This window comes from Oncorhynchus mykiss, chromosome 6 (assembly GCF_013265735.2).
Source record: "Oncorhynchus mykiss isolate Arlee chromosome 6, USDA_OmykA_1.1, whole genome shotgun sequence".
Lineage (NCBI taxonomy): Eukaryota > Metazoa > Chordata > Actinopteri > Salmoniformes > Salmonidae > Oncorhynchus > Oncorhynchus mykiss.
Genome location: NC_048570.1, coordinates 51,231,186 through 51,301,341, shown reverse-complemented (window position 1 = coordinate 51,301,341; position 70,156 = coordinate 51,231,186). Strand labels below are relative to the sequence as shown.

The 70,156-nt window shown below is 39.8% G+C and overlaps 1 protein-coding gene and 1 long non-coding RNA gene across 5 annotated transcripts; both read left to right on the top strand.

Annotated features, from left to right (window-relative positions):
• The first annotated feature begins 13,276 nt into the window (after window positions 1-13,276).
• prdm6 (PR domain containing 6) lies at window positions 13,277-69,098 on the top strand. 4 transcript variants are annotated; one of them, XM_036980408.1, is made up of 9 exons: window positions 13,277-13,437; window positions 13,875-14,379; window positions 16,840-17,147; window positions 46,154-46,281; window positions 50,477-50,601; window positions 52,877-53,219; window positions 57,844-57,927; window positions 62,828-63,004; window positions 67,174-69,098. In XM_036980408.1, exons 2-9 carry the CDS (start codon window positions 13,887-13,889, stop codon window positions 67,289-67,291), a joined length of 1,776 nt encoding a protein of 591 aa, XP_036836303.1. In that variant the 5' UTR covers window positions 13,277-13,437; window positions 13,875-13,886; the 3' UTR covers window positions 67,292-69,098. The 4 variants fall into 4 exon arrangements, with proteins under 4 accessions (XP_036836303.1, XP_036836305.1, XP_021462452.1 ...); XM_036980410.1 differs by having other exon boundaries at window positions 62,828-63,014; window positions 67,174-67,310; XM_036980409.1 differs by lacking the exon at window positions 13,277-13,437 and adding an exon at window positions 13,450-13,591.
• On the top strand, window positions 30,701-36,256 carry LOC110526140. The gene is made up of 3 exons (XR_002473892.2): window positions 30,701-30,998; window positions 31,879-31,967; window positions 32,968-36,256. It is a non-coding gene; the product is annotated as an uncharacterized LOC110526140 (long non-coding RNA).
• Window positions 69,099-70,156: the final 1,058 nt, after the last annotated feature.

The window sequence follows — 70,156 nt, the reverse complement described above, 5'->3', positions numbered from 1 at the left end:
TTTTTTGCCCCACTGTACACTACCAGTCACACCTACTCATTCAAGGATTTTTCTTTATTTTTACAATGTTTTACTTTGTAGAATAATAGTGAAGGCGTCAAAACTATGAAACGACACATATGGAATCATTTAGTATCCAAAAAAAAGTGTTAAACAAATCAAAATAGTGTGTGCAAACCTGTCAAGGCAAAGGGTGGCACCTTTGAAGAATCTCAAATATAAAATATATTTTGATTTGTTTAACACTTTTGGGGTTTCTACATGATTCCATATGTGTTATTTCATAGTTTTGATTATTCTACAATGTAGAAAATAGTAAATAATAAAGAAAAACCCTTGAATGAGTAGGTGTCCAAACATTTGACTGGTATTGTACTGTATTTACGCATGTACATACAGTGCATTCGGAAAGTATTCAGACTTTTTCTAAAGTTTTGGTACATTACAGCTTTATTCGAAAATTGATTAAAAAAAAATACTATTCAAACTACACACAATACACAATGATGACAAAACGAAAACAGATTTTAAGAATGTTTTTGCTAATTTATAAAAAATAAAAAACAGAAATACCTTATTTACATTAGTATTCAAACTATTTACTATGACACTCAAAATTGAGCTAAGATGCATCCTGTTTCCATTGATGATCCTTGAGATGTTTCTACAATTGATTGGAGTCCACCTGTGGTAAATTCAATTGATTGGATATGATTTGGAAAGGCACACACCTGTCCACAGTGGGGCAAAAAAGTATTTAGTCAGCCACCAATTGTGCAAGTTCTCCCACTTAAGATGAGAGGGGCCTGTAATTTTCATCATAGGTACACTTCAACTATGACAGATAAAATTAGAAAAAAAATCCAGAAAATCACATTGTAGGATTTTTAATGAATGTATTTGCAAATCATGGTGGAAAATAAGTATTTGGTCACCTACGAACAAGCAAGATTTCTGGCTCTCACAGACATGTAACTTCTTCTTTAAGAGGCTCCTCTGTCCTCCACTCGTTACCTGTATTAATGGCACCTGTTTGAACTTGTTATCAGTATAAAAGACACCTGTCCACAACATCAAACAGTCACACTCCAAACTCCACTATGGCCAAGACCAAAGAGCTGTCAAAGGGATGTTCTTCAGCGACAGGGACTAGGAGACTAGTCAGGTTTGAGGGAAAGATGAACAGAGCAAAGTACAGAGAGATGATTGATGAAAACCTGCTCCAGAGCGCTCAGGACCTCAGACTGGGGTGACGGTTCACCTTCCAACAGGACAATGACCCTAAGCACACAGCTAAGACAATGCAGGGAGTGACTTTGGGACATGTCCTTGAGTGGCCCAGCCAGAGCCTGGATTTGAACCCTGTTTTTTTGTCATTATAGGGTATTGTGTGTAGATTTTTTTTAAATCAATTTTTGAATAACGCTGTAACGTAACCAAATGTGGAAAAAGTCAAGGGGTCTGAATACTTTCCGATTACACTGTAGGTAATGAACGTGTAGGTGACTTCTGAGAATGATACAGACTTTGTGGTGAAGCAGAAAGATCAGCGTACCCCAAATCCAGAGGTTGTGAGTTCATATCCCAGGTGTGGTCACATTGAAAGGTCAGTATTAAGTGATTATGTCAAATGTAATCATATTGTCTTTGATTAAAGATTTGTACAATATTTTAGCTGAACAGCATACCACTTAAAAGCTCCATAACATTTCATTACTTTACTTATAATGGTTTGGGACATCTGGGACCATCATGTGACGTCCTGACAACAGGTAAAACAAATGTTTTGACAAATGTTCTAACATGGTCCTCAATGACTTCCTGTTAATGTAACATGTGTGATATGAACCCTGGTCCACCTTGGGAGAAACCAACATCTTAACCAATAGACCAAGAGGAAATTCCCCTTTTGGTCTGAGGGCCGACACTGATTTTGAAGTCACAGGTGGGGTTACCCATCACATGACCTTGAGCAACCATGAGTAACTCATGTCCACTACAATAACTTGCAGGGAACTACACAAAGGTCCACCAGAGAACGTTCCCTTGGGACCATCACGCGGCGTACTTCCCTGCAAACAAAAATGTGCCGTCAAGACATCCCCAGAATGTCATGAAATGGTTTCCTAAAGTGTTCAGGATGTTGTGTCATGGTGCCCTGGAGGTTCCCGGTTTGTTCCAGGGACATCTTTGAGGAAGATTTTTAGAATGTTATGTGGTTGTTGTGTCATAGTCCCCTGGCGGTTTTTGTCTAGTTACCGTTTTGTTCCAGGGACAAAGGATGTCCTCTTATGGTCCTGAGGTTTTAATGTTCCTAGAAATTTCTCTGAACGTCAGTGGGATAACGTCTCACTGAACCCTCAAAGGTACCTAATAGGAACATTGCCTAAAGCAATTGTGCACAATATTGTTCTTATATTCATAATTTTGCAGCCTGCTAACTACTACATCTTCCTGATTAATCCTGAAAGTTTGATTTCTCATAGAGAATATAAAAATGTTATGACCATGACAACACAACATACTTTATTCACAAGGGGACCTCATTAACATATTCAAATGCATTTAACGTCATACAGCTGCTGTGATGACATTTGATGCATAGCATATGTGAAAATGTGTTAAGTATTGCATACATTGTTTAATTGTATCAACAATGTGAGAGAAAAAAAGTTGTTTCAGCTTAGCATGACAAAGTGCTGAGTGGATAGTGCAAATTACATACTGATCGTTTGACAATTAGTGTAGAACAAACAACAAATTACGCCCAACAGTTTTAACATATTCATTATAAATTACATCTTCTCAAGAATTAAGTATTTATTTAGTTAATAGTTAGTATACCCATTAGAGAGCCACGGATATGCTCTAGTAATAAATTAACATAAACAACAACTGCATAATATTTCTCTAGTGAAAGTGTAGTGATAACCCTCCCATCCCTCCACCTCCACAATAAATTGATTTTTGACTTCAGTCTTCCCACTGTTGACAATGACACACTGTATAGGGCAGGTTTCGGTCATTTGTGTCTTGGAGCTCTATGGTGTGAACCACAGACTGAAAAGAGAAGATTAGAATATAATATATTAGTGTATTACAAAAATAGGCTATTTTGAGATCCATCTCCAGTGACCTAATGCTAGCTGACACAGGAGGCAGATGGTTTGAGCGCTGATATTTATTATAATCCAAGGGATAGCTAAAAGGCAGGTCAGGGACAGGCAAGAGTTCATAGCCAGGGCAGAGTCCAAAAACTCTGATACCGCATGGAGCACTCAAAAGGGGAGAGTCCAGTGGCCGAACAGGGAAGAGTGTTCCGGGCATAATCCACCCAGACCAGTTGTCGACTCCAGGTAGTGGGGTTGGTTGAGACAAGGCATCTTAAGGTTGTTTCCAGGTCATGGTTTGCTCGCTCCGACTGGCCGTTGGATTGGGGATAGAATCCGGAGGACAGGCGGGCCGACAACCCAATAAGGGTGCAGAAAGCCATCCAGAACTGAGACAACTACTGATGACCCAGGTCGGAGACCATGTCCACCGGGAGTCCGTGGATCTGGAAGACGTGCTGCACCATGAGCTGGGCCGTCTCTTTGGCAGAGGGTAGTTTGGGGAGAGGGATGAAATGGTCGGCCTTGGAAAACCGATCCACTACCGTCAGAATTACGGTGTTGCCGTCAGATGGAGGGAGCCCCTCCATCAGGTTCTGAAGTAGCTCCTCCTGTCTCCTTAATGGTGGCTTCCTGCAGGGAGACAGTGTGACTGAGCTGGTCCAAGTCTGCTGGGTCAGTCATGGCCAGTTCAAACTATAGCGACACAAGGCGAAACCCAGATGCAGACACAGGAGGCAGATGGTTTGAGTTCCGATATTTATTATAATCCAAGGGGTAGGCAAAAGGCAGGTCGCTGACAGGCAAGAGTTCATAGCCAGCGCAGAGTCCAAAAACGGTACATGGAGGCAGGCAGTCTCCAGGTCAGGGGCAGGCAGAGTAGTCAGGCATGCGGGCTCAGAGTCAGGACAGGCAAGGGTCAGAACCAGGAGGACAAGTAAAAGAGAGACTGGGGAAAAACCAGGAGCTAAGAGACAACCGCAGGTTGACTTGGCAAACAAGACGAACTGGCACAGACAGACAGAAAACACAGGTATAAATACACAGGGGATAATGGGGAAGATGGGCGACACCTGGAGGAGGGTGGAGACAAGCACAAGGACAGGTGAAACAGATCGCAAGATATGTCGATAAATGTACCAAGACGTTCAACGTTAGAATGGGATGAATGCAATGTGCTGTTATTGCCCTATACACGTTATGAACTATGCCTAGTTAAATAAAGGTAAAAAAAAATTCAAATAATACAAATGAAAATGTAGACTCTCGTTGACTCTCGTACCAGTATGTATTCAACACAGTAGCTGTTCATTCATGAAGGCTTCCATCAAATTCCACCTTGAGGCAAGCCTGTGTTTGTGTGTGTAGATCTACGTGCATGCATGCATGCTCTTGGGTAGAGTCCGTTTTTTTTGGAGCGACATGCACCTTTTGTAACATGATACCCTCGCAGGTCCATGTGTTCCTAATCCTCCAAATAGCAACATACACAAGATGGCGATAGCAGAGATGTTCTTGTTGTTGTCTTCCCATTTGTGGTAAAAGCAAAGAATCACATTTAAAACATCATCACCACTCTTAGCTTATTTAAATGAAAACCAACTGCATATTTGAATAATGGCTACATGTACTGAAAGTTTAGGTTTGTTTTACATTATCTTGTGTGCCTGCCAGTTGGCTGTAGGCTATGTCGCTAGCAGTTTGCTAGCTATCTGGCTAAAAACAGCAAGCGAGCTGGCCTTTTAGCTTCCCACGTGTGAAATAACCCAATTTCTAATTGAATCAAATGGCCCGGAAAATATTATTTACTTGCCAGTGTAACCTATAACATTATCCCAGTATAATATGCAGCTTGAATGTATTCACTCCCATATCAGCTAAAAATAGAATGCCATCATTTTTGCTCACAAAAAGCACATGGCATGGGGCTGTTTTTCGGTTGTCAATCAGGTAGTTATTACTTCTAAACAAAATACATTTGGGGGGCATTCTAATTCTAACAACAATGTTGTTTGGTTTATTGTTAGAGATTATATTTGGTTATCAATGGAAAATGTTACATTTGCCTTTTAGTCATTTGCAGATTTTATAGGCTTCTTATTGAATGCCAAGTTAAACCAAGACAGCAATCATGAAGTTGAGGTGATTTTGAAGTTGATTAGCTTCCCACATAGCCGTGTGAAATAATAAGATACGAAATTCCCTTGCCCAGTGGGTATAGATCAGATGAAGGAACCAAGCCATCTTTAATTGCCTACACAACACTGCTACGCAAGGAATGATATGGCGCGTTACAAACGTGCGCGTTTTAACGTTACAAACGTTGCACAGGAGTACATCGAATGTCTGAAGACACTCCAGGTAGCCGCCCCTTTTCTGACGTGAACGACATTGCGACACTACGCTACTCTCCGTAGGGTCTAACTCCGTAGGGTATAAACAGCCCTAGAATGTAGACCAACATGCTTCAGCTCAGTGAGAAATAGCGGAAAGATAGATGCGCAGGAGCGAGCGCTCTACACCCCGACAGTGCATCCTGTGCAATTTCGAGCATTACTAAACCATCATTTTACGCATTATGAGGTGGAAGGCTATAGTGGACTTCAGCCATGGTCATTATCTCTAGGTTATTTATTACACATTCGTTATTTAGGCTATTGTTCACATGTCTACCTGCTTAATAGGCCTAGAGATTTGTTTTAATGAAACGACTTGAAGAGAGCTATTTATAGTTTTCAGTTTGTCGTGTTCTTGGAGTTTTCAGTTTGTCAATGCACTTGGATTTCAATCTCTTCCTGTGGATTGAATAATTTCAGCAGTGTCACAAGCAGTGGAGATGGCTTTTTTTCAATCTCCAGTGCTGGTTGTTGTTCTGGGTGCTACTGCCATGCCATGTCCTTCCTGGAGAAGATTCTGAGTGGCTTCATCTGGGATATACTGAGTTAGGAAACGTGGCATGCCCAGTAGCCTCTAGATATTTTCTGTCTTCTAGTGGGGGCATCTTTGTGATTGCTGTCACCTTGCTTAAACCCCATCTGTGCTGGTGATGTGCCCCATGTATTTCACTTCACTCACCGTGTACTGTATCTTATCATCATTGAACTTCACATTCAGACAGATGGCTCTGTCCATTGCCTGTTGTAGAATGCGGTCATGCTCTTCTTTAAAAAACGATCTGAGTTAATCTGCTGAAATACCTCGCTGGCACTTTTTTTGCCATAGGATAAGCGATTAAACTGTTACCTCCCCTATGGGTTATTGAATGTGCAGAGAGCAGCTGATTCCGCATCCAACTTGATTTGCCAATACCAATCCTTCTCATCTAGAATAGTGAAGACCTTATTTCTTGTTGGTTTGCATTGCACATCCTCTGGCGTGGGTATGGAGAAGTGTTGATGCTGTATGGACTTATTCAGGTCCTTGGGGTCCAAACATACTCTAACAGAGACATTTTTCTTTTCAGTTCTGACTAGACTGCTCACCCACGCTTTTGGTTTTGTTACTTTGCTGACCACACCCTTCTGCTCAATGTCCAATGTCTCTTTCAGCCTGTCAAGCTAAGCATATGGGATTTTCCTCCTACATCAATGAACAACAGGAGAGACTTTTGAATCAATGTTAGATGTGGTGCTGGCCTGGAAACTCACATAGTCCTTTGAACACAGATGCGTAGCGCTTGCGGACCGTGGTGTGCAACTGTTTCAACTTTTCTGATGAGGTCAAGCTGCACACAGACCTCTCTGCCAAGTAGTCAGATGCATCTGTAACATTGAACTTTAGCTTGTTTGTGCAGTGTGCACTTGCAATGTCATTACGCCCTTTGGTTTTATGCAGGTACCATGGGATATGAATACAGTCTCAATTTCTTTTAATTTGAATTACTTGGTACATTTTTCTGCTAACACTGTCTGGGATGCTGAACACAATTTTCTCCTTTAGCGTTAGATCCTCAGTGTCTCTGAACTCACAGTTGCGTGCTCTCAGCCTCAGTTCGGTTATAAACTTGTCAATACTTGCTTTTCATTGAACTTGTGTTCCTAAAACTGTTCTCTCCCAACAGTATTCCTCCGTGTTGCACAATATTTTTCAAACGCTTGCTCACTCTGCCATTTTCTTGTCCTGTGGATCAGCATATGGAATCTCCATCGTGTTGTAGATCTCCATCGCATCCTCGCCGATGCAGTGTAGAAAAACTGCTATTTTCCACCAGCTTGTCATTTAGCCCACTGGCTATGTAAAACAGGTTCAGTCTTGTTCCCATTTCCACCAATTTTCGGTGATGTAAATGACTGCATTGCTGCTCATATCAAAGTATTTTTGTTTCACTCACATCCTTTTGCGTTTAGTAGTCTGTTGGCAAAGTCCACATTCTCACTCATGCAGCTAGCTACTGGAATTTTTTTCTCCCTCCATTTTTGATTGAAGATAATGTCCAATTACATCCACGCTTCTGACACTTGAAGTCGGAAGTTTACATTCACTTAGGTTGGAGTCATTAAAACTAGTTTTTCATCCACTACACAAATTTCTTGTTAACAAACTATAGTTTTGGCAAGTCGGTTAGGACATCTACTTTGTGCATGACACAAGTAATTTTTCTAACAATTGTTTACAGACAGATTATTTTACTTATAATTCACTGTATCACAATTCAAGTGGGTCAGAGGTTTACATATGCTAAGTTGACTGTGCCTTGAAACAGCTTGGAAAATTCCAGATAATGATGTCATGGCTTTAGAAGCTTCTGATAGGCTAATTGACATAATTTGAGTCAATTGGAGGTGTACCTGTGGATGTATTTCAAGGCCTACCTTCAAACTCAGTGCCTCTTTGCTTGACATCATGGGAAAATCAAAATAAATCAGCCAAGACCTCAGAAAAAAATGGTAGACCTCCACAAGTCTGGTTCATCCTTGGGAGCAATTTCCAAATGCCTGAAGGTACCACGTTCATCTGTACAAACAATAGTACACAAGTATAAACACCATGGGTTGCCGTCATACCGCTCAGGAAGGAGACGCATTCTGTCTCGTAGAGATGACAAAACTTTGGTGCGAAAAGTGCAAATCAATCCCAGAACAGCAGCAAAGGACCATGTGAAGATGCTGGGGGAAACAGGTAAAATAGTATCTATATCCACAGTAAAACGAGTCCTATATCAACCAAATTTAAATCAAATGTATTTATATAGCCCTTCTTACATCAGCTGATATCTCAAAGAGCTGTACCGAAACCCTGCCTAAAACCCCAAACAGCAAGCAATGCAGGTGTAGAAGCACTGTGGCTAGGAAAAACTCCCTAGAAAGGACAAAACCTAGGACGAAACCTAGAGAGGAACCAGGCTATGAGGGGTGGCCAGTCCTATATCAACATAACCTGAAAGGCTGCTCCGGAAGGAAGAAGCCACTGCTCCAAAACCACCATAAAAAAGCCAGACTACGGTTTGCAACTGCACATGGGGACAAAGATCTTACTTTTTGGAGAAATGTCCTCTGGTCTGATGAAACAAAAATAATAAACAAAACAGTCCCGTGTGGTAACAAACACTGACACGGAAGACAAACATCCACAATTCAAAAGTGAAACCAGGCTACCTAAGTATGATTCTCAATCAGGGACAACAATTAACAGCTGCCTCTGATTGAGAACCATACTAGGCCAAACACAGAAATCCCAAATTATAGAAAAACCAACATAGACAACACACTCAACTCAAGCCCTGACCATACTAAAATGGGTCTGATGAAATAGGCCTAACTGCAATAGCTTACCACCATCGCATGTTCGCTCTTCTTTCAAACTACTTGTAAGTTCTATTGGCTGCATTATTTAACATTTAACAAGCTAGGGCTTGTGTCCCTCTTCACATAGGCTATTGGTATAAGATATGGTATACAAGTCATATCCAGAAGCTATTCTAGTCTAATATTTCCTGCATGGGACTCCAAGAGCGAAGGAGCAATTTTTAAGGAGATAGGCCAGACGAGCACTGGTGCCGTGCGTATTGTTCAAGAGACAGAGGCTACAAGTTAGAAGCTTACTATGCATAACAAACCCATCATGAATTAGCTAAATATAAGGCTAATACTGCATTTAATGTATTACCTGAAAGAGGTAGACTAGGACATCTAGGGCTATATCAATCTAGAACCGGATTATCTATACTGAACAAAAATATCAAAGCAACATGCAATAATTTAAACTGTTTTACTGCGTTGCAGTTCATATGAGGAAATCAGTCAATTAGAAATAAATTAATTAGGCCATAATCTATGGGTTTCACATGGCTGGGCAGGGGCGCAGCCATGGGTAGGCCTGGAAGGGCATAGGCCAACCCATTGGGGAGCCAGGTCCAGCCATTTAAAATAAGTTTTCCCCCCAAAAAGGCTTTATTACAGACCTAAATACTCCTCTGTTTCATCAACTGTCCGGGTGACTGGTCTCAGACGATCCCGCAGATGTGGAGGTGCTGGCATGGCGTGGTTACACGTGGTCTGCGGTTGTAAGGCCAGTTAGACGTACTGCCAAATTCTCTGAAACAATGTTGGAGGCGGCTTATTGTAGAGTTATTAACATTTAGTTCTCTGGCAACAGCTCTGGCGGACATTCCTGCAGTCAGCATCTCAATTGCACGCTCCCTCAAAACTTGAGACATCTGTGGCATTGTGTGACAAAACTGCACATTTCAGAGTGGCATTTTATTGTCACCAGAACAAGGTGCACCTGTGGACTGATCATGTTGAATCAGCTTCTTATGCCACACCTGTCAGGTGGCTGGATTATTTTGGGAAACGAGATATCCTCACTAACAGGGATGTGTTTACCATTTGTTGAGGGAAATAAGCTTTTTGTGTGTTCGTAACATTTCTGGGATCTTTTATTTCAGCACATGGTACCAACACTTTACATGTTGTGTTTATATTTTTGTTCAATATATATTTTTTGAGTTGATGGAAAGAGAGAAAGACTTCGAGAGAGTGCTCATGCGTGTACTGATTTAAAGCAAGGATATTGGAGTGATAGGCTGTTTTAAAACTCTGCAGCTGCAATAAAACATTTAATAAATCATTACAATTAAAAAAGGTAACCCCTGGAAGCCAGATGGAGATGGATAAATTATATTATATTACCATAGCATAGACTATGCTGCAGCAAATGCAGGCTACCTGTCACAAGAACAAAAGTTACCATGATGAGATGCTAGATCTACATGCATTGTGAACCACGCTCCATACTGAGATGGGCTGTCTGTCCCCACCCTGAACATTGATGATTTCTCATGCAGAGGCCGTAGAGAAGCCAGATTTAGACATAGCATATCATTTAACAGGTCATATAAATAATGTATTATAATTTACCGGTTTCTCGCAGTTATTGATCCCAGAAAAATGGAGTGGTTCTGGGCGGTAAATTCCGGTAAATCTCGGTAACCTGGTTCGTGCCATTCAACCCTAGTCTGGACCAGGCAACTACTGCGCCCTCTTGCAACTTTTGGGACATCACAGTTGTTCAGCCGTTGAGGTTACACATCCAATATCTCCAGCCCTTGAATTGAGACTGGAGACTATAGGTATACTATAGGTATATTGGCTATTGTTTTATTTTCCTGTGTACAAACAAATGGAGAGTTGCGATTTATGTCTGTGAAGAGACAGCGAATAGGCTACAGAATTCAGGACATGGGTAGGCTATTTAGGCTATTTAGGCTATTTGATATTGACAGAATACATGTGTTTATGTTTTTATGCCCATGAAGACCAATATTATCAAACTTATTTCAACTAATCTCCAGTTCCATCTGAGATGGATTCAATAGGCCTAATCAAAATAGCCTTCCTATATCTAAACGTGGAAATCCAAAAGCATGAATGAAGAAAATACTTTCTCCTACATTTCCCATGTTGAAAGTAATGCCTAGGGAAAATTATAGCCTTAGGCAACACCACCAATAAGAGTAAGCACTCAAATCGTGTATTGTGTCATGACTGCAGAGCTTGTTCATTGAAACAAATTAGCACTTTCAAGTATACAGGTTTGCAAGAAATAGTATAAATATGGGGAGGCTGTGGGAAATTGTAACAGAGGGCAATTATAACACCTTGCATTTCTCCAATCGGAAACGAGATGATGACACTGGACATGCCCATTTAGGTTATCTCCCTGCTTGAAACGTCACAGACAAGTATCTCACTATTTGCACGTTTAATTTACAGTTTGTTTGTTTTTTTGAGTGAAAGTCGTTTTTTCAACTGGCGGTATTTTTCTTATACTGCCTTTAGCATTAATGTCCAATAATTAAAAATAGCATAATTTTCATCACTATATGTTGGCTATATAATTTAGTCGTCCTAAATATTAAGCAGTTACACATTTCTCAAAACACGTATAGGCCTGCTAGGGTGTAGAATAAGTTGAAATAAAGAGACTAACTCCCATCTGAATATACGTCCATATTAATTAATTATATACTCAGCAACCCGTGACCTTAGAGCCAAGATCAGGAGACACTTGGGGCATGGGGAGAGGTTGTTGAATTCTTTATCGGACTTCTGTCAAAGACAGCCGTCCATTTGTCTTGCATTCATCAGGCGAATTAATTAACAAGAAATGTAAACGTTTTAATTGAATGTCAAACAGAATACACTATGCAAATGAGAGCACAACAATTTAAGTAGGCTATAGCCTGCTTTCAAATCAAGGTTACATAAATATATAAATAATATTTTCTATAGGCCCATGTCTAAATAATTAGCTTTTGTCATAGAACATGATTAATTTTGGCAGTTAATTTATTGATCCGAGCCCCTACTCCAATGTGCTTTACTTTAGGAAGCATTAATCAATGAATGAAAACACCAATGCTCTTGTGTAGGCTACGCTTTGCTCTAGAAACGACGTTGTAGCTTAATTAAAAATCCAAGCATAGGACAATATCAATGATTTGGTCATGCTTATAGCAAACAACAACAACAGGCCTACATAATAACCAATGAATAGGCTTATAACATGTGTTCATTATTATTATTTATAATTATTATAGTAATTATGATTATTATTATGAATAATATTAATAATATCCCTTTAATCATGCAACACCTCATTAATAATATTTTGAATGGCTGTTAAATGTATTGATAGGTTTGAGTGCTTCAGTGAGCTTGAGAGAGCTTATTAGCTCGAAAACTGGATTGATGCATAAATAACTGACTTGTTCCCATGTTGTAAAGTTGAGTTTGATGATTGGAGTTGAGGTAAATAGGCCTACTGGTGTGCAAAAATAAGGGGTTGCGGTTCGAATCAGTTTTTGTGTGTATAGCCTACATGAGCTAGGCTATTCGTCCCTCAAGAAATCCCTCAATCAGTCCGTTTGGAGGGCTGTGTTATTTTTCACATTCTTTTACAGTGAAATTGCGCTTTTGTAGACAAGAGTTCATTTTCAGACGATTATGTTGGTGTTTTTCTTCGTTATCAATCTACAGAGGGCTCGAGATGACAAATGGCCTTGTCAAAATCACGCCAGTCAAAACATTTTACCACCCCTCTGGAAGGAATTGTGTAAAATGCCCTACATTTAGATAGGCTATACAGACACTGTACAAACAGTAATAACTTTCTCAAGCTCATGTGAAACGGTGGGAAACACGGGCTGGATAACAAGTTAAAGGAACAATACCATGAGGCAGTCTACATTATCTTGAGGTGCACCTATTTATTGAATCAGTCGGCAAATGTCATGAAAAAGGGAAAGGTGTATATGAATACATATGCTTAAGTAGCCCTTGCACACCTTGAACCCCAATGAAATTAAAACTTTCAAAACATGATTAACAAACGTTCGTATTCATCATTAGCATAATATGTGTGTTCCTTATTCATGTGGTTGAAAATAAATCAAAAGGTGCATGACTGCATGCCTCAGATCATAAGTTAAATACGCACCCTAATAGGTTATATATGCTAATGCTGTTGGTCATGGGCGTTATCTATTTGAATTTCTAATTGAACTAAAAACTGTCCCACTTTCAACTCTTTCAAGCCTAAAATCCAAGAATAGTTTTGGCAAAGAGATGCGGCAATACAATTTCGGGCCAGTGTGAACTTTTTCGTCCCCTGTGTTTTATGCTGTCGTAAAACCCACGTGCAGTTGCTCTGATCCTGCGAGTGCTCAGAGGAGAGGGGGCAAGAGCGGGAGGAGATAATATTGTACTTCAGACATAGAGCTTGAAACATACGCCGCGTATCCGAAGTCATACTATTATGGTGTAAGAGTCTGGGAAATACTATTGGAATCACCTTCGAGGACCAATCCCCTTTTTCACGCAACAGAGTAAGTCTTGTTAGGTCGATGCTCCCACTTGCCATTTCGTTGAAAAGAACATTGCTCGTAAACTCTGAAAAGTAGCAGACTGTCTACCATTGCCTTAGCGCAAGGATGAGTAGCCTATGTGATGGGAGGTTCACAGACCTGAAAGGCTAATGAGGTTGACTTCCATTTACATTTTAGTGTTTGTACTGGTAAAATGCTTTTGGTCAGGTCAACTCGCTGTGTTAATTTATTTTACTATCAAAATTGATTACGTATGTTCATGCAATGTGTAAACTGTGCGTAAACTATGCGTAAAGTGCGATTGTTAGATACTTTGCTTCTTTTACATATGTTGTATTGTGTAATAATTCACTTATTTCAAAGCAACATAATTTGAATGCTCAACTTGTCTCTTTCAAGTAGACTAAGTTAGGCCTACTGCTTACTGTCTCCTCTAGCTCCTGTTTGAGATGTTAAAACCCGGTGACCCTAGCGGATCTGCTTTCTTGAAAGTGGACCCGACGTACATGCAACACTGGCAGCAGCTCTTCCCTCAAAGCCAGTTGAAGAATGGAGGCATTACGCAGCTGCAGCCGCCGGACAGGGTAGCTGTTCCGGTGGAAAGTCTCCGTCAGCGGCCGAACCTGATCTCCTCCACATCATCATCGTCGGCTTTAACACCTTCCTCCACATCTTCATCGACTCCATCCGTTTCATCATTGGCAGGTTTATCTCAACTATCTGTGCCACAAATTGCACTTTTTGGACAAACTCTCTCTTCTGACATTGTCTCGTCAGACAACACCAACCTCCAAGCGAAAGAACTTTGTATATCCTCCAGCTTTAAGAATGACAAAGGGTCCAGATTTAAACTGACCTCCGATGAGTTAGACTACTACCTCTACGGACAGCAGAGAATGGAGATTATCCCATTGAACAATCACACCGGCGACCACAACAATCGTATGTATGAATTCCACGGCACATACTATTCCAGTGGAAATATTGTTTTCCCTTTATTTAAAGGGGGCATTATTTAACGAGCCTATCCAGCTGTTAAAAGGTTACCGCATTTTAGGCATATAAGAACATGTGATTTGACTTTATGCTCACAATTGAACAAAACACGTCAATAATTTTAATCTCGCTCCTCCCCATCACTCATAATCAGACTTTATGGGCTAATATAAACAATGCTAGGCCTAGACGAGGCTTTCTATTGCCTTTTAATCAAAGGTCCTCGAGCACACCAAACTTCTGTTTTGCCCCATAAAAGTCATGCTTCTCAGCACTGACCATCAGCAGGTGCCCCGCGCGTGTTTGGGTAGTATGGGTCAATTAGGCGTATGCATGGTTCACTAACTCTGATCATCTATATTCACACCAATTTATGTATATCCTATTCCACAAATATAGTATTTTTCATGTGTTCAACTGCAGCACAACTTGCAAGGGCGGCAAATGTGATAGCTATAGCCCATTTACAACCGTTGATATAGGCTTTAACAATAGACCACATGTCCTTATTTGCCTATAATTCCAATTTATAGACAGTTAAAGGGATTCCACAAATAATCATATTCTGATAAATATGATAAATAAGAAATAACACTGAGCTCGTCATTGATATGCTAATATTAGGCCTTTAGGCAAAGTTTTTTTTAAATCAATGAAAGCTTTTATCAATTTGTTTTCTTATTAGTGCCCAATAAAACAATCATTTTCTCTTTTCATTTTGTTCAAATCAACAACATCACATTATGTATATGTTTTATTCAATTGGTTTTGACATCAGAAATTCAGTCTGCGTTCTTCATCAGTCTTTTATTTTATTTTTTGCTTGAAGAATTTTTACTTTTACATTATCGGATGGAAATAGACGTCGAGGACAACCCTCTCTATATTAAAGCGAAGTTTGAAATGGTGGTGTTTATTTAAGGTGATAAAACGGCCCATCAGCAGTAATCTCCATCGATATGTGCCACAAGGAGATGAGGGATGGGGGGACAAGCCACAATTAATTGCTGTATAGTTTTGTAGAAGAGAGTGGACTGAGTGTGGATCAGAGATCGATCTTTTCCATCGGCCGCTATTCATCATCCGAACATGGTATATGGAAGTCTCCCGGGGACAGCGAGACTGCTTTATCTACATTCGGTATTCTCTCCCCCATATTTCAAACCAATGCAATGTCGGTAATTTATAAAATAGCTGAAGTGTGTATTACACAAGGAAACATACAATTTCATTTACTTCATAATTTGTGTAATTACACCGACAGCCAGATAGGTTTTAATGCGTAGGCCCTACTTGAGGTTAGGCTATGTGTAACCTGTTATTAGGCTAAACTGTTTTTCTAGCTCAGAAGCCCTAACATAGGACTTTTGGGGGTACTTGACACTTGAAGACGATTATATTAATCAGTCAAAAAGGTGTTGGTTTGTCCTTCGGCCATTTCTCCAAATATTTCGTCAGTGTTGAAATTAAACTTTTTTACTGCATGATCTATGAAGCATGTTGCTGGTGCTGTTCAGGTATTTGAATGACTGTAACATATAGGCAAGTAGCCTACATTTTTTTAAACGTTATTATTTAAATGAAATTCATTACGCATTGCATGGGGAACAATCTGGGAGTAGCCTACGATTCCAGTTTACTCCATTAATGTTTGTAAAACAGCCCCAATTTATCGCCAAAATTAACATATCAACAACATGACAACATCGGTAGGATATGTATGGTCTCGACTTGAGTTGCACACCTCTTTCAGTTCCAAAATGAATCCACCCAGTACCATGACTCATGCCGCTATGACAGCAATGAGCAAGGCCACACCATAGTCGCACACTATTCTTAAGTTGATTTAGACAGAAGGTGCAATGTTTTTCAATCCCTCTGTAAACCCAATTAGGCATGTATTTAACATAATTATGTTTGGTTATGCATAAACATTATTGTGGCCTCTTAAATGAGCAATATAATCAAATTATAATTTTCAAACAATGCAGAAGATTTGCATGAAAATGTTTTCAAAACATGTCACAAAACACTTATGTTGAATGATTGCTTAAAAATGTGTGTACATCCTCCCTTTCTCCTGACCAATGACTATATATATATATATATATATATATATATATATATATATATATATATATATATAAGTACAATAAAGTAAAAACTTATATATATATATACATATATATACATATACATATATATATATATATATATATATATATATATATATATATATATATATATATATATATATATATATACATATATATCAAAATGCAAATAAGTTATACTTATTACACATACATTTTTTCCCTGGTCAAAGTGTTAGTGCGTGATAGTAACCCATGTGTACCATGTGAGATGAGTTGCTGGTAAACCCCCTCTACCTGCTGTGCCCTGCAGGGTGTGACATGTGTGCAGATAACCGTAACGGAGAGTGCCCCATGCACGGGCCCCTGCACTCGCTGCGGCGCTTGGTGGGGACAAGCAGTGCAGCGCCGGCCGTGCCGCCCCCAGATGTCCCTGACTGGCTGCGGGACCTGCCCCGTGAGGTGTGCCTCTGCACCAGCACTGTGCCCGGCCTTGGCTACGGCATCTGTGCCGCCCAGCGTATCCCACAGGGCACCTGGATCGGCCCCTTTGCGGGAGTCCCCCTCCTCCTGGATAAGTTGCAGTCAGGAGGGGTGCGGAACACAAGGCACTTATGGGAGGTAAGTTCATGGTTCATGATGATGAAATTAAAATTGTGTAACATCACTCCAGGTACTGTAACAGTACAGATGACCAGGATTGGGTTGTGAAGTTGTGGACACATCCACTGGGTTTTGTCTTTAAAGTGTGGCCCCATGATATGGGTACTAGAAATGACCCTGAAGTGTTTCAGTATAGGAATAATGTCATGATGTAAGTGCTGCATACACTGATTGAAAGTGATTCAATGTGTATACAGTTCAAGGGAAAATTCAATGTCCTGTATACTGTAAGTATGAATACCTGCATTAGCATTTGGCGGTATGCTAATGATTTGAATCGGTTTTGTGTGGCAAGTGAAATTGATAGATAACTCCCATGAGGTAGTGGTGATAAAGGTCACTGTTTCCTCAGCTGACCAATGATCATTCTCACCCGTTAACCACATCAACGGATATTTGAGGCTAAGAATTCAGAGCATGGGAGCAGGCAACGATACAGTGTACCTGCCAAAAGAGGTGCCTTTTAAACTAACTGACGCAAATTTGTTTTTTCCCCCCTAACATCCAACACACGAAAATGACAAAGAAATGAAGTGTGATGTTTTTGAATGGCATTTAGTTTGAATGGTGTTCTATCAGTTTGTCGCTTAAATCAATAGTTGATTTATCACTGCCAATTTTTACCGCATTAAATGGTATATATATATATATATACACTACCGTTCAAAAGTTTGGGGTCACTTAGAAATGTCCTTGTTTTTGAAAGAGGCCCCGGTGCACAACTGAGCAAGAGGACAAGTACATTAGCGTGTCTAGTTTGAGAAACAGACGCCTCATAAGTTCTCAACTGGCAGCTTCATTAAATACTACCCACAAAACACCAGTCTCAACGTAAACAGTGAAGAGGCTACTCTGGGATGCTGGCCTTCTAGGCAGAGTTGCAAAGAAAAAGCGATATCTCAGACTGGCCAATAAAAATAAAAGATTAAGGTGGGCAAAAGAACACAGACACTGGACAGAGGAACTCTGCCTAGAAGGCCAGCATCCCGGAGTCGCCTCTTCACTGTTGACATTGAGACTGGTGTTTTGCGGGTACTATTTGATGAAGCTGCCAGTTGAGGACTTATGAGGCGTCTGTTTCTCAAACTGGACACTCTAATGTACTTGTCCTGTTGCTCAGTTGTGCACTGTGGCCTCCCACTTCTCTTTCTATTCTGGTTAGAGCCAGTTTGCACTATTCTGTGAAGGGAGAAGTACACAGCATTGTACGAGCTCTTCAGTTTCTTGGCAATTTCTCGCATGGAATAGCCTTCATTTCTCAGAACAAGAATAGACGAGTTTCAGAAGAAAGTTCTTTGTTTCTGGCCATTTTGAGCCTGTAATCAAACCCACAAATGCGGATGCCCCAGATACTCAACTAGTATAATGAAGACCAGTTTTATTGCTTCTTTAATCACAACAACAAGTTTTCAGCTGTGCTAACATATTTGCAATGTGGTTTTATAATGATCAATCAGCCTTTTAAAGTTATAAACTCGGATTAGTTAACACAACGTGCCATTGGAACACAGGAGTGATGGTTGCAGAAAAGCGGCCTCTGTACGCCTATGTAGATATTCCATTAAAAATCAGCCGTTTCCAGCTACAGTAGGCATTTACAACATTAACAATGTCTTCACTGTATTTCTGATCAATTTGATGTTATTTTAATGGACAAAAAATGTGATTTTCTTTCAAAAACAAGGACATTTCTAAGTGACCCCAAACTTTTGAACGGTAGTGTATGTAGTGTATATCTGTGCAGAAATATGATCTCAAGAAACAGTCTTCGGAGTTCACATATGATGTGGGGGGTGTATAATTAAAGAACATTGTGGTATTTGGCCGTCATGGCTCTTCACCCACAAACTGGCTGTTGTAAAGGCCCCTGAGGCAGGATAGAACACTATTACTGCTTATATATGTATTGTGTGACAGAGCTTTAAACACTGGCTCTGCCAGAGAGGACTGTAAAAATTCCAATAGATTAAACAGATCTGAGGTGGGTGGAGGGAGGGAAAACTCAGAAAGAGAATCCAATATTCCAATCCACCCTCGGCTGCAGGGCCTCTGTCTTCACGAAACGCAGTAAGTGTTAAACTCTCCAATCATTATTGATAAAAAGAAAAACAGGCACCGATATACTCTCCTCAATACCTGCTCTGTGTTGTCTACTCTACACTTTTCAAGTGTCCAGTCAAGCAGCTTGATGCCAATGTCCAATAAGCATATTCTTCTCTGCAATAAAATGGGATAGCATGGATTTTAGAACTATTCTCTGGAAGTCTGTCGCAATTACTTTGGGGAAGATGGGATGACTCTTTTTTTTTTAGACCCAGACTTAGCCTATTCATAAACTTAAAAGCATTGTCGATGGAGAATCTCCAATGAACATGTTTTTAGGTCTGGGAATAGAAAAGCAGCCCTGTAAATTCTGGAGGGTGATGTCATCATGAGTTGGAATATGGCAGGATTAAGGTCTCTTATGAACTAATTATTATGTTGTATCATCTATAGGTTCATCTATATGTTCAGGGTACCCTACACAGCCCAGATTGAAATGCAGCATTTGGCCTGTTCAATGAATAGGGCCATACAGTTTTAACATAGGCTTAACTTTGCAGTCGGTTTTTGTTTATATTTTAATGGATGTCATGTAAAAAAAAATATCTATATATGATTGAGAGGTATGCATAATAACAACAACGGTGTTGCCGCTGTTTATTTGTTTGGTTCTGTGGAAAATGTAGGCCCACCTTTGGCCATAGATTCTGTGGTTGACACATAGTGATTGTGGTTGTGCACCATTCCTATTAGACACTCAGGAATTGAGTGACCTAATTTGACGGAACAGTAAGTTCCGGACAGACTGCCGGCATTTGACTTTCCCACAGTGTTCCCACTGGACGTGTAGCATGGTCTTGTGTTAAGACTGTCCACTCTGACGCTGGAATGTCCAGGGTTCAAGAAGGTCCCATGTGCTTGCCATAGTACATAAAGAAATAACATCTCATAACGGGATAAGAATGAAGGGATATAACTTATGCAACAACAACTACAGTATAGACATACACAAGCCATCTCCTCAAAAGGAGAAAAGAATGTGAAGAATGTTGTGTATTGAGATTAAAATGAATCACCGTAGACGTGATTTAATGTGGCAAACATATTAAAACAAAACGGGCACATGTGTTGGCAATGTAGAGGACACGAGATCAAGTACCAGTAAGGACTTGTGAGTGAGGAAGCTATACTGCTAAGTAACTCAGTGGTGTTTGTTACAGTGGTGCCATGACCACAGTTGTGCTCACCTCAATGGCTGGGGTCACTGTGGTGTGAGTTTAGAGGGGGGGGAGTGTAACAGAGGTAAGTTTGTGCCTTAAACTCACTCTACTGCTTGAAAGGTTGCCAATGGTGCTGCCAGATGAGTGCCTTTTCAGTGGTGCAACTGGTTACTACATTGTCAAGCAGCGTGTTCTTGTGTGTTGGCCAGGCAGAGGACACAAGATCAAGTACCAGTAAGGACTTGTGAGCAAGGAAGCTGTACTGCTAAGTAGCACAGTGATGTGGCCCATGGCTGGGCCTTTTAGTTGCCTATCTTCATGAGACTCAGATTCAGACTTATATGACATCATTCCTTGAAACTGCACCAGCGGGTGTTCTTGGGGAATAATATGCTGCTTAGGCCACAGGCCAGGATAATTATTTGTATTTTGCATGAGCCAGTGTGGAGGTGACATGTTTAACATTGGTTCACTGACTCAGAAAGCTACATAATTTGTAATTTAAGTTATTTTATGGTCCATTTCCCCTCTGATTCCTGGCCTCCTTTGTGTGAGAAAGCATATCTACACTCTTAGAAAAAAGGGTTCCAAAAGGGTTCTTTGGCATTCCCCACAGGTAGAAACCTTTTGGGTTTCATGTAGAACCCTCTGTCTATTATCTAAACATTGGCTGATTGAATGGATAATTATTATGCCCTGATTTATTTTATAGTTGTAAAATGTGAGTGCTGAAACAGTTTCAAGTGAGCATTTTTATGTTTTTAGTCTGTATGTCATACAGCAGACAATCTTTCTTGGTTGGGTTTTTAAAGGTCCAGTGTAGCTGTTTTTCTCTCAATATCAAATCATTTCTAGGTAACAATTAAGTATCTTACTGTGTCAATTCAAATTGTCAAAAAGAAACAAGAATAGCTTCTAAGCAAAGAGCAATTTCTCAAGCAAGAATTTAGCTCGTACTGTATAGGAGGGGTCTGAGTAGGGAGGGGAAAACTGAAAAGTAGCTGTTAATTGCAGAGAGGTTTGGAAATATCTTTCTTATTGGTCTATTAACTAATTTAAATTTGGTGAGGCAGGCCAAAACTCAATCCCACCAAAACAGTCTGAAATTTCATGCAGTCTTTTCAAACAATTCTGACACTAAATGGACATTATCATAATTTTCACAATTTCATAGTATTATTCCAACCTCATAGTGTGGAAATATATATATAAAACACAAGAAATGTCACATTTATGACTGCACTGGGACTTTAATGATTTATTAAAATTAAGATTAAAATCACTTTATTGGTCATTTGCCCACTTGAGCCAACTGAAATCTATGGTTTCCTAATCCAACATTTAGAAACTGTTTCACCATAAAGTTGGTAAAATTCAAACATTTTCATACTTATCTGTTACATCATACCATACTATAGCAGGTAGCTGACTTGATGTCAGTGTTTTGATTCACTTTTACAGCGTATGTATCAGTGGAGACTGGTGGGAGGAGATATAGGAGGACGGGCTCATTGTAATTGCTGGAATGAAATTAATGAAACATAGTATTATATTAATGAAACATGAAACCTGTATTTGATACTGTTCCATTGATTCCATTCCAGCCTTTACAATCAGCACATCCTCCAATAGCTCCTCCCACCAGCCTCCTCTGGTATGTATATGAGCTATACAGTGCCTTCAGAAAGTATTCAGACCCCTTGACTTTTTCCACATTTTGTTACGTTACAGCCTTGATTCAATTGTTTTTTTTTTACCTCATCAATCTACACACAATACCCAATAATGACAAAGCAAAAATAGTTTTTTAGAAAGTAAAAAGTGGAATTATTACATTTACATAAGTATTCAGACCCTTTACTCAGTACTTTGTTGAAGCACCATTGTCCGAGATTACTGCATTGAGTCTTTACATTTTTTAAAATTAATTTTAAAAAAAATGGAATATTCGAAACCTACAATATACTTGCAGTGAAGCCGCTCAACAACTACATCACACCAGTCATCCAACAGATTCCCATTCAGAGCGACACAGAGAAGCATCCAGGGTCAATGCCCTGCTCAAGGGCACAAATCGGCACACAATACCCCATAATGACAAAGTAAGAAAAGGTTTTACATTTTTTTTTGCACATTTCTTAAAAATAAAAACAGAAATACCTTATTTACATAAGTTTTCAGACCATTTGCTATGAGACTCGAAATTGAGCTCAAGTGCATCCTGTTTCCATTGATCATCCTTGAGATGTTTCTACAACTTGATTGGAGTCCACCTGTGGTAAATTCAATTGATTGGATTTGGAAAGGCACACACCTGTCTATATAAGGTGCATGTCAGAGCAAAAACCAAGCCATGAGGTCGAAGAAATTGTCCGTAGAGCTCCGAGACAGGATTGTGTCGAGGCACAGATCTGGGGAAGGCTACCAAAACATTTCTGCAGCATTGAAGGTCCCCAAGAACACAGTGGCCTCCATAATTCTTAAATGGAAGAAGTTTGAAGCCACCAAGACTCTTCCTTCGACCTGGCCACCTGGCAAAACTGAGCAATCTGGGGAGAATGGCCTTGGTCAGGGAGGTGACCATGGTCACTCTGTCAGAGCTCGAGAGTTCCTCTGAAGAGATTAGAGAACCTTCCAGAAGGACAACCATCTTTTCTGCACTCCACCAGTCAGGCCTTTAAAGTAGAGTGGCCAGACAGAAGCCACTCCTCAGTAAAAGGCACATGACAGCTCTCTTGGAGTTTGCCAAAAGACACCTAAAGACTCTCAGACCATGAAAAACAAGATTTTCTGGTGTAATGAAACCATGATTGAACTCTTTGGCCTGAATATCAAGCGTCAAGTCTGGAGGAAACCTGGCACAATCCCTACGGTGAAGCATGGTGGTGGCACAATCATGCTGTGGGGGTGTTTTTCAGCAGCAGGGACTGGGAGACTAGTCAGGATCGAGGCAAAGATTAATGGAGAAAGCCTGCTCCTGAGGGCTCAGATTCACCTTCCAACAGGACAACAACTCTAAGCACACAGCCAAGACTTTTTACTTAACACTTATTTTTTCTTAACTTCTTATTAAAGCATTGTTGGTTAAGGGCTTGTGTGTAAGCATTTCAATGTAAGGTCTACCTACACCTGTTGTATTCTGCGCATGTGACGAATAACATCCGATTTGATTGATTTGACAACGCAGGAGTGGCTTCGGGACAAGTCTCTGAATGTTCTTGACTGGCACAGCCAGAGCCCAGACTTGAACCCGATCGAACATCTCTGGAGAGACCTGAAAATAGCGGTGCAGCAACGCTCTCCATCCAACCTGACAGAGCTTGAGAGGATCTGCAGAGAAGAATGGGAGAAACTCCCCAAATAGAGGTGTGCCAAGCTTGTAGCGTCATACCCAAGAAGACTCAATGCTAAACAAGGGTGTCCGCTGTCACCATATCTATTCGTTATGGCCATCGAAATGCTAGCTGTTAAAATCAGATCCAATAACAACATTAAAGGATTACAAACACAAGGCTTAAAAACAAAGGTGTCCATGTATGCCGATGACTCAAGTTTAATATTAAGTCCGCAAGCTAGATCCCTGCAATGTCTCATTGAAGATCTCTGGACTAAAACCTAATTATGACTAGTGTACAATTTTACGTATTGGATCTTTAAAAAATACAATTTAATTACCCTGCAGTTTACCTATAAAATGGGCTGATGGTGAAGTAGACATATTCGGTATTCATATCACAAAATACAGTATATACAGTGGGGCAAAAAAGTATTTAGTCAGCCACCAATTGTGCAAGTTCTCCCACTGAGAGGTGAGAGGCCTGTAATTTTCATCATAGGTACACTTGAACTATGACAGACAAAATGAGAAAAGAAATCCAGAAAATCACATTGTAGGATTTTTTATGAATTTATTTGCAAATATGGTGGAAAATAAGTATTTGGTCAATAACAAAAGTTTACCTCAATACTTTGTTATATACCATTTGTTGGCAATGACAGAGGTCAAACGTTTTCTGTAAGTCTTCACAAGGTTTTCACACACTGTTGCTGGTATTTTGGCCCATTCCTCCATGCAGATCTCCTCTAGAGCAGTGATGTTTTGGGGCTGTTGCTGGGCAACACGGATTTTAAACTCCCTTCAAAGATTTTCTATGGGGTTGAGATCTGGAGACTGGCTAGGCCACTCCAGGACCTTGAAATGCTTCTTACGAAGCCACTCCTTTGTTGCCCGGGCGGTGTGTTTGGGATCATTGTCATGCTGAAAAACCCAGCCACGTTTCATCTTCAATGCCTTTGCTGATGGAAGGAGGTTTTCACTCAAAATCTCACGATACATGGCCCCATTCATTCTTTCCTTTACACGGATCAGTTGTCCTGGTCCCTTTGCAGAAAAACAGCCCCAAAGCATGATGTTTCCACCCTCATGCTTTACAGTAGCTATGGTGTTCTTTGGATGCAACTCAGCATTCTTTGTCCTCCAAACACGACGAGTTGAGTTTTTACCAAAAAAGTTATATTTTGGTTTGATCTGCCCATATGACATTCTCCCAATCTTCTTCTGGATCATCCAAATGCTCTCTAGCAAACTTCAGACGGGCCTGGACATGTACTGGCTTAAGCAGGGGGACACGTCTGGCACTGCAGGATTTGAGTCCCAGTCTTCCCAGCCTGGTGCAGGTCTACAATTTTGTTTCTGGTGTCCTTTGACAGCTCTTTGGTCTTGGCCATAGTGGAGTTTGGAGTGTGACTGTTTGAGGTTGTGGACAGGTGTCTTTTATACTGATAACAAGTTCAAACAGGTGGTGACCAAAGACCAAATACTTATTTTCCACCATAATTTGCAAATAAATTCATTAAAAATCCTACAATGTGATTTTCTGGATATTTGCACCTATGATGAAAATTACAGGCCTCTCTCATCTTTTTAAGTGGGAGAACTTGCACAATTGGTGGCTGACTAAATACTTTTTTGCCCCACTGTAAATATGCTCTCCACAATGAATTTCAATAGAAAACTATAGATAGACAAGATCCTGCAACCATGGAGAGGTAAATACCTGTCTATTTATGGAAAACGCTGATTAACTCCTTAGTCATATCTTAGTTTTCTCACTTACTTATGGCATTGCCTACTTCTGATGATTAGTTTTCAAATCACATGAGCAAAAAATATTTAGCTTTAACTGGGACGCTAAACCGGGCAAAATAAAACGTACCTATCTATATAATGAATATGAATTGGGTTGGGTTGAGATTATTAAATATAAAAGCACTAAACCTCTCTCTAAAAGCTTCACTCATTCAAAAGTTACATTTGAACCCTAAATGGTTCTCAAGTAGATTACTAAATAAAGCTCATCCATTGTTTAAAAATGTAATTTTTGCCTTTGTGCAGATTGCCATGTCTCATTTTTGATTAATTGAAAGTGATACTTTTTTCAAACTATTTCTCTTTTTCAAACAAGCATGGCTACAATTTCAATTTCCTCCCCCTGAAATGACAGAACAAATATTACAACAAATAAAATGGCTGAACTCAAATGTGCTGGTTGATAAAATACCTGTATTTATGAGAATGATGTTTGAAAATTGTATTTTGTCCTTCGTGGAGTTATCAGAATTGTACGGGAAGGTCTGCTCAATCCAAGAGTACAACCAACTGATTACAGCATTACCCCAAAAATGGAGGAGGCAGGCGGCAGCGGGAGGAAGTAGGGAACTGGTCTGTCTGCCCAATATAAAGGATCAAAACTGGCGGAGGAATACAAATAGCATAAATAGGAAAGTATGCCAGTTTCATTTGAGGACCAGGATGTTGACAACTGTGCCATACAGATTGCAAAATTAGCGGGAAAGAGATTTTTGATGTACCGATTCCATGGTACAAGGTGTATGAGTTGATGTATAAAACAACGCAAGATTTAGGACTTTGTGCTTTTCAGCTAAAATGATTATATAGAATTCTTGCCACCAACAAAATGTTGAATATTTTGGGCATAAAGTCATCAAAGCTCTGCAGATTTTGTTGTGAGGATACAGAATCAATTGACCATTTATTTTGGTATTGCGCTCAGGTAGCCTGTTTCTGGTCTCAGGTTCAGGAATGGCAAAAAATGCATAACATTGATCTAAAATTGACCCTAGAAATAGTACTGTTAGGAGATCTGGAGAGACCGGGTCAGTCAATGACTAATATACTAATAGTCTTAGTAAAGTATGTATCTTCAACTCGCAATCTGTAGATTCTATTCGATTAGATAGATTGAAATTGTACATTAAACATCACAGCATAGTTGAAAGGTATGTGTTGCGTAGAAACCCGAAGTGGGTGGCCAGCAGAGATAGATGGGATGGGCTGAGCAAAGCTGAGATTTGGGATGTGGAATTGGAGACAAGTGGGAGTGGAGTTGCTGTGTGGGAGATAGAATGATGGTCAAAGATAAAAGTAAAAAAAATAAAATTAAGTATATTTGAATGACACTGAGGGGCAGCGTTTTTACAACTAATGCCGGTTTGCCTGAGGCTGATGCCATGCAGGTGTTTGTACACATGCATATACACACACTCTCATTCAAATAAACACGTACAAGAACACAGATATACATGTAATAGTGCCAGACATGCACAAAAACATATACAGTTGGCATTGCTGTTATGATTTTAGTTGTCCTTGATGTCCTTTGTTTTAAATGTATTATTTTGTTTTATAATTTTTTTGCATTGTTGTTTGCTGTTTTCTTCTGTCTTTTCCTTTTTTCTCTTTAGTTCATTCTCTTGGTTGTTAGTGTAGTGGGGGGTTCTTGGGGGTGGAGAATGGAATTAATTGTATTTTTTATTTTTCTTCTGGTAGGGGGGGTGGGCTGTAGGAGGGGTCACGAATGGTTGAGGGACAGCTATTGGGAAACTGTGGGGGGGGATCTTGGAGGGTTCGGGTTCACGTTTTTCAGCCTGGTGGTAGATCGGTCAACTTGCCCTTGAGCAGGGCATTGACCCTGGATGCTTCTGTGTGTCGCTCTGAATGGGAATCTGTTGGATGACTGGTGTGATGTAGTTGTTGAGTGGCTTCACTGCAAGTATATTGTATGTTTCGAATATTCAATAAATATATATTATTATTTTTATTTAAAAAATAAGATTCAATGCTGTAATCGCTGCCAAAGGTGCTTCAACAAAGTACTGAATAAAGGGTCTGAATACTTATGTAAATGTAATAATTCCGTTTTTTATTTGTAATAAATTAGCAAACTTTTTCTACATTTTGTTGTCTTACAGCCTGAATTTAAAATTCATTCAATTTAGATTTTTTTTGTCACTGGCCCCATAATATCAAAGTGGAATTATGTAAAGTACCAGTCAAAAGTTTGGACACACTTACTCATTCAAGGGTTTTGATTTATTTTATTTATTTTCTACAATGTTGAATAATTGTTAAGACATCAAAACTATGAAATAACACATATTTAACCACGTAGTAACCAAAAAAGTGTTAAGCAAATCAAAATATATTTTATATTTTAGATTCTTCAAAGTAGCCACCCTTTGCCTTGAAGACAGCGTTGCACACTCTTGGCATTCTCTCAACCAGCTTCACCTGGAATGCTTTTCCAACAGTCTTGAAGGAGTTCCCACATATGCTGAGCACTTGTTGGCTGCTTTTCCTTCACTCTGCGGTCCAACTCATCCCAAACCATCTCAATTGGATTGAGGTCAGGTAATTGTGGAGGCCAGGTCATCTGATGCAGCACTCCATCCCTCTCCTTCTTGGTCAAAAAAACAAATGATAGTCCCACTAAAAGCAAACCAGATGGGATGGCGTTTCGCTGCAGAATGCTGTGGTAGCCATGCTGGTTAAGTGTACCTTGAATTCTAAATAAATCACTGACAGTGTCACCAGCAAAGCACCCCCACTCCATCACACCCATCCTCCATGCTTCAAGGTGGGAACCACACATGTGGAGATCATCCTTTCACCTACTCTGCGTCTCACAAAGACACGGCGGTTGGAACAAGAAATCTGGAATTTGGACCCGTCAGAACAAAGGACAGATTTCCACCGGTCTAATGTCCATTGCTCGTGTTTCTTGGGCCAAGCAAGTCTCTTCTTCTTATTGGTGTCCTTTAGTAGTGGTTTCTTTGCAGCAATTTGACCATGAAGGCCTCCTCTGAACAGTTGATGCTGAGATGTGTCTGTTACTTGAAGTCTGTGAAGCATTTATTTGGGCTGCAATTTCTGAGGCTGGTAACTCTGATGAACTTATCCTCTGCAGCAGAGGTAACTCTGTGTCTTCCTTTCCTGTGGCGGTCCTCATGAGAGCCAGTTTCATCCTAGTGCTTGATGGTTTTTGCCACTGCCCTTGAAGAAAGTTTCAAAGTTCTTGAAACTTTCCGGATTGACTGACCTTCATGTCTTATAGAAATGATGGACTGTCATTTGTCTTTGCTTATTTGAGAATCTTTGCTTATTTGAGCTGTTCTTGCCATAATATGGACTTGTTCTTTTACAGTAGGGCTATTTTCTGTATACCACCCCTACCTTGTCACAACACAACTTATTGGCACAAACGCATTAAGAAGGAAATAAATTCCACAAATTAACTTTTAACTAGGCACACCTGTTAATTGAAATGCATTCCAGGTGACTACCTCATGACACTGATTGAGAGAATGCCAAGAGAGCACAAAGCTGTCATCAATGCGTGGCTACTTTGAAGAATCTGAAATATAACATTGTTTTACACTTTTTTTACACTTTTTTGGTTACTACATGATTCCATATGTGTTATTTCACAGTTGTATGTCTTCACTATTATTCTACAATGTAGGAAATAGTAAAAACATAGAAAAACCCTAGAATGAGTAGGTGTGTCCAAACTTTTTTCTGGTACTGTGTGTATTTTTTTAATGAAAAATAATGAAAAAGTGAAATGTCTTGTCAGTAAGTATTCAGTCCCTCTGTTCTGGCAAGCCTAAATAAATTCAGGAGTAAAAATGTGCTTAACAAGTCACATAAGTTCCATGGAGTCTGTGTGAAATAATAGTGTTTAACATGATTTTTGAATGACTACCTCATCTCTGTACCCCACACAAGCAATTATCTGTAAGGTCCCTCAGTCGACTAGTGAATTTCAACCACAAAGAGCAGGGAGGTTTTCAAATGCCTCGTGAGGCGTACATTACTGATCAATTAGAATGAATACAATCAGTAGTTTGGTATACTATAGGTAGTCAATGTATGGCATTGTTGCAATCTGTGTCTGTGTCCTCTGATCACATTCAGGGCAATGAGCTGGAATAACAAGTAGTGGAGATTAAGAGAACTGATAAATTACTGAACTTACATTGATTTGCTGTAAAAGTGGACCAACAGTCATTGATTGCGTCTCAGCACCAGTTTTCCACTTCTTTTGGAAAAGGCCTGTGCTAGGTAGATTATGGAAGGTTTTGAGGAAAGGTAAACAGATCCACTGCATTCACCTTCAGTAAACCTAACATTTTAAATTATAATCATACAGTATCACTGAGAAGACTGCTTTTACTTAGCAGCCAGTGTGAAAGCCATGTAACAACTTAGGTTCAAATAATATTTGCCATCACCAAGAGAGAGCAATGAAGCATGAAGAAATATCTAAAGCCTAATCACTGATAGCCCTATATGAAACATTAAAACGTATTATCATGTAATGTCCAAAGCCATTTATATTCCACTGCACTTACAGTCTCAACCAGGGGTTTAGTAAGGCGTTGATATATATTTTTTTGTGACATTTTAAAGCTGCCACAATATGTGTATTGTACTGTAGCTACCTACCTCTGCGGAATCTATTTGTGGCATATGTTAATTGTGATAGTCACCCCGAAAAGTCCTTAACCCTAATTCAACAGGCGTTTTCTCTGGGTGAGGGCATGATGACAGATTTCAGTTGGGTCTGCCTTTATACCTCTGCCATTAATTACATTGAGTGAGCTTAAAGAGATCTCCCGGGAACTTTTGTATACTTTTTTTGCCAGTAGTTCTAAAATTAGCCCTCATGAGCCAAAAGTGGTCCCCGAAAATTGCGTACTATATGCACCACGTGCTTACTCGCTCTCTCTCGCTGCTGTGTGTACATTTGCATGAAGTTTCCACTGAGCCGTTAGGCCTGCCCTGCAACCTCATTGGATAATGCTGGGCAGGCCTGGGCCAGCCTTCTTTTTTCACTGTGCAACCTCATTGGACCTGATCACATGATAGTGCCTTCATTGGAAAAAACAAATGTCATGCATGTAGCTCTCTCATGCACTCACTCACTCCCTCAAGACAGCCATAGAGGAAGGTTACTTCAGTCATAATTGTGCGAAAAAACTTGGATGCTATTGATACTTATGATGTCAGGCCCAAGAAGAGAAAACTAGATCTAGATGTCGAATGGCAGGGCCGCTCATGAAAGACAAAGGCAGAAGGCAAAATAATAGATATTGGATGCTTTTCCGAGATGGCCTCAAGGAAGAGAAACACTGTTGCCTCATCCAGTGTTGGACATCCATAAAAGTAATCTTCGGGCGAAAGGTAAGAGACTAAGCTTTAGCATTAGAAACCATGTTGATATTTTATTCAGTTAGAAGCCTATTTTGAGTGTTTTTGTAAAGAGGAACTATTCTGTGTCTCAGTTAACTAGGCTAGCCAACAGTCTCTCTGTGTCATAGTATACTTTAAAATGTATCGTAGCAAGCTAGCTAGCTAACATGGTCAATGCATATTAGGGAACATCATACTGTCTGTCTAGCTAACTAAAACACATTTCAAAACATGAAATCACTCTACTAATGTATGTTGTGTATTGTTGTAGATGCATCGAATCTCTTGTTGACTGGCTAGAAGGGTGGACATTGTTGTTGTTTGGAGCTACCAGTGTCTAGCTAGCAGGCTAAGTGGCTAGGCTATGTTTACAACTGGTTGTCTGTAACTATATGAAACAGTATATTTCGGTGCTAGCTATATTGTTATTATTAGGCTATACGATAGAGAATGATAGAGGTCTCTAGTGGCCAAAAGGCTGTTTTAGCATGGGCAGCGCCATTGATGGCTTCCACCATTTTAATGTAATCAACTGGGTGGGGCTTCCAACTTCATTGGCTGAATCCTCCTGATGACTCATGTCCATCCGGGTCATCAGGAGGGATCTGCCAATAGTGAAGAAGAAAATATACTTCTTAAAAATTGAGATTCCCTCAATGGCACAGCCCTGTCAGAGACTCTATAATGGTACATATACAAAGATGAGTCCTCTATCATTCTCTATGGGGGAATACCTAGTACCTTTTTCACTCTCTGCAGCTCGATTTCATATTTTGATCTGCTGCCCAGTTGAAGCCAAGCCCCTGATGCAGTGTCAGTGTGTTAGTTTGACATTTTAGTATCCTTTGTAAGTAATGTGGTCATTTTCCAGACAAGAATTACTGATAGAAGAACAAGGAATAGCAGAGCTGGTTTCAGACATGCCAGATGATCAAACATGCAAGAGGCTCTTGGCGACAGGTAAGGTTTGATTTGGACTAGCTGTCATTTGTTGATGGAATTATTTGTATAATAACTATTATTATTTGTGTCATATATGATAAGATTTACAAGCCAAGCTTCATCATGTTCTGGCCATTTAACCTGTTGTGTTTTCTATTTGAAGAATGAGCAAGATGAGTATTGCTGATGAGGATGATGGCAGTTTGAATGAGGATGAGATCAATGACATTCACAACAGCATGTAAATGTAACTGTGCTCTGCCCCCTGTAATGTAGCTACAGTTTTGTGTAAAACTAGAATACTGTGAGAATCATCACATAAGCATGCATGTAGGTCATGTGATGAATTGGCACCAACACTCTTATGGTCTGTAAGGAATATGTCTCTCTGGTTTCTGCCCTGTGGAATAAGAAGTAGGATGGCGGCTAGGACGATGGTTCCAGCAGTTTACAAACAATAGGTCTGACCCATCAGGGAGTGTACCTGTTAGGCCAAACATGATGTTTGTAAATGGCTGGAACCATCTCCTTAGACGACCTGTTATTCCATACCGAGAATTTGCAGTTGTACATATTACAATACAGTGTAGCCTATTGTCAGCTGATGCAGAGCCACTTTTAAATAATAGCTGTCTCTAATTGAGTTTATGTGATGACTCATCATCGATTCTGTAGAAGTGACAGCAGGGTAGCGTTTACTTGACTCATCTATGACTTCAGCATTGTATGGTTTTAAAGTGACTGATCATATCACACAAACGTCAAATCCACTAACACACTCCTAGCCAAATCTACTTAAGGTTTCACATGAGCAAAGGACCAGGTTTGAGAACAAAACCAGAATATCTACATGTTTACATGTTGGTAAACCAGGTGCACAGCTTTATGTTCATGGCTGTCACTGTGTGCAAATTCCCACTCTTAGTGTCATAAAGTTTTGAAAGGCTCTGCACAAATGAATGTGTTTTGTTTGACATGTAACCCATTTCTGTATGCTAAAGACTTTTTGTATGTGCAGGAGATGGACATCAGCAGGCCCATATCCACCACACCTTGACCTTCCTGCGGCCTTGGCAATTCCCTTACCACACTGGAGTTGCAATAACCAAGCAAGAAACATGTTACTATTCACACAGACTACTACTATTCTTTTTCTGGAACTTTATTTTCAAAAAACAACCAGTGGACTTCTGAACTTTACAAATAACTAATAAATTCACACATAAACAAATGTCAACATGGATTTTCATAAGACACCTAGACCTACCTATAAAGCTATGGCTGCAGTAAGCTCTAATAACCTTGTAAATTATTTATACACATTTTTAAAGGCCAATCATATGATTATGGCTTGCTTCCTATAAGAAAACACACAACACATTATTCTTATACAATTCCTGTGTTTCTTACATATGTGACAATATATACTACCACCGTGTAGTTCTGTATTTTGTGTATGAATGTGGCCTACTTCATATAAGACAACACTTATCTTAGTTACATGTTTCCGCAGTACCCATATAAGAATACTTTTGATTCATAGAGACCCTTTCGAAAGTACCATGCGTGGCACAGTTATACAGGTGTAATAGGATGGGCTATTGTGCTAGAAAATGTTTAATAGGTTACTGGAATTATATTGAATATTGTTTATTAATGCTATCAAATATCCCTGCATTAGAGTGGGAAAGAGAGTTATGTTCAGAAGTGATGCATTTTTATAATGAATTAGTCCTATGAAATATCCATTGAAATTTTGCATGCTGAGCGCTATTGCAAATGCACCTCGTACCTCGTATCATTTGCTCCCTCATTCTCTCGGGTCCTCGGCCCTAGAGCATCTATTCCAGCCCTCGCTGCTCGACTTGGACCCCGGGCAGCTCGAGTCTGGCCCTGGGGTACACGCACCTTGTGTCCTTGTCCTCCTCTCATCCGTGGACCATGTCCTCTCCCTCGGCTAGTCTGATGACGAGCAACACATTGTATACGTTGATTGTCAATATGGGAAGCTCCTAATAGTCTTGTGGTTTTTAGATTTCATATGTTAATGGTAAGTAATAAAAAGTAATTACTGAAGTTATGAATGGGTACTGCTAATCCTGTAGCTTTATTAGTATAACATTTTCATTAGCTACATATCCACTATATGGAGTACTATAAAGTATAGCTAGCTATAGCCAGAGCCTTTTATTTCCTGTTTCAAAATACATGGCTCAATATATGGCTCTAGCTGTAACTAACAAACTAGCCTAGCTCGACTAACAACCGGCGATGTTGTCATAAAATACATCAGTTTGTAAATCTGTGTTCATAAAAACACTGTCTATAGCTTGTATACCTTGCCTCTTCAGCTGACATGTTGAAAATATTTACACAATCCATGCGACAACTCTATTAGCTAACTACTGTCTGCCTCTCGTCAATGTGCATTTTGCTAACTGTCACTCAAATGACAAGGGGCTGAAGCTCATTGGCTAGGGGGCTGGCCCCCGTGTGCCAAGCTTGCATTATGTCACCAAAATCTGTGTAGATTCCCTGAATAGGGACAATGGTGCCACACAGCTTCCAGAAAACAGTCGCTTTCAAACACATTGACACATCCAGCCCAAAGTGGGAGTTTAAAAAAATACTGACAAATTCGCCAAAGTTCCGGAACGTCTCTTTAATCGTCTCTGTTACTAACACTGGCTCCAGAAAAGTTTATTTAGATGTATCATCATCCTTTGGTAATAATGCTAAATGGTAATTATTGCTAACTGGTAATTATTGAATGAGTGGTTTGGCCTTGAACTGCACACAATACAATGAACTGAAACTGAGCATGTTCACTTTACGTGTGTTCACACCATTGAACCGATACAGTGAGGCTCGAGGATCTCATTTGAAGAATCCATCATATGGAGCATAACTGATCCACGTAACCCATTTACATGCCAGCATCGCTTGGGACATGGCCGTTAAGTGTTTCGGCAGATAAGATGGTGGTGGTGGTGGTGGGTAATCCTGCCTGCTTGGGGTCTGTGCTATCCCTGAGTGGGCCGGGTGGGACTCTCCCCAGCTCCCAGCCTCCGTCTAATGGCTTTGGAGGCTGATTTACTTGATGTAATAAGGCCAGGAGGTCAAACGACTATCAGGCAGCCTTTGGGGTTGCTCCTCCAGCCAGGCATCAACACACAGCTGTTCCAGGACGATTTACAGCCCGGACAGTGACAGGGCCCAATCAGCGCGCCGTAAATGTCGGCCCAGGGAGATTGAGCAGTAACTAAAGCAGTGACAGGACACTGGGAGACAGATCAATGGCTGAGGGGCTACTGAGAACTAACTGTAAGCCACAGCACCTTCTTACCGGACCCAGGAAAAGGAAACATGAGGACCATAAATGGGTGTTATATGTTCTTGGATAAGTTTTTGATATCTGACACATTATTGGATTTCTGACTTCCTCTTCTTAACATTTACTGTATGTAATTTCCCCTCCTCAATGCTCAAGTACTACTAGAGTATAGTACTTCTAGTTACAAAGAAATCATTATTATGTTTTCTTTTCTGCAGTTAAAATCAGTTCTGTGTGGCGCCAGGAGAATTCAACATTTACTGACACGGGTCATTCCACTAAATGAGTGCCTTTTGATATTTTAAGTAGAAATGGAGAATTTAATAAATTAGATTTTGAATAAGAAAAAAGGCTTTCTAAAGTGCCAAAATTCTTCGTTTTGACATGTCCCTCCGCTAACCCTGTGTCACTTCTAGGAAGATTTTAACCCACTTCATCCCCAAACTTCTCTAGGTTTCACCATCATTGTCAACCCCTAGTTATTTTGTTGATTTGACAAAGTAATTTCTGAAGATTCTTTTTTTATATAATTTCATTAGTGATTCATTTACGTCTGTCCCTAATTTTAAGGTCAACCCTGTTACGTGAACTGAACTCACTTTTTAATATTGAGAAACTATTCCTTTTTAAATATTATTTTCAAAAGAAACATTTGATCTAATAGTCAATTCATATAGTAAAAGCACGTCAATCCTGTTACCCATAGGCTAGAAATGTTTTAACAATTAAATGTTTTTGTGAAGCTTGTATTCAATTGCCACTCCCTGTTGCACAAAACAACCTTCTATCCCCCTGTCACAAGGGGATTTATGTCTGATTTAAGAAGAAATCGCCAACCCTGTTACTTTATTTGGAACTAAATAGGCAATTTCTATAGTCCTTTTTAGATACCATGAAGATTTTTGTTAGTTATATTTGAGTTTTATTGTAATTCTGACATCGTTATACCAACACAGGACATACTATGGTATTGACATGGCAAGTTTGAAAATAAAAGAGAGCCGCACACTCTCGGAGCTCAGGTGCAAAAATGTAATTACCAACGTTTCGACAAACAATGGCAAAGTCACAATAATCACAAGAATGGCTTCAGATGTCACCCTCCCTAGGAGAGGGGGTGACCTTGATCATTTATTGTTGAAACGAGAGGCTGCCTGAATCTTTAACTTAAAAACCCTTGCGCCCTTCGGTCTCTACGTAGACTTTCATCTGAAGCCATTCTTGTGATTATTGTGACTTTGCCATTGTAATTGTTTGTAAGCTTGTGTAGTCAAATTAATTTATGATCGTATGCTATCCATTTGTTGTTTGTTTGCTGTTCTTTGTATGACATTTTAATATTTGATAATTAACCAATGATATTAGGCCACTCTTGGCCATGATTACAGGCACCTGTGTCTTCTGACACTACATAAACGAGTCATCCCGCAGTGTTTGTGATCATACCCTGATGAAGACAGCTTGGCTGTCGAAACGTTGGTAATGACATTTTTGCATCTGAGCTCCTAGAGTGTGCGGCTCTCTTTTATTTTCAAGTTTTCTACTCCGCTAGCCAGCACCTCGCCTAAATAGGTGTGCGTTTCTTTTTCTTCTAGATTGACATGGCAAGACCTGGCAGTTATTGTCTGTCTCTTCATCATGGTGTAGGTAAACTTTGTCCTCTTGGCTTTGAAATGATTTGTTTGTTATCTAAACACAGTTGACAGATGGGTGTGAATAGGGTTGCACATTTTGGGGAATATTCAGAGGTGGAAACATTCCGTGGGAATTAACAGGAATATATGGGAATTAACGGGAATATATGGGAATTAATGGACATTTTTGCAAATTAATATTATTCACATTTAAATGTAGATGTTTTTTGCATGGGATATTTTTACCATATCATATGGAGACAGAAACATAAACCTTTTACTTTATCATAAGTAGACATAATCGCAAATTATTAAATCCTTCCAATATAATTTTTTTCAAAAAAGAATTTAGTTACAAATTTAACTTTTAATTAAATGAGTAGACTTCTCACATGGGATGATTTCACTGAACAACAAAAGAAAGGGAATATTGAATGATCCCCAATGATCCATCGCATCTCCCAAAAACGTTTTCAACATCTGTAAAATGATAGTCTAGAAACTAAAGCTTTGGTTGTCTTCCTCTCAGGCTTCCATGTCTTCTCCCTGGACCTCCTCAATGTCCACCTCTTGAACATCAGACTCTGAGAATATCAGACTGGGGCCTCATCTTCACTGTCGCTTTCCAACCTTGTTGAGGATGACTCGTTGTCAGGCTCAAAAAGCCTCAAATTTGCCCGGAGGGCCACCAATTTTTCAACCCTTGTATTGGTCAGCCTGTTGCGTGCTTTGGTGTGTGTGTTCCCAAACAAGGACCAGTTGCGCTCTGAGGTGGCTGATGTTGTTGGGATTTGGAGGAGGATGGAGGCAACAGGGGAAAGAGCCTCAGAACCACAAAGTCCCTTCCACCAGGTGGCTCATGAGATATGTTGGCACGACTGCCATATTTCTATCCGTCCCAAATCCCTTGCTTGGAAGTGTACTTTGCCAGACTGCCAAGAACCTTGCTCTCATCCAGGCCAAGGTGGCGAGACACGGTAGTGATGACACCATAGGCCTTGTTGATCTCTGCACCAGACAGGATGCTCTTGCATACTTGGGGTCCAACATGTACAGGCTTCAGGCAGAAGTATTCACTCTTTTTGATCTATTTCAGCACTGCAGTTTCCTCTGCTTGGAGCAATAGTGAAGTGGGCAGGGCAGTACGAATTTCTTCTCTTACATCTGCAAGCAGAGTCTGAACATCAGACATGATGGCATTTTCTCCCTCAATCTGTGCAATGGCTACTGCTATAGGTTTCAGGAGTTTCAGGCTGCTTACCACTCTCTCCCAGAATACATTGTCCAGGAGGATCCTCTTGATGGTGCTGTCCATATCGGCAGACTGAGATATGTTCATTTCTTGGAGAGACTCCTTCCACTCCAGGAGACTGTCAAACATGATGACAACACCACCCCAACGGGTGTTGCTGGGCAGCTTCAATGTGATGCTCTTAATCTCCTCCCGATGCTTGGTGAGGTAGATTGCTGCTATAACTTGATGACCCTTCACATACCTAACCATTTCCTTTGCTCTCTTGTAGAGTGTATCCATTGTTTTCAGTGCTATGATGTCCTTGAGGAGCATATTCAATGCATGAGCAGCACAGCCAATGGGTGTGATGTGAGGGTAGGACTCCTCCACTTTAGACCAAGCAGCCTTTATGTTCGCAGCATTGTCTGTCACCAGTGCAAATACCTTCTGTGGTCCAAGGTCAATGATGAATGCCTGCAGTTCATCTGCAATGTAGAGACCGGTGTGTCTGTCACTTGTGTCTGTACTCTTGTAGAATACTGGTTGATGGTTGTAGATTATGTAGTTAATTATTCCTTGCCCACGAACATTCGACCACCCATCAGAGATGATAGCAATACAGTGCTTTCTCTATGATTTATTTGACCTTCACTTGAACTCTGTTGAACTCTGCATCCAGCAAATGAGTAGATAAAGCATGTCTGGTTGGAGGGGTGTATGCTGGGCAATGAACATTCAGAATTATCTTCCAATACACATTGCCTGTGAGCATCAGAGGTGAACCAGTTGCATACACAGCTCAAGCAAGACGTTCATCAGCATTTCTCTGACTACATTCCTCCATTGAGTCAAAACATTTGATTTCATGAGGACCATGAGCTGTTGCTATCGATAAGGTGTCTGATTCATCATTTTCACCTCAAATAGAAGTAGAGGGACTTCTGTCAGAGGTTGCTTGTTGTGAGCACTGAGGGAACTTTATGCACTTGGCCAGATTATTCTGGATCTTTGTTGCATTCTTCACATATGATTTGGCACAGTATTTGCAAATGTACACAGCTTTTCCTTTTACATTAGCTGCAATGGAATGTCTCCACATATCCGATAGTGCCCGTGGCATTTTCCTGTAAAGATTAGAAAAAAAACTGTAAAAAAAACGACAAATACAATTCCATGTACAGATAAATAGTTAAACAGTTAGATTAAACAACTCCTTTGTAAGATACATGTTTTAAAATTAAACATGTATGGAAACAGGTGAATGAACATTCCTCAGTTAGCAGGCTCAAGCAAGTTAATATCCACATGGTAGCAAAAACTAACTAGCAGAAATGGTTAACAAGTTAGAAATTATTTAAACACACTTTGCTGTAGGGTACTATTTACTAGTTAACAAAAAATGTCATATAAAATATATTCACCCCACCCAGTATTGTAATCAAAACTTACCAGAAAGCATGTAGTCCTTGGCTAAGAAAGTGTAGTAGTGTGGGCTCAATAGCATCTCATTAGTGTGCAAGATCTTGAGAATCAGCTGTACATATGATGGAAGAATGTACTGTACATGCAGAGGGTTGCAATTCCATTGAATTGGGGATTGTTTAACCAAAATATGCCACAAAACCTAGAATTTCCTTATGTGTATCCCACAAAAAAGTTATTAGCTACCTTTTTTGATGAATTTAAGCAAAATTCCAAAAAATCAGAGGTTTAACTTCACATGGAAAATTTCAGGAATATTTCCGACCCTTTGCAACCCTAGGTGTGAATATCAAAAGAAGAAAAAGCTCTTCTGCTCCATTTTATGATTTATCTTTATTTCTCCTTTATTTGCTCAACACATCAGTAAAATCCCAATCCCACAACAACACATACAAACAACTCCCTTTGCTTTCAGAGCATCAGCAGTTACTGTAAAGTGGCCTTTAAAATGCTGTATACAGAGATTTATAAATTTGGCAATTTCCTTGATTATTGCAATCATTTACAAAATTGATTGCTCCAGTGAGCTATAGACAGATTTCAGCAATGCTATTGACAGGGTTCACCTCCGTAATAAACAGGCCGCTCCTCAATAAAGTGAGATGTCACTACGACCAGGGCTTGTTTAGCATGCAGAGAGAACTGAAGGTCACGTATGCAGGGAAATGTATAATAATGGAGGGGCTGAACTGTTGACATTGATAGCATACAGAGTCATAAGTCATATGCTGTGGTATTTATTGGACATGATGGGAAGAAATACAACAGGGTGTGCATATGTGTGTGTGTTGTGCTGTCAGATCCTGTCGGGAGAAAAATACACGGGAGAGACACAGCACTGCTCGAGATGCTAAATGCTGTTTTCACTGACGTTGAGTTTGCAGACGCACACTTTGCCTTTGCTTTGCATTTGTAACCCTCTGTGTAGACTAGAGTACAATGAGGGCTATTAATCAGTGTGTGTTTTCTGGGCTGCCCTGTCGTATGTGGGTCGTTCAATTCGGTGCCTTTTGAGAAGTGTGACTTGGTCAAAAACAAACATTTGATTTCACCTAATTTTACTGAGTTACAGTTCATATCAGGAAATCAGTCAATTTAAATCAGTTTTAAGATACCTTAAATAATAAAGTAGGGGCGTGGATCAGAAAACCAGTCAGTATCTGGTGTGACCACCATTTGCCTCATCTCCTTCGCATAGAGTTGATCAGGCTATTGATTGTGGCCTGTGGAATGCTGTCCCACTCCTCTTCAATGGCTGTGCAAAGTTGCTGGATATTGGCAGGAACTGGAACACGCTGTCGTACACATCGACCCAGAGCATCCCAAACTGTGCAATGAGTGTTATGTCTGGTGAGCAAGCCATGGAAGAACTGGGACATTTTCAGCTTCCAGGAATTGCGTACAGATCCTTGCATCATGGGGCTGTGCATTATCATTTTGAAACATGAGTTGATGGCGGCAGATGAATGGCATGACAATAGGCCTCAGGATCTCATCACGGTATCTCTGTGCATTCAAATTGCCATCAATAAAATGCAATTGTGTTCGTTGTTCATAGATATGCCTGCCCATATCATAACCCAAATGCCACCATGGGGCACTCTGTTCACAGTGTTGACATCAGCAAACCGCTTGCCCACACAACACCATACACATGGTCTGCAGTTGTGAGGCCTGTTGGACGTACTGGCAAATTCTCTCAAACAACGTTGAAGGCAGTTTATGGTAGAGAAATGAATGTATCTGGCAACAGCTCTGGTGGACATTCCTGCAGTCAGCATGCCAATTGTACGCTCCCTCAAAACTTGAGACATCTGTGGCATTGTGTTGATGTTCCCAGCACAAGGTGCACCAGTGTAATGATCATGCTGTTTAATCAGCTTCTTGATATGCCAGCCCTGTCAGGTGAATGGATAGTCTTAGCAAAGGAGAAATGGTCACTAATAGAGATGTAAACAAATTTGTGCTCAAACAAGACAAAACAAATAGAAAATGAAAGATGGATCGGCGTTGGTTAGAAAACCGGTGACGTCGACCGCCGAACGCCGCTCGAACAAGGAGAGGAACCGACTTCGGCGGAAGTCGTGACAGGTTTCACCATATTAAAATGTTAAATTAAAATGAGAGTAACAGTTCACGTACATAACAGGGTTGATCTTAAAATGAGGGACAGACGTAAATGAATCACTAATCACATGAAATAAAAAATTATCTTCAGAAATGACTTTTGTCAAAGCAACAAAATAACTATGGCTTTACAATGATGGTGAATTTTGGGGATTAAGTGGGTTAAAACATTTCTTGAAGTTACACATGGTTGACGGAGGGATATGATTAATGATTCATTTTGGCCCTTTTAGCAAACCTTTTTTCCATATTAAAAATCTGATGTATTGAATGTTCCATGTGGTCTATATTAAAGGGCACCAATTTAATATAAAAGGCTTTTAAAATGCAATTATTGGTGCACAATTTATTCAGAAAATATCAAAGGGATGCTAAAGGAACTCACTTCGTGGAATGACCCATATTACACTATGTGGAGGAGATTGGGGCCTAATACGTATTGTAGGGATCAGTGGCTTCGCAAATGTGTCCCAATGTACATTAGAAGTTCATAAAGCATTCAAAAAGCGCCATGAACCCTGCTTAATGCAGGCTGTTATGCATTTCCAACGTATCGTGCATAAATACTGTGTTATGTCAAATCCAATGTCACATGAAGGCCATAAAAAAATATCATGCAGCACGTTGGGATAACGTTATGCATATGTTGTCAATCATTACACCTTCATGCGACATGCAATGATTTTTTTTTAGTCCAGGCACACAGAAAAATATGGATCATTATTTATGATGACAGTACTCCATGTGTTTGTTATCGGCCTAATATAACAAGTTGGAACAACATGACCCGAGCTTCGGCAAAGCTGACAGAAGGAAGGAATACAAATTCATCTATCTTCTCAAAAGGAGTGAAAAAAACGATTCCACTCCAAAAGATATTTGGATACTGCAAAGGAAACACAAAAAAATATCAACATAAATATCACATCTGTAAACATCACTTGCTGTTGTCCAGCTGGACAGACGAAAAGGAGAAAGAAAAAAAAAACATTTAACAGTGAGAATATTTCTCACTTAGAAAGACGGACAATGACTTATTTTTCCCTGGATTTGGGAAGAGGAGCTTGTACTCAGCGGGACACCCTGGAAGAGCTCCAGCATCAAAGTGTCTGGATCAGACGAGTCAAACAGTGTGCTGCTCCACAGGCCAGGGAAATGAATGGACTGTCAGGACTTTTTCAAGTGGACCAAAAAAAATATATGTTGGGGTGCAGTGAAGGGTTCAGTGGCTGCTGCTTGTGATCACAGCACAGGCTCTGTTGATGAGAGGCTGCTCTCCTCACTGCTTCATCGGCCTGTGGGATCTATAAGCACTATAGTAAAGATGACAGGCTGGCTTTTCCATCCAAATACGATTTTTAAAATGTCACTTTTTCACCCTGCTTCTTTCCAAATAACAATAATCTGATGTTGAATGTCACTACATTCTGTTCCCATAGCAATATACGATGAAAAAAAATCCCAATTCCATGATTGCTGTATGGCAGTGATATGACATTGATCTGGCAATTGTTTTTGCCATTTATGTTTGTATTACTGAAAATGACCAAATGTAAGATTCCACTTTGTATTTCCCATAACCCTTGTCTATTATTAAGTGCTCACCACTTAGTTTAAATTGTGACTCAGTCCAGATTTTAGGAAAACTAGTTTAAAAGTGTCAGCTGTTGAATAGAAAAAAAGGAAATAAGTAAATAAAAGTATAATTTTCTTAATTTCTTAATGTCTATCTACAGTGCACAATCATCTCTTGTCTCAAGATGGATATGATAATTTAGATAAAGCAGCTGGAGGACCTGTCTTGTACTTGTGTAACAAACATCTCCAGTGTAAGTAATACCTTAAAGGGAAAGTTCACCCAAATTAGAAAATCACAATTGGTTTCCTTGCCCTGTAAAAGTTGATTTGTCTGGGCACTGTTTCCACATGCTAACGTTTTAGCATCTGTGGCACAAACCTCATTCAAGTCACTGGACTGATATTAGCATTTTTTTGCGCATCATGTTCAAATGATCGATAAGTGACTTTGTTGAGGTTCACAATCAATTTGACATACTTTCGGATGATTTTGACATGTTGTGCAAAAAAAGCTCATATAAAATGCTAAAATGTTAGCATGTGGAAACAGTGCCAAGGAAACTAGATTGCTTACAGGGTAAGGAAGCCAATAATGTAATTTTGTAATTTGGGTGAACTGTCCCTTCAAGTATTCTATCATGCTGTCAAAGCCAGAGATGGTTCACCAGAAAAGCCACAAGGATAAGAATGGAATGGCATAAGGAAGGGGAATCACAGCCGACAAACAAGATGTCAGAGATTCAATGGGGTCAGTGGGGTCTTGAAATCTCATCCATTTTGCTGGTGGCCAGTGACAAGGCTCGAATCCCCTTTACTGCCTAGATGCAAACTGAATGAACTGCGACAGGGATAAAGCTGTTTTATACATTTCGAAGAGTAGGACATTGTACATCACTATTATCCATGATTATCCCAGACAAAAATATCTTCCAAAATAAACACGTTTTTTTTCAAACGTTTTATTCAGAAATTATTGTATTTCTTAGATACGGTCCTTACATCTTATATTTATGTCTCTATGTTTTCACTTCAATGTACTTATTAGTCAACCAGCTTTTCCAATATGAGTAGCTTTTTTTTTTGCCATGAACATGATGAAATGGCCAAATAAATATATATTGTTTTCTCATTGTGTGGCTATTTCAGATTGGTTGGTTGATATATAGTGACTGATATTGGGGGCACATATGTTAACAGAGCTTTAAGTGAGAGTGAGAGAGCGAGAGCGAGAAGCCTCGTTTATACCTGGTGCTAAAATGCATACTTGGTCCTGATCTTGTCCACATTCTAATTGTGCCCATATTTTCAGATATGCATCTACACATGGTATTAAAATGTGTCTCTATCCACTGTGTCCACATTGTGACCAAATTTCCTGGTCCCTCACTGTATGCAAATTATTTGAAAAATATTCTCAAAAAATATGATGAATTTACAGATATCGATGTCATAAGTCAATGGTACCACCTGTCAATGATTTTAGAAGTGATCATGATGATGATTTAAATGGTTTCACTGTCCAGATGTTTTATTATTGTCACACACAGGATACTACTGTAAGTGTAGTGAGATGTTTTATTTATTTATTTTTACAGGGTCAGCCATAGCACCCCTGGAGCAAATTAGGGTTAAGTGCCTTGCTCAAGGGCACATCGACAGATTTTTCACTTTGTCGGCTCAGGTATTCGAATGCTCTAAACCATGTGTCAAACTCATTCCACGGAGGGCCAAGTGTCTGTGGGTTTTGCTCCTCCCTTTGACTTAATTGATGAATTAAGCTCACTGATTAGTAAGGAACTACCCTCATCTGGTTGTCTTGGTCTTAATTGAAAGGAAAAACCAAAAACCAGCAGACACTAGGCCCTCTATGGAATGAGTTTGACTCCCTGCTACCCTATGTTAACACTTGTGAAATATCCAGACACAATGCGTGCCCGACTACCTCCGGAGGTGGGCAGGAAGATCGGATCACAATCAGATCATTGTCTACACCTGTCTACAAATGTGGGCACAATCAGGATGTGGACACAATCAGGACAAAGGACGCATGTTAGAACCTGGTATAAATGGGGCTAGAGAGAGGAAGGAAAGGAAGCCACTCAAATATTTGAAACCAAAATTGTATGCCATCCTTTTAAAGATGGAATCCGCAATAAGCGGAAAAAGCGGCACTGTCGACTTCACGGCCGGTGTTATTATAATTTTTTTACAAAGCAGAGGTGGAGGTTAAACAAATTTCATTACTTATGCTGTTGTTCTATCACGTGCAATGTTGTTTGCAGCAACTTTGTTGTTGTAATATCACAAACTGACATGGCAGTTTCACCATTAAGGATTCCAGCTTTAACTCACATCATCAACTTTAGATGCTGTTAACCTAGAGCAAATCATTTTCATACTTGCACGATACTCTAGGTCCAGGGCTCTCCAACCCTGTTCCTGGAGAGTTACCGTCCTGTAGGTTTTTGCTTCAACCCCCGTTGTAACTAACCTGATTCAGCTTATCAACGAGTTAACTATTTGAATCAGTGTGCTAGGTTAGGGTTGGAGTGAATCTACAAGACAGTAGCACTCCAGGAACAAGGTTGGAGAGCCCTGCTCTCGGGCAAATCATGTTTATACTTATACAATGCTCTCACATGTACACTGTATACATTTTACAACAACGTGGAGCTTGGCAGTCCATCACATTCCTAATTCCTGTGTGCGTCATTTTTGAAAGTTGTGTAGAGAACAATTAAAGGGTGCTTTAATGAATCATGCTTGTTGTGTATCTGTAGGAAGACTAACTACATAAACCCCCATTGCCTTCCAGATCTATGACCAGGAAGGGACGTTACAGCACTTTATTGACGGCAATGAGCCGAGCAAGTCGAGCTGGATGAGATACATTCGCTGTGCACGGCACTGTGGCGAGCAAAACATGATGGTGGTCCAGTACAGGTAAAGACTGCATGGAATGTGGGTGGGAAAGTACCATGTTACCTCCACCAGGAATTTAATCATTTAGAAATTGTATTAACATTAATATCACTCCATACCATGTAGGCCCAACTGCGAGTACAGCATGTGATCAACACTATGTATTCAGGCATCAATTATTATTCACACAGCAAATTTGACACTGTCAGCTGCAGTCTATGCAGGCTTACCATACAGATCTTAATTTGATCATCATGTTGTTGTAGGAATCTTTCTGCACAGCAGGGAATTCAAGCTTGAAGTCTATTTGAGGTTTGAAAAGGCTCCTAAAGTTTGTAATTTCCGCTTAAAAATGTCAGACTTGATTTGCCCTAACAAAAAAAATTATCAACCCCTACAACAGCACCACTGTTGGCCAGTCTCAATGTCAACAGTGAAGAGGTGACTCTGGGATGCTGGCCTTCTAGGCAGAGTTGCAAAGAAAAAGCCATATCTCAGACTGGCCGATAAAAATAAAAGATTAAGATGGGCAAAAAAACACAGACACTCGACAGCCTAGAAGGCCATCATCCCGGAGTTGCCTCTTCACTGTTGACGTTGAGACTGGTGTTTTGCGGGTACTATTTAATGAAGCTGCCAGTTGAGGACTGTGAGGCGTCTGTTTCTCAAACTAGACACTCTAATGTACTTGTCCTCTTGCTCAGTTGTGCACCTCCCACTCCTCTTTCTATTCTGGTTAGAGACAGTTTGCGCTGTTCTGTGAAGTAGTACACAGCGTTGTACCATATCTTCAGTTTCTTGGCAATTTCTCGCATGGAATAGCCTTCATTTCTCAGAACGAGAATAGACTGACGAGTTTCAGAAGAAAGTCCTTTGTTTCTGGCCTCTTAAGGATCCACCACCTTTTTCCCAGTTTTAGCCTAAAATGACACACCCAAATCTAACTGCCTGTAGCTCATGCCCTGAAGCAAGGATATGCATATTCTTGGTACCATTTGAAAGGAAACACTTTGATGTTTGTGGAAATGTGAAAGGAATGTAGCAGAATATAACACAATATATCTGGTAAAAGATAATACAAAGATAAAAACCAACCATTCTTCTGTATTTTTTTTTGTACCATCATCTTTGAAATGCAAGAGGAAGGCCATAATGTGTTATTCCAGGCTAGTTGCAATTTAGATTTTGGCCATGAGATGGAAGCAGTGAATGTGCAAAGTTTTAGACTGATCCAATGAACAATTTACATTTCTGCTAAAAAATGTTGTAACAAGACTGCCCAAATGTGCCTCGTTTGTTTATTAATAACTTTTCATGTTCAAAATTGTGCACTTTCCTCAAACAATAGCATGGTATTCTTTCACTGTAAAAGCTATTGTAATTGGACAGTGCAGTTAGCTTAAATTCTTGTTAATCTTTCTGCCAATATCAGATATGTCTATGTCCTGGTAAATGTTCTTGTTACTTACAACCTCATGCTGATCACATTAGCCTACGTTAGCTCAACCGTCCCATGGGAGGGACACCGATCCCAGCACAACAGTTTTCAGCTATGCTAACATAATTGCAAAAGGGTTTTCTAATGATCAATTAGCCTTTTAAAATGATAAACTTGGATTGCTAACACAAAGTGCCATTGGAACACAGGAGTGATGGTTGCTGATAAATCCGCCTCTGTACGCCTATGTAGATATTCCATAAACAAATCTGCCGTTTCCAGCTACAATAGTCATTTACAACATTAACAATGTCTACACTGTATTTCTGATCAATTTTATGTTATTTTAATGGACAAAAAATGTGCTTTTCTTTAAAAAACAAGGACATTTCTAAGTGACCCCAAACTTTTGAACGGTAGTGTATATATACAAAGTAGTCCAAGACTATGAAGCGGAATAACTTAATACTGATGATCTGTGGACTAGATCCAATAGTTTTGCTGTCTTGACCCATGATTGTACCAAACTAGTATAAGTTTTGCCTATTAGATCATAATAAATAGGATTCCATGGACAGAGGGAACCTACTCTGAGATGCTTTGTGAATACAGGCCCTGGTCCATAACTATGAGAGAGCTATGATTAGTGAAAACCTTTGAGACTTAGTTCCACATCATCATATACATGTACTCCTAATGCAGACACTCCTGTTTCCCTCCTCTGAGCCGTGTGGGGATGTCCTCCACAGGCAGTCAGCTGGTTTGAATTCCTTATGTTATGATTTGCAATATCTAAATGGAATTCTCTTCAAAGCAGCTCGTGATTGATTGACCCTGGGATGGCTGTTTTGTTTTTGCTCTGACAATAATGTCCATTGGCATGTGCTTCACTTTGCCTGCACTGGGACGTCCCGCCGTTGTCTTTATGAGTCATCCAACCACAATACTAAATACATGTCAGCAAGGGAAATATTATCCAAAACTGAAAAAATGCCTTTGATGTGCTCCACTGAGCTGAGATTTGCACAAGTTTTGAAAGTGACAGCAGGCTTGTAAGAAATGGTTTACATTTACACTCTTTCACCCGCCTCAAAGTGTGCAAGACCACCTATCGCTTAGAAAACAGCCCTCTGTCAGCAGCCAACTGAGTCATTTAGTCCCAGTACATTTATTTGTGTGCTCCAGTGTTTATGTTAAGTGAGGCCAAACTGAGAGACGGAACATTACAAGGGTATAAAATACATGGAATACTTGTGCTTTTCTCAGGTTATAAGATGTATTTGATTTATGGGCTTGTCTTTGCTTCATATTTATGTTGTGGTGGAAGGAATTAATACAAACTCACAGGCTTCAGCAGCTAGGCCGAGACCAAAGAAGCAATTCTGTCAAATGTTTATATATATATATTTTTTTTACATAATTATTTGAAATATATGGATATGTTATTTGCTAGTGAAGCATATTTAAGATAGTGACAAATTAATGCATATCCCACTGCCATGGAAATGTACAGTATAATGCCTATTCATTTCGAAACTGATTCATTAAATAAGCATTGCATCACAGCTGCCATGTTTCTTCTTGTAAAACCTCAGCCTGTCACATGCAGAGTTTTTCAACTCGCCAAAGAGGAAATTGGATGTGATGCTTGGACGTGATTATATATTCTGTCAGACACAAAGCAAAAGGCATACTGAGGGCCTCTAATGCTTTTGTTTGCGTTTACTGTCGTACATCGTTTGTACATGAAATTGTGTTGTGAGCAGTTCACACATACACACTGGGCACACCACATTTCAACATCAAAATTTGGGGAATATTTGGTTGAGACGTTGATCAATGAGATTTCAACCTTTATTCACCCACTCAAAAATACAGAAGTTTGTTGAATTCTCAAAGTGTTATCTCTATGCTTTCAAACATCTAAAAGCACAAATTCTAATGGAGAAACAATGTCAGATTTTTGGTTTAGGGCTCAATTCAATCCGTATAGCCAAAGTTCAGCGCTAATAGCTCGCTTGAAATGTAAAGGTAATTTTTCGATTGAACAGACATATGCAGTGTTTACCATGAATTAAGTCCCTGTGAATGCAGGAACACGTTTTTGATGAAGTCCTATTCTGTAACTTACATTTCTGGTTAAGATGGAGACGTAAATCCAACATATTAATTATTAACTTGAAGATTACATTTGAAATCTATTTTTTTTTGTTGAACCCTGGGTTGAATTGAAACAATAGCTGTTGATTTTGCAAATGCTATATTGGCCTATTAGATAATTACTTTTAAAGTATGGTTACATTTCATATGCTCTATTGAACCTCCTTTGGAATGACTTTGATAGCAACAGTGAATCTATTTAGTTATTCATTCTCATGATAGCACATTGGTAGTCGTCAGTGACAAATATCAAAACGAAGCAGTCCTGGGCTTGGTTAATACCATGGATGGATTAGTTGTAGATAGATCATGTCTCCAGTAGGAGGTGCTGCCCAGCCTATTGTTTTTTACTGATAGTGCCTATAATGTAGAAAATCTGATATTGTTTCAAAGGTACATATTCAACATATTTTATACAAGCTTGATCTATGTTGAAAATTGGTTACCATGATGACATAATTCTGTGGTTGAAACGTCACCCTCAAAAAACTTTTTTTCAAATCCAATGTATTTTCCATGTCGATTCCACGTCACAATACGTTGACAAATGACATTGAAACAACCAGTTTGTGCCAAGTGGGTCGATGAATTGACAGCATTGTTTTCTCTACTGCACAGATCATGTATATTCTACCGGGCATGTATGGACATTCCAAGAGGAACAGAACTCCTTGTCTGGTACAATGACAGCTACACCTCCTTCTTTGGCATCCCTCTACAGTGCATTGCACAGGATGAAAACTGTAAGCATCTCTTTCTCCTTTCTAATCTCTTCTAGTCATCTCTCTCTCCTGTTTTTCTATATTCAACTAATTTGTTTCATTCTTCTGTCCCAATTAACATATACAGGAAATAAAACATACATACAGTATACAGTACATTACTCTGTGCTGGGCCATTGGGTTGGTGTGCAATTGTTGTTGTTGTCCCTATTTCATCTGAACATTCAAAAGGGATATGATCCACATACAGCCATCAGCATGTACTGATTTAAACCATTTAAAAAAAATATCCAAATATAGTATGACTCCTATAAAGATATGTAGTATTTCCATGTAAGAATACTAGAATGATATAGTACACAACATTGTCATGAATAGGACTTAATGACAGACATAAAGAATCTGGTGCCTAACATAACCCAACAAAGCATATTTGCAAAAGGACTACTGTCCAAAAAGTAGTAGGTTAATGAAAATGCTATTATTTACTTTGGATTTCAGTGTGTCATTTTATTAAAGACAAAAAGCATTTGACTGGGCATAGCTGTGCCAAGCCACAAAAACTGATGCAAATAGTGGACCCTTAAATTGACTTAAGCCTGATTTATATGGCTGAACCTAACAAACCTTGCCAGTGCAAACAGGATGAAAAATGATTTTGTCATATTGTGGCGAATTAAACCAATGACTCAGTGTTGATTTTCAACGGACAGTACCCGTTAGTTACGTATCACAATTTTCTATTTTCTAAGCTGTTCTCTCATAGAAGAGACAATCGGTTAGGTTTATTGAAACAATAGTATTTATCTCCCCCAGACATTTTTGAGGGATTGTCTGTTAACAGTCTTTGTAGGAGCATTTGAGAAAATGAATGACTATTTTCTGTCTTAACCAGCATTTTGCCCCATACTGCTCTGTCTGGTTTCTTTGGAACTCACTGGCCACTGGAGGTCTTGGACAACCGACAGGGCCTGACAGTTCACTGTTTACATGTTCGACATTTTATTACTTCAGTCTAGTTGGAGTCCTGTTTAGACAAGTGCCTTTTCATATAAACTGTTTTAAAAGTGTATAGTATAATTTGATAGATGCAGTATTGCAGCCTTAAAACGTGGCAAACAATGGAGAGGTCGAGAAGGGAGAGTGCTGTGAACTCCTTGCAAATCAGCATACCCTGCATGAATCAATATATCTTAGTATGGCTCTCTTAAAGGAGAATCTACCCATTACAGACACTGAAGCCTGGTTACACAGAAATAGACCTCTTCCCCTAATACAACCCACATGAAGGAATAGTGTGTGCATGTGATAGCAAATGAAAGCTGCTGGATTGGTTAGGTTCAGTACTATGAATTTGCCCTTTAACTAGTCAATGCTCTCGTCTACAACATGCACAACTTCAGAACCACCTCACAATTGTTTTTATGTACATTTTCACAAGTTAGCTTCAATCACACTTCCTTAGCCCGATACTGAACAGCGTTACGAGATCTAACATTAAAACAATGCCCAGAAAAATTGAAGTTTTATTAAATAAGAAAGGCCTAGCCCTACTCCCACATGTATCACGTTACAGTTGTGTAAATGTGTGTTTATGTACACAGCGTGTTGCAATACAAAGAATGTGGGATGTGGTTTGTCCACCCATGAGCTATTATGGCTCTGACTTCTTGAATGCAGTCAGAGATCAGTGTGTAGTGATGAAGAATCATCATATGTTTCTTATAACAACAATGAAACGTTCTTGCATCAAGTTGTTTATGCTTAGGATGCACAAAGACTGCAGCCTTTCTTTTCTGTGATCCAGTAGCTGAGAGAGAATAGATCTCATCTGTGTTGTTATGTTTTGGTCATGACTAGAACTCACCCACATGGTAAGAAAAACAACAACAAGATAGTCAATGACAGTCAAACCCAGAACCAAGATAGAATAAGTATAAATTTAGCCTGTTGCATTTAGCCGAAGTGAAATGAAGACAGATTAAATTAGTTAATGAATTGTGATGACAGTATTCTATTCACTTTAGCTAGGGAAACATGTATGTATGGAAATCTATTCAGTATAAAAGTTTTGTGATAATACAAATAGGATGCATAAGCTTCAAAGCATAATATTTTTCCAATGTCTTTATTTTCAATATTAAAACTCTGACCTTGTGAATTAGAATGAATGTTAGCACCCTTATACAACTGGAATGGGGTAAGGCACAACATACTAGCTGTATCCTCACATCACATGCCGATAGTGGTTTACATGACTGTATGTTCCATGTTTTCTACTGTTTTCCTCCTTTAGTGAATGTACCAACCACAGTTATGGAGGCCATGAGCAGACAAGAGACGCTGCAGCCGCTCAGTAAAACGGGCAAAGGTTTCTCGGTGGCCCTGCTGCGCTCCATGGTCTTCCCCCACTCGCCCTGCTCCAGAAGCTTCTCCCTGATGGACAAAGGTGGCCACACGGACTCCGGCTTCAACCAGATGAGCTCTAAGAACCAGCGAGTCCTAGCCAGCCCCACCTCCACCAGCCAGCTGAGCACCGAGTTCAGTGACTGGCACCTCTGGAAGTGCGGCCAGTGCTTTAAGACGTTCACGCAACGCATCCTGCTCCAGATGCATGTGTGCACACAGAACCCAGACAGGTAAGGTAACAAACAGCCTTTGAGCCATCTCATAAAATGAATCATCATAATGCTTGATATATCCTAGTAGTCTCAGACTCTTACAGACATTTAGGCGTTCTTCTTGCTTTGTGTCTATTTTTAATTTCAGAAAGTTCTGTTTCCATGGGGTTCATTGGGGAAATAAAAAAAAAACACTTGCCATGCTATTGTATATAGTGTAGTGATGAATGGGGTTGGTTGTCACACTTTTTACTCGAGTGTATTTCTCAGCACCAGTATATCTTACAAGACTCTCTTCAATATTAGTAGAAAGACCAAGGTCTGGGGTTGAAATGGGGATCCTTTTTATCCTCACATCTTATTCCAACATGCCATTAAAAGCCATCAAACACACGGTCCACTTGTTACAACCAGCCCCATCGTGGGGTTGGTTGTCACACAGTATGGGGTTGGTTTACATACTGTTTGCTAGTAGCTTATTCCTTTTGTAACAGGAAGTGAAGCAATATAGCATACAGTCTTATAAATAGCCTTTCTTTGATAAAATGTTATTTCTAACACAATTCAGCATTTTATGCCTCGTAAATAACGTGCCATTTTGAGTACATTTCTGTGTGCATGCATGTGTTTGCACATGTATGTGTGGGTATGTGACAGACAATATGTGTGGAAGAGGGAGGCAACGAAGGGAGCTCTTTATAGCACGAACACAAAAGAGCTTGTGATTTTTACTGTATACTGGCCATGGCAATGTCCCTGAACAATATGATTGCATTGGCTTCTAAACAGCTTCTAACCCCAAACCATGAGACTCCTGAATGGCTACCCAGACTATTTGCACCCCCCCCCGCCCCCTATTTACTGCTGTTCTTTAATTATTTGTTTTTCTTATCTCTTACTTTTTTTCTTAAAACTACTTTGTTGGTTAAGGGCATGTAAGTAATCATTTCACTGTATGGTCTACACCTGTTGTATTCGGCACATGTGACAAATACCATTTGGTTTGATTTGACATGAAAGGCCCAATGAGCACTAACATAGGAGCAAATCAAATTTCATGTCAAATGAAAGCTAATAAATAGTCTGGGCTATATTTTTGAGAAATTAAGGCATACATACAGTCGGAAATTTACATACACCATAGCCAAATACATTTAAACTCAGTTTATCACAATTCCTGACATTTAATCCTAGTAGAAATTCCCTCTTAGGTCAGTTAGGATCACTACTTTTATTTTAAGAATGTTAAATGTTAGAATAATAGTAGAGAGATTGATTTATTTCAGCTTTTAATTCTTTCATCACATTCCCAGTGGGTCAGAAGTTTACATACGCTCAATTAGTATTTGGTAGCATTGCCTTTAAATTGTTTAACTTGGGTCAAACGTTTCAGGTAGCCTTCCACAAGCTTCCCACAATAAGCTGGGTGAATTTTGGCCCATTCCTCCTGACAGAGCTGGTGTAACTGAGTCAGGTTCATTGGCCTCATTGCTCGGACATGCTTTTTCAGTTCTGCCCACAATTTTTAGGATTGAGGTCAGGGCTTTGTGATGGCCACTCTAATACCTTGACTTTGTTAACCTTAAGCCAATTTGCCACAACTTTGGAAGTATGCTTGGGGTAATTGTCCATTTGGAAGACCCATTTGTGTTGCTTCAATATATCCACATAATTTTCCTGCCTCATGATGCCATCTATTTTGTGAAGTACACCAGTCCCTCCTGCAGCAAAGCACCCCCACAACATGATGGTGCCACCCCTGTGCTTCACGGTTGGGATGGTGTTCTTGGGCTTGCAAGCCTCCCCCTTTTTCCCCCAAACATATCGATGGTCATTATGGCCAAACAGTTCTATTTTTGTTTCATCTGACCATTTCTACAAAAAGTACGATCTTTGTCTCCATGTGTAGTTGCAAACAGTAGTCTGGCGTTTTTATGCCAGTTTTGGAGCAGTGGCTTCTTCCTTGCTGAGCAGCCTTTCAGGTTATGTCAATATTGGATTTGTTTTACTGTGGATATAGATACTTTTGTACCTGTTTCCTCCAGCATCTTCACAAGATCCTTTGCTGTTGTTCTGGGATTGATTTGCACTTTTTGCACCAAAGTACGTTCATCTCTATGAGACAGAACGCGTCTCCTTTCTGAGCGGTATGATGGCTGCGTGGTCCCATGGTGTTTATACTTGCGTACTATTGTTTGTACAGATGGACGTGGTACCAATTTTTTTTCTAAGGTCTTGGCTAATTAATTTAGATTGTTTTTAGCAAAGAGGCACTGAGTTTGAAGGTAGGCCTTGAAGTACATCCACAGGTACACCTCCAATTGACTCAAATGATGTCAATTAGCCTATCAGAAGCTTCTAAAGCATGACATGATTTTCTGGAATTTTCCGAGCTGTTTAAAGGCACAGTCAACTTAGGATATGTAAACTTCTGACCCACTGGAATTGTGATGCAGTGAATTATAAGTGAAATAATCTGTCTGTAAACAATTGCTGGAAAATTACTTGTGTCATGCACAAAGTAGATGTCCTAACCGAGTTGCCAAAACTATAGTTTGTTAACAAGAAATTTGTGGAGTGGTTGAATACGAGTGTTAATGACTCCAACCTAAGTGTAGGTAAACTTCCGACTTCAACTGTATTTTTTTCAACAATTTTCCATCCCCCAAAAATGTGGAATAAGCAGGCTTTGATTTCTGGTCAAACAGATGGAGAAGGGGTCTTGTAAAACAGTATAGATCAGTGCAGTAGAGTTTAGTACAGTGGAGAACACTAGAGTACAGTATAATTCACTGTATTGTACTGAATTCTACTGTGATGACCAAACCTGTGAAACATAGACATATATGATTGGTACAGATCTTGTCCAGTCCAGACCCCTACAAATGCTAATATATATATATATATATATATATTATTATTATTATTCTTTTTTTTTTTTAAATGTACCCCTTTTTTCTACCCATTTTCGTGATATCTAATTGGTAGTTACAGTCTTGTCCCATCGCTACAACTCCCGTACGGATTCGGGAGAGGCGAAGGTCGAGAGCTATGCGTCCTCCGAAACACAGCCCTGCCAAGCTGCACTGCTTCTTGACACACTGCTCGCTTAACCCGGAAGCCAGGCGCACCATTGTCAGAGGAAAACTGTCCAACTGGCGACCATGTCAGCGTGCATGTGCTCGGCCTGCCACAGGAGTCGTTAGAGTGCGATGGGACAAGGACATCCCGGCCTGCAAAACCCTCCCCTAACCCGGACGGCGCTGGGCCAATTGTGCGCTGCCCATGGGTCTCCCGGTCGCGGCCGGCTGCGACACAGCCTGGGATCAAACTCGGGTCTGTAGTGACGCCTTAGACCGCTGCGCCACTTGGGAGGCCCCCCAATGCTAATTCAAATGGTAGTTACCACATGGCTTGACCTCGGTATCATAGATGTTACCAACATTAAAACATTTACAAAGAAAATACCAATATATTTTTTTTACTTTCACCTATGAAAAACTCTAATTCCCCTCACCTCAATGTTTTGTCATGCTGACATGATTTGACCAGGTGGATGAGTTATTTCAAATAATTCACACATTTGAACCTTAAAATTGGGAGTAATTAGCACTGTGACAACCAACCTCTGAGTCTCCCCTATACTGTATCAGATACAATTAATTGTTCCTATCAGTAATTTGCATGCCAATACATGTGGTATTCTCTCTCACAGTGGTTTCAGGGTTCAAATCCAGTGTGTAACATCTCCCAACTTAATTAAATGCAGTGTGGGGGGAGGGGGGTATTGGACATTTTTGCTTAGCACAATTTTTCTTCAGAGCATACAAACCTATAAATCAGTTGCAGCTGTCACAAAGAAATACCTACCCTAACTGTGATGCGGAGGAAAACAGATGCCACTTATTCAATAAACTAATATTCATACAGAAGAAAAATGTTGCCTGGATACCCAGGAGTTGAAGTCAATATGAGCGTTTGTCAATACTCAACTTTATGACCCTGGGGTGCAGATAAAATTTAGCTGAACAAGGGAATCTGGATCTGTTGATATTTGGATGCACAGCCTTTGCACCCAGTAAATTACCCAATGCATCTGTTTAAAATGTTCTCGGCTGTGGTTTATGGGTTTTGGCTTATACATATTTATTGATGTTTAGTTTATATGTACATTTGGGAGAAAGATGAATTGCTGTAGTATATCAGCACTAGAAAAATCATTTTGCTTACCTGTTTAGCTGAGATCCTACAAAGGAGTGCCCGAGAAGTTTTTCTTATTTTTTTAGTCACTTGGAATGTATCCCTCAATTTTAAAGAAACACCGTATCTTTATGATAATATAGTAGATCAAGGAACAAAGCCTGTTGTGTTTCTGTTTACTTTGCTACTTATCCTTTAATTTAGTATTCAGCCTTCAGTATGTATCAATAGTATTTATTAATATTGAATATCTAACAGAACAATACAATACTGTACAGTATTCCTTTAAGAAATGAAGCATTTGAGGATAGTCTATCACTTACCCAAATAAGGTGTGCAGTAACTATGAGCATTCATTTTGAAGGATATTATGTTTGTTCTTCTGCATTTCCAATGAACGATAGGGTGGTTACTGCTCAGGCTTTGTTTTTTCTGTTCTTAGGGCGAAAAGGCCAGGGATCGCCCTACTGAGAGTTTCAAATGGGAAAGAAGTGGTGGTGTGTAGCACAGAAGGGCCTCTACCTCAGTAAATAACGTTTCAATACTCTAATCAGCAATGAGCACTTGATATTCTAGTGTGGTTCTGTGTTACTAAGTTGGTAGGGCATTGAGCTAGCAATGCCTGGATCATGGGTTCGATTCCTGCTGGGCCACCCATATACAAATGTATTAATTCACTGTTGTAAGTCGCTTTGGATAAAAGTGTCCACTAAATGGCTTTTATTATATTAGAACTACGTATGTGTACACTCCTGACTTTGTTGACACATAAGATTATTCAGTTATTTTGTTGATAACTCTTGAGTCTAAAACCACAGATGCTCTACTGGTTTTAGGGCTAAGGATTGCTATGGAAAATCAAGAGCATTGATATATAGTATGTAGGCTATGTAGATAGTGGATGCGGCCCAAATGGGACCCTTTTGGGCTCTGATTAAAAGTAGTGCACTGTACAGTATAGGGAATATGGTGCCATTTGTGAAGCACCCTTAGTTGTAGATTTAGATCATGCTGAGACGTCTACCAAATTTTAGCCCCACCAACTCGGAGTAACAACATTGTTAGACAAAATATTATATTTATTTATGCATAAGTAACATCTCCTGAATTGTAAAACTCAATTAATTGAATTGTAATAATCATACAATTACTTGAAAGCAAAATAACTTTAAATAGCATCTTTATTCAACCCTAACCAGTAAGGTAACATTATTTATAATAAGGGTTACATGAAGAAAATCGGACCTCTCTGAAATGAAAATGGATGGCCCTCCATTCAGCAAAATATATTTGACCTAAATTATCCCTGAACACCTGAAAAAAAAAAGTGACCCTTCCCTATACCCCAAATAATTATTAAAACAAAGTAGATGGCAGAGAACATGTTTACTGTTTACCCTTACTTCTTGGACAGACCAGAGCTTTAGATATGCAGTTTTAAAGCTGTTCTTTGTCCTGAAAGCATGACAGGGCAACGCAGGAATTTTGATAGTGCACAGGGCTATGGTCCAGAAGGTTGTGGGTTCGCAGACAAGCATGGACAAGAGTAGAGGTGAAAATATCTCCTTTAAGCATTGCATGAATCGATCATTGTATTTGCAGGTTAGAGAATTTTTAACATTTTTATAAACAGGTCATGCAATTATTTGACATATTAGTATAACCTTTTTTAATACCACCAAAATTACCAAAATTACAGGTTAAGAATGGACAGAGATGATAGGCCTGTGTTCATCTTATCATATTTCTCAGATGCAAAATCAGTGTGACTTGTTTGCAATGAAACTGTCCCTGTTTACAAATGATTTAATCTGAGATGTCATTAGGAATCTTAGCATGGTACTTCCAAGGGTTAGGCCTACCTTTCCACCCCAGACAGAGTAGGCCTACCTTTCCACCCACAGACAGAGTAGGCTTACCTTTCCACCCCCAGACAGAGTAGGACTACCTTTCCACCCCAGACAGAGTAGGCCTACCTTTCCACCCCCAGACAGAGTAGGCCTACCTTTCCACCCCCAGACAGAGTAGGCCTACCTTTCCACCCCAGACAGAGTAGGCCTACCTTTCCACCCACAGACAGAGTAGGCTTACCTTTCCACCCCCAGACAGAGTAGGACTACCTTTCCACCCCAGACAGAGTAGGCCTACCTTTCCACCCCCAGACAGAGTAGGCCTACCTTTCCACCCCAGACAGAGTAGGCCTACCAAAGCAGAAACATGTAAGCTTTAACAATAAAAAGTAGGCCTATGGCATACCCTCTCATACCCCCTCAATTTGAGTCTTGGTTTGAACTTAATAGCCCTTCACTGACTTGGATGTAGGATATTTAAAGAGTGCATGGTGGGTGGAGGAATTGACCAACAAAACCTATGGATATAGGTCTACATCATGGGCAAAAAAACACGTTGTTTTTAATAAAAATGTACTATAGTAGTAGCAAGCTATCCAAGTTGACCTCCAGTAATCCTCATCTTCGTCCTCTCCTTCTCAAACTGAACAGAACATAGGCTATAGGCTAGTCTGCACTTAGTAGCCTATATTCTATGGATCATTTGATTGAGGCCACAGTAAATAACCTATAGGTGTACTTGATATTGCCCGCCCAGAGGAGAATCAGAAATGAGGGGTGGCATCGGGTACCCATCGATATGTAGCCTAATAAGAAACTAATTCTAAAACAATGAGAAATGTAGACATTTTATCAATTACATGACCATCCCTGGACTAGACTTTAAAAAAAAAATACTAAACCCAGACGGACCCTTGACTGAAATTGAAAAAGCATGACCCTCCCCTTATTTTCCTCCAGGTATCAATTATGTAAATGACGTTCCATCCCTAAAGGGAGACCGGGGCTGGTTGTCACAGTGCTTATTACTCCCAATCGAAATGGCGCTGTGTAATAATTTTATGGATAGCGTGTGAATTCTTTGAAAAAAACTCATCCACCTGGTTTATTCATGTTAGTATGACAAGACGTTCAGGTGAGGGGAATTTGTGTTTTTCATACAGTAACATTCAAAAGTTTGGACACACAATTCAAGGGGTTTTCTTGATTTTACTACATTGTAGAATAGTGAAGACATCAAAACTATGAAATAACACACATGGAATCATATAGTAACCAAAAAGTGTTAAACAAATCAAAATCTATTTTATATTTGAGATTCTTCAAAGTAGCCACCCAGGCTCAAAAATGGATATATTTATATAGTGCAGAAACGTAGTTTCATCCCACCAGATGATGACCAGGGCCGTATTCACAATGCGTCTCAGAGTAGAACTGCTGATCTGTTAACAGGTCCGCCCTGTCCATGTAATGATATTAACTATGATCTAAACAGAAAAACTGATCCTAGATCAGCACATCTACTCTGAGACACTTTGTGAATAAGGGCCATGATCCTTGCTGTCATTGAGAGATATTATTTGTCAAACAGTCCCCACCACCACTACTTTCAGAGGGCTCCGGGGTGAAGAATCCCCTAGGTTCCGATCTAGGATCAGTTTCCTCTTCCCTAATCCTAACCATTAGTGGGGGAAATGCTAAACTGACCCAAGATCAGCATCTAGGGGCAACTTCACCCCACACCTTTTAAGCTCAGAAGAGCCCTACAGATGTTGTTTCGCTCCGGTTTATCTGTTTGTCTGTCACTTGAATCATTGCAATTATGCTGAACTCACTAATCTTTTCAATGCAAACAGTATGATGCTACTTTTTCCATTGGGTCATGTTTTGGAACAGTTGGCACAACATAATGGTTAGACTTTGAAAAAGAGCTGTCCTTATCCACCAATTTAGGTTATCATCTAAATCCTATCCTTCACTCATAAACCCAATAAGCTTTCAACTGGTGGAATACCATACATTATAATACAATACAACCTTTATGAGGTCTTTGTTTTGTTCCCTGCTCATTTGATTACCATGATTGGTTGACGAGGGCCATTATCTCAACACTAGAATGTAATAGATTGATCAATAACATGGAAACTAAGACCGTGTGTGTGTGTGTGTGTGTGTGTGTGTAGTGTAGATATTTTCTGTGGAGTGATTTTCTAAACCATTGATATATGTATTGTTCAAAACCAAGACATATAGCTGCAATGCCAAAGGGGTTTCCTCTTATAAATGTAAGTTGTCTCAGTGGAGAATAACTGTTAGTTGCTGAGCCGACAAAGAGCTTTACATAGTCCTGTATTATATTGAAATGATAAATATGTCTCTATCAAGAAATTGATAGCACAAAAACAGATCCCAAGAAGTAAATAATTTGATCCAAATTATTCCAAATAATCTTGCGTTGTTATTATAAAGACTTTAGATTATAGACACATTATCCACAGATGTCATTATTTACATAAGCAATTAATTGAATATCAAGCCGTCGGTGACCTGTTAATCTATTAGAAACCTGAACAATTACTTTCATACAAGTATTTGTGTACATGTATTTTTTCCTTCGTTATTGTGCATATGTGCCTGCGTGCGTGGCCCTGCAGAGGCTCCCTGTGTTGTGTTGGTGATGGAGGTGTTTATCTGTGGGGCTCTCCCAGGCTCACTGCTGTAATAAACAATAACCTGACATTAATCACACGGCGCGGCCCTAATAAATTATATCCACACATTAATCACATTAAAGTATTCACAATCAATGCACCTTCGCATAGAAAAACCTCAAAATAAATTGTGGTCTAAGTCACTGAGGCATACTTTATAGAATGGGGCTGATAAATGAATAGAACCCCCCATGGAATTGCAGCTTTATGTGGAAAACTGCAAGTGAGAATTTTTCCATTATATTACACTATTTTGCTCTAATTACTTTCACTTTTCCTCCACATAATACCGCTAGCTATGCCTTCAGATTCACAGAATGTGCATGGTTTATATTGCCTATTTAACAACAAAATAAAGAACATTGTTCCTAACATCTGCACACTGTTATCTTCTGGTGTTATCATGTGCTGTTAAACTCTAGGCTGTCTAAAATCACACCATCTAATTGATGCAATCATTGTCATTTGGTAAAGGGAGTAATAACTTTGCCCTGGAAGGTTTGTCTTCTCTCTGAAGGAATCATGTGATTGATGGCACAGTTGAATAGTCAATTAGTCTAATTACTCCTGTAAGAGCATTTCTTTGTGGCCTCTGTCAATAAATGTGTGATTTGTTATCATGCGCCACTTATTCATTGGGATCACTGTGAGAATTAGCAAAGATCATTAGAGCTCTACATACAGATAGGAACAAACGACAGAAGGAAACAGAAAAACCCAACTATACCTAATGTTTCCAGTATGTTGTGCACATATTGATAGATGGCCAAGTCATGGACTGGGGCCACATGGTTGATTAGGGTCATGCTGCCATGGTAACGGGAGCTTGGTGTCCTCCTCTACCCCTCTGTGTGTGTGTCTGCAGACCATACCAGTGTGGACACTGCTCCCAGTCCTTCTCCCAGCCGTCGGAGCTGCGCAACCATGTCGTCACTCACTCCAGCGACCGGCCCTTCAAGTGTGGCTACTGTGGCCGGGCATTTGCAGGAGCCACCACTCTCAACAACCACATCCGGACACACACTGGGGAGAAGCCATTCAAGTAAGTAACAGTGAGTACCATTGCTTCCTCCAATGACACCATTACAGAAAGCACAATGAATGTTTATGGCACACTGTCTACTCCTATTGTCGCCCCCACCATTGCCCACTGTGTCCGAAAAGGCCTGTGATAGTTGAATACTGATATACACTTAAGGTTAGCACACACACAGTGCCAGAAGACACTTATTAGATGAGGCCAGAGGTTTCACAATGCCTACATGGTACAAAAAAAAATCACTTCAACTACACTGCAAATTGAAATATTTGCTCACCTACCTTTCTTTGAGTGTCTCTCAGTGGCAAGGCTGTATTTGAAAGTGGAAGCTTCGTCTCTGCTACAGCACATATACTACTGGTCAAAAGTTTTAGAACACCTACTCATTCAAGGGTTTTTCTTTATTTTTACTATATACTACATTGTAGAGTAATAGTGGAGACATCAACACTATGAAATAACACATATGGAATCTTGCAGTAACCAAAGAATTGTTAAACAAATCAAAATATATTTGAGATTCTTCAAATAGTCACCCTTTGCTTTGATGACAGCTTGGAATTCTCTCAACCAGCGTCATGAAGTAGTCACCTGGAATGCATTTCAATTAATTAATAGGTGTGCCTTCCTAAAAGTTAATTTGTGAAATTTCTTTCCTTCTTAATGTGTTTGAACCAATCAGTTGTGTTGTGACAAGGTAGGAGCCTTGAACTTTGAAAGTTTCTTCAAGTGCAGTCGCAAAAACCATAAAGCACTATGATGAAACTGGCTCACATGAGGACCGCCACAGGAATGGAAGACCCAGAGTTACCCCTGCTGCAGAGGATACATTTATTAGAGTTAACATCCTCAGAAATTGCAGCCCAAATAAAAGCTTCACAGAGTTCCAGTAACATACAAATCTCAACATGAACTGTTCAGAGGAGACTGTGTGAATCAGGCCTCCATGGTCGAATTGCTGCAAATAAACCACTACTAAAGGACACCAATAATAAGAAGAGACTTGCTTGGCACAAGAAACATGAACAATGGATATTAAACCAGTGGAAATTTGTCCTTTGGCCTGGAGTCCCAATTGGAGATTTTTGGTTGCAACCTCTGTGTCTTTGTGAGATGCGGTTTGGGTGAACGGATGATCTCTACATATGTATTTCCTACTGTAAAAAACATGGAGGAGGAGGTGTTATGGTGTCGGGGTGCTTTGCTGGTAACACAGTCTGTGATTTATTTAGAATTCAAGGCACACTTAGCCAGCATGGCTACCACATCATTCTGCAGCGATACGCAAACCATCTGGTTTGGGCTTGGTGGGTTTATCATTTGCTTTTCAACAGGACAATACAGTTGGGTCATTGACCCAACACCTTACACAGCCTGACCCATCTCCAGGCTGTGTAAGGGCTATTTCATCTAGAAGGAGAGAGATGGAGTGCTGCATCACTTGACTTGGCCTCCACAATCACCCAACCACCCAACCAAATTGAGATGGTTTGGGATGAGTCGGACCACAGAGTGGAGGAAAGCAGCCAACAAATGCTCAGCATATGTGGGAACTCTTTCAAGACTGTTAGAAAAGCATTCCTCATCAATCTGGTTGAGAGAATGCCAAGAGTGTGTAAAGCAGTCATCAAGGGAAAGGGTGGCTATTTTGAAGAATATAAAATGTATTTTGATTTGTTTAACACTTTTTCGGTTACTACATGATTCCATGTGTGTAATTTCATAGTTTGATATCGTCACCATTATTCTACAATGTAGAAAGTAGTAAAAATAAAGAAAAACCCTTGAATGAGTAGGTGTTCTAAAACTTTTGACCAGTAGTATATATCACAAAGCGTAGCTATTGTTCTGCCATAGTCCACAAAGCGAAATCCTTCCCAGCTAACCCATTTTGGTTTTGGGCGGGTAGGGGGGAGGACGTTTCCTGGATGTTGTAAGAAGGTTATTTTTTCAAATAACCAAAGGAGAACATTCAGGGACATTCATGACAAATGTTCTGTGTTAACTGGGCTCTGCCATGCCAGATGCTTCCCCATATCTCTGCCAGTCTGATTGATGCTGTTGGAGATTTATGTAATTAATTGAGCAAGTTACAGGCTCACACAGGCTAATAGATTTCTGTTAGTCTAATGGACATTATATGCATGTGACCTTGTTGACTCAACATCATAAACAAACGCTGTTGGAACGTTCACTGTAAAGCACACCCTATTGTGCCAACATTAGCTTTAATACAGTCACATATTATATTACCCGGTCCTATAATAAGACATTGTAAATGCATTATTACTGTGCAATTAACTCTATTAAATGAAGTGAGATAAGTATGTCATGATTTCATACTGTATTCCGCTCTTACACAATAACAAAGTAAGAACCATTTCTACCAGTGAGTACAGTAGGACTCCTTGATATAAGTATCAACATTTCTATGATTGCCAGGACAGCAATATTGACATTATATGAGCAATATTGACATTATATGAGCGTATCCATCTATATTGAATTTTCATCTTATAGATACAGGTAACTGACAAAATAACGGAAACACCAACATAGTGTCTTAATAGGGTGTTGGGCCACCACGAGTCACCAGAACAGCTTTAATGCGCCTTTGCATAGATTCTACAAGTGTCTGGAACTCTATTGGAGGGATGCAACACCATTCTTCCACAAAATGTTTTTGTTGTTTTGTTGATGTTGGTGGAAAACACTGTCTCAGGCAGCGCTCCATAATCTCCCATAAGTGTTCAATTGAGTTGAGATCTGGTGACTGACACGCACACTCACACACACGCACACTCTCTCACACACACACACACACACACACACACACACTTTAAACCCCCTATGTTCAAAGTCACTGAGATCTCTTCTAGCAATGGTAGCCAAAAAAAAAGGCATTTTTATACATGACCCGAAGCATGATGGGATGTTAATTTCTTAATTAACTCAGGAACCACACCTGTGTGGAAGAACCTGCATTCAATATACTTTTTATCCCTCATTTACTCAAGTGTTTACTTTATTTTTGGCAGTTATCTGTATATCAGTGATCCATAGTTTTTCGCAAGTTTGAAAATGGGATGAAACTGGGATGAAATGTAATTTACAGCAGCTACTGTCCTCTCATCAATGTAGATAATAAATCCCACCAGATTGTCACCATGTAGCCAGGGACAGTGGTGTGAAAAGGTGACTGATTTGAGGCCGACCAATCAAGTAACGAATCAGCTTTCTAATAAGCAATCAGTGATACACAAATGTGTCATCAGCACTTCAAATGCTCCAGAGAGGAAGAGGCACACAAAGACATTAATGAATACACCACAGTAATCTTTAGCTAATCAATAGGGGCTGAGTTATTTTCATTGAGCTGATATGCTTGATAGATTAAAGCTGGCATTTTCTGTTAGTCAGGAATGCTCACGTGTTTTCTACTGCAAAACGTCACTAAACGAATTCCGTGTAGTCTGCAACTTTGGCCCTTTCACTGGCTCTACTTTTACCTTAGGCACAAACAGCAAATTCAGTAAAACTAAGAGGACATTACCGCATATCCACCGCTTTTTACTGTTAGCAGATTGACAGAAACGGGTGCATCCTTGTCACATAATCTGGAAAACTGGATAGTAGAAGGATCTAGTTTACTGAAAGGGGTGATTCTCACAAATTGCTATGATGTAACTAATGATTCGATACAGTTAGTAGAACAGAATGCTATAAGAAGCTGTCCTTACATAATTACTACTCTAGACACCAAGCCCCCTAGCCAAGTGCATTAGCAGCACCCAGCCCCCTACATTGCACACGGTCCCTTCTTTCTGGGCTGCTAAGCACAATACTTCAGGAGAGGCTCTCTTTGATAGCCGGCCTACTGAAAATCTCTTTTTGTTCTCTATCTACTGGATGTGACAATGATGCGTGCCTTATCTAGACAGGCCCCTTGAGGGGGGCCCCTCCTCTGAGATTATTGACAGGGCCCAATGTTGGGAGGCATTGGGGCCTTCGCCCATCATCGGCATCAAGGCCAGAGGACTAGGCTCCAATTACAGCCCTCTGGCCCAGTCAGATTCCCAGCCACTTTGGAGTGTCAGTTGCCATTAGGATGCCGAGTGATGAGGTGGCATGTACGGCTGGCCTCTCTGAGTCGTTTTGTGTTGTGTGTTCAGGTGCGAGAGGTGCGACAGGAGCTTCACGCAGGCCACCCAGCTCAGCAGACACCAGCGGATGCCCAACGAGTGCAAGCCCATCAGCGGCGAGAGCAGCGAATCAATCGAGGTGGATTAGCTGATTGACTGGCCGGAATTAAACTGCAAGGAAAATCATGATTAAATGTCACGGACACTTAAACAAAACCAAAGATTTCCTCTGAGAAACTCTCAATCAGCCCCAGAAAACCAAAAGCAGTAATAAAATAAGTAAGATGTTAAGAGTTATTGATCTTGGCACAGAAAAGGGACCAGGAGGGGGAGGGTAATGTTGGGGGAGTGGGGATGTTGAAGGGAGGAGAAACAATTATTTATTTATGACTGGGGAGTTATGGTTCCCAAAGAAGACCTGAAACTGGGACAGCAAAAAAATACCAAAAATGTCCACTGTATGTAGCTTTATATCTCAGTTGTCTTATTCTTTGTATCCTAATACCAAAGGGAAAGGAATGTTGGGGGGAACTGTGAGGGTAGAACATGCCTCTACTGAGAATGCACAATTTCTCTTAAATTGCACCACGAAGCATGATTTAGGAGGGGACTGTGTTTCCACCACAAAAATAAGAAACTATTATCCACAGTATGAATTGTGAAAACTAAATTATATTTATCTTCTATTGCTCTCATGTCATGCTTCGGGCACTTTTAATAATGATTATTTAATTGTTTCAGTTCAATCTGATGCTCCTAAATATAAGAATGGAGACTATTTGAATATTAATTTTGTGTAAAAAAAAAAAAAATACTATACATCTTCACATTCTTGTTATTAAATGTAAAACTGATAGTTCACAGATTAAAATAGACATTTTGTCCAGAAAAGGAAGATGAGTTTTCATGGCATCTATTAAGAAACTACTGTATTTCAGGGCAAGCATTTGTTTAAGATCCAGGTTGGAAATCAGTCAAATAACATCTGGTTTGCCCTTAATCTCAATGTATCAGTGATATCTATTTGTCACAGGCACAATTGTAAGCTTCCCTATACCTGTTTAATGGCGACGTTCATTTTAAGATTCAAGGGCAAACTACATTATGATTTGAAATGTGCTGCATTTTTTTTTTACATTGTTATTGTGATTGTTTTGTTAGTTTTACTACGCGATGTAAATTTGATTTCGTCTTGGATGTACATAGTCTCATAACGATACACTTCTAAACAGGTGAGGAAAAGCACGACAAAGCCCAACGAGGTTTGAGCCTGAAATTAGAGCATTTAGGGATGGATTCACTTTGAGACCAAGTCATCAGACATGTTGATGCACATCTTATCAAATCAAACTGGTTTATTGCTGTATTATTATGGGCATAATGATTTGAGTTGAATAAGCAAAGCAATTTAAATCAGATTAAAAGAAGAAACGTGTATGATAATCATCTGTATACGACAGGGATCATCAACTAGATTCAGCCACGGGCCGATTTAGTTTTTTCTTGAGCGGAGGGTCAGGGGGCGGAACATAATTACAAATGATTTGTAGACTGCAAATTGACCGCAAGAAGCCCAAACAGATATAATATTGAGCTAAAACAATAATTTCAAACCTTGCTTACATTTGTATACGATCACATATCTATCTATTACGTGTGGGGAATACTTTGGAACAGATTCCTAAAATTAAAATCACAGAGCTGATTTGCTGGTGCTTTCAGTGTTTTAAGTCAGAACTTGGGGGTCAAATAAAATCGCCCACAGCCAGCCAGTTGGGGATCCCTGGTTTATGAGAGACTTCTACAAAGTGTGTTTAACTCTGACCTTTCAACATTTGGACTCTTGTTTGCATGATTTCATCCCTTCCTTTTTTTATTTATTTTTTATAAGAAAGGGCTCAAACCATTCCTCTGTAGAAATTAAAACAGTGACCCAGTTTTGAATATTATCAATACTTCTATTGATGGTTTAATTCATTGCTTCTTAATCTGTTTTACTTTTGTGAATGTTTGTCATTTGTATATCAAATCACAATCATTATATTTTGTAATGCGTTAACATGACACTTATCGCCTATCACAGGTATAATCCATTTATAGATGTAAAGGTATGGAACTTTGAACAATGCGATATCCCTACCGTTGCCCTAAGAATTAGTAGTATTATTTTAGTACTTTAAAAAAAATGCCTGTGATATTTTATGGAGGACAATGTGCTATACTATTCTATCTAAAACAAATAACATTGAATTCGATTTTTTAACATGGTATTTGAAAAATGGCAATCGTCTCTGAAAACACGATACATCACTTCCAGCCATCACAAACCAGAAAGTCTGAAATGTTCTGTTTTTTTCAACCATGATTTTCCTGTCACTTGATGTTTGTTCTTTACAAAGAGAGTTTGTGTGTGTGTTGGACATAGCGGTAAAGTGTTTTCTCAGATTCATCTTAGCAGGCGGTGATGTATCAGTGTGTCCGCGGGGTGTGCTCCCTGCCCGTGGCCCCTGCGTTGTGTGTCTGTAAGGTCACGTCCCACAGCGCCGTTGGTTCTAGTGCGCGGGCAGCTGTCGAGAGGTTATGGATCTGACCCGGAGAACATGAACTCCGCTTGCTCACACCGCCCCTGATTTATTAGGCCGTCCATACACCTTTCAAGCATGGCCCTTTTTTTTTTCTCAACCCCTGGCTGAAATCGTCAAGTAAAAACAGAATTCAAAGCAGCTTTTTCAATAAACCTATCCACAAGTCTTTTCCCCCTTCAGCAATGTGTGGGTGTTGCTGCTCTGAGACCTGTGCTGCTGTTAAAGAGAGCCTTTCATATGACTGAGTCAGGGTAAAACTGCTTTCATTTCCCATGTTGTCCAATGCCACTCAAACAGAACATGTAAATGATTTGCAATGCTTATTTTGGCTCAACTTGCCCAATCTTATTTGGTGAGGATAGACAAGGTTAGGAATTGACATATATATATATATACAGGTCTTTTAAGGCATTATAAACTCCTCACTT

Coding starts and splice junctions, on each gene's coding strand:
- prdm6 (XM_036980408.1), top strand. CDS start 13,887: ATGTTAAAACCCGGTGACCCTAGCGGATCTGCTTTCTTGAAAGTGGAC. Junction 57,928..62,827: donor ACAGAAGGGCCTCTACCTCA/GTAAATAACGTT, acceptor GTGTGTCTGCAG/ACCATACCAGTGTGGACACT. Junction 63,005..67,173: donor ACTGGGGAGAAGCCATTCAA/GTAAGTAACAGT, acceptor TTGTGTGTTCAG/GTGCGAGAGGTGCGACAGGA.